Source organism: Ixodes scapularis, unplaced genomic scaffold, assembly GCF_016920785.2.
Source record: "Ixodes scapularis isolate PalLabHiFi unplaced genomic scaffold, ASM1692078v2 PGA_scaffold6__148_contigs__length_123643588, whole genome shotgun sequence".
In the NCBI taxonomy this organism is placed as follows: domain Eukaryota; kingdom Metazoa; phylum Arthropoda; class Arachnida; order Ixodida; family Ixodidae; genus Ixodes; species Ixodes scapularis.
This window is the reverse complement of record NW_024609881.1, coordinates 44,835,770-44,906,405: the sequence shown is the minus strand read 5'-3', so window position 1 is coordinate 44,906,405 and position 70,636 is coordinate 44,835,770. Positions and strand designations below refer to the sequence as shown.

General features: G+C 44.8%; 2 protein-coding genes across 2 annotated transcripts in view; both read right to left on the bottom strand.

Moving 5' to 3' along the window:
* Window positions 1-26,797: 26,797 nt before the first annotated feature.
* Window positions 26,798-41,207, bottom strand: LOC115314371 (zinc finger protein 239-like). Its single transcript, XM_029973414.4, has 2 exons — window positions 41,139-41,207; window positions 26,798-28,185 (listed from the first exon to the last, which is right to left on the bottom strand). The coding sequence occupies exons 1-2, from the start codon at window positions 41,164-41,166 to the stop codon at window positions 27,218-27,220; spliced, it is 996 nt and encodes a 331-aa protein (XP_029829274.2). The 5' UTR covers window positions 41,167-41,207; the 3' UTR covers window positions 26,798-27,217.
* Window positions 41,208-67,903: 26,696 nt separating this feature from the next.
* Window positions 67,904-70,636, bottom strand: part of LOC121838409 (zinc finger protein 431-like) — a 4,266-nt gene continuing 1,533 nt past the window's right edge. Inside the window, exon 2 of the mRNA XM_042294656.1 lies at window positions 67,904-68,643. Within this exon, the coding sequence (XP_042150590.1) occupies window positions 68,036-68,643 (608 nt within the window). The 3' untranslated portion in view covers window positions 67,904-68,035. The remainder of the gene's footprint in view (window positions 68,644-70,636) is intronic.

Here is a 70,636-nt window from a genome sequence, read left to right as displayed (position 1 = left end):
CTACATGCAACGTTTCATCCATGACATCCCCAGCTCTTAAGTTACTACCACATCTCAGAGCCCCCTACTCGTCCCGCAGTCGTGGCCGAGTGGTTAAGACGATGAACTAGAAATTCACTGAAGTCTCCCCGCACAGGTTCGAATCCTGTCAACTGCGCAAACATGTTTTTTTTCTTTTTTTTAAGAAGACAGATGCAATGGCAATCGATGTGAGCTCGGCCGCCAGACGGACAAGGCTAGACCCTAAGGAGCTTCGCCCCTAAAATATTTCCCAGGTTTTCACTAGCATTCAGACATTGACATCCACCAATGCAGAATGTTTGTTCTTATGCAACTTGCTGCTGCAGCCCTATTTATTTAAGTGTATAGCCTACAACACAGATGTTTGTTCACAACTTGTTTTGCTTTTCTAATAAAAAATTTGATGTTTTCTTTCTATTCTGTCATAAATTCTTGTTTCTAGTCGAATGCACTTTGCAATGCTGAGTAGAGTAGGCTTGCAGTAATTGAAATTGATATTTCATGCTTCTTCATTCAAACAAATTTCAATATTTTGGTTGTCCCGCTAAGTTTTTTTCGCTAATGTATTCATAAGGTGTTTAATTCATACGGCGTTTTGTGCAATTCCTAATTTTTTTTTTTCTTACAGCCTCGTTGAGTGTGCTTCTTTCCGAGCATTGGTGCACTGCAGAGAGGCAACACCTGCAGAGCTTGCTTCCACCAGACCCATATATAGAGAGAGTTTGGCCATTCATTGAAAACTATAGGAGGCAAATGAGGAGGTACAGTGGTAATCACACTTGTCTATAACGCGCGAGCGTGCGGCTTTCTCCGGGGAGCGCTAGACTGGTGGAATTCGCGGCAACTATAGGCTAGTCACGTGGCGCAACATGGAACGGCTCGCTCGAGGGGTGTCCTGCCCACTCTATCAGCTTGATAAGCGATAAAAGTAAAGTGCTTTATGATATATTTTTGGTTTTTTGATGATGACATTGTTGATACGTCTTCATGCTTTAGTCTGTTTATTGTTCGATCAATGGTGTTTGTAAAAAGCGTGCGAACAGTCTTCCGCGTCAGCCGCCTGCTGATAGAGTGGGCAGGACACCCCTCGAGCGGGCCGTTCTATGTTGAGCCACGTGACTAGCTTCGTTTCCGCGAATGCCACCAGTCTAGCGCTCCCCGGAGAAAGCCGCACGCTCGCGCGTTATAGACAAGTGTGATTACCACTGTACCATTTGCAGAAAGCGGGCTGGGCGTGTTCCAGGGCATCTACTCAAATTCGAATGTGACCAACCAGAATCCGAGAATAATACCCTGGCAGTGGTTGCAAGAATCAAAATTAGTAAGTGCGTCGGAGTAACTCTGTGACTGAAAATATGGTGCACGTGATGTTTCAATCACGGTTATGCAAAATCATGGTGGAAGACGTACAAAGATATAGAAGATATAAAAAATCTGTGCTACTAGCAGAATGATTGACGTGATCCGTATGCCAGGTGCCAAGGACCAGGAATCTGCCGTTGGAGTCGTCAGAGTCCGTTCGAACAAAACTGAGTTTGAGCCAGTGCCGAATTAAGATATTTTGGAGCCCTGGGCTAAGGTTGTAACGAGGCCCCTACTTGTGATAATAATAATGACCATGGTGGTGGAGGTAACAACAATAACTGCATGCAAGTTTTAAAACCTTTTGAAATCTAGATATTTTTTCATCGTATGATATTTGTCGAGCCTTTTCTAGATTTGTAGATTCAATGGAATTCATAGAATATCACATTGACAATGAAGTGGAGGGAATTTTTGATTAGAAACTGCTTTGAAACAAATCAACCGATCTAGCACATTACAGAGTAATTTTGAGGTACAAAACTCAAAATGAAATCTTTAGGAAAAGATTTAGATGTATTGGTCATATCCAGCAGCTCCGTAAAGGAAACTAAAGAATTTCTGTTGAAGACTGTGACCCCGTTCACTTGTTTGACTAGAACTTCTGCTTGATTTATACAGGCAGAAAAAAATATTCCAATAGTTGAAACGGCTAAAATATTTTTCTTTCCTTTTGGGAGGGGAATCAAGCCAGTAGCACTCACTCAAAAAATTTTTCATGAAAATCGAGGAGATAATTTCGAATTCTTGTACCTACACGCTGTCTTTTTTAAGGGGGAAAATGTTTCAATCATTTTTAGTCATAATATTGTTCCTTCTAAATGCAGTAATGTCGACGGGCTGCAACTTCGCTAAAAGGTTGCAAAAAAATGTGTACCATGCGTACTGCTCGAGTAGTTTTTGACAACACTTGCTTAACTTCCAACAGCCAATTGTTCGTAAACAATGCAAGAAGAAAAAAAAAAAACAAAAAAACTTCTGTGTTGTTTTTTTATTGAGTTTAAATTAGAAGACTTCAAGGTGACCGTCGGCGTCGACAGCTTCACCCTCCGACAAGGGGCATGAGAGGCGACCTTACTTTTGTTGACCTGGCACGCTCTTGTATAACAACCTCACAAATGCCAGCTAGTCGAAAGACGGGAACTTCATAGTATGCCCATCTCCCTGCTGGAAAAAGAAAAAGGAAGGAAACGAGAAGGCCAAAACGCCAGAGGCACTTCTTAGTGTTCCTTCTGCTCTTGGTCTGAACTGTAGCAAATTAAACACAATTTTCTTTTTACAAGTTTTAAGGTCCAGCACAGGTCTTCCCGAGAGCCCAGGGCCCAAGGTTGCAGCCCCCTTAGCTACGTACCTTAATCCAGCCCTGGTTTGAGTGGCACATTCGTTTCTTAAATCTTTTTCCATGATCATAATCGAAACAACATGTGCGCCATATTTTGAACAATGAAGAATTACTATATATAATTCTTACGCACTTGACGTCCACCAGACAGATAGAGGGCTTGAAATGCCCTCTTGGCCAACCAAAAGTCAAAAATAATCCCCTAGTGGTGGTCCACTAGGAAATTATTTTCGGCTTCTGGTTGGCCAAGAGAGCATGTCAAGCCCTCTGTCTGCGTCTGGTGCACGCCATGGCTCTGTCCGCTTCTCCCATAGACCAAACTCTCTCTATATACCGCTCTTGCTTCCGCGGGCGATTCTTCCCCCAGTGCACCAGTGCTTGGTGAGAAGCGCACTCAACGGGGCTCAAGCGGGCACACACGAGCTATGAAAACGGGCTTCACACGGAAATTTCCATAGCAACTTGAGCGGACGCTGCGGCATCGCATAGGTCCACATCACAGCGTCTGTGAAAGTTGCTATGAAAACTGCTGCGCGGTGCCCATTCTCATCGCTTGTGTGTCCCCTGCTTAATAGTTCGTATTAGACAACTTCTTGGCCCAATGAACAAGCTTAATTTTGTTTTGAGTTGTCATGTGCTATCTAACGGTCCACGACAAATAACATTTGTAAGGTATAAATAAACTATGTCATACATTTCACAGATGTTTCAATTTTGGCATACCTGCTTATGATCACTAGGCCTATGTAGAGGAAATCATCAAATATATCTGCTTTCTGTGTGTAGCCATTCATTAGGCAAATCATAATTTTATCTTGCATCATATTTAGATAAAATTCTGATAATTCAAACGAAAGTCGCAGCTTCCTAGAGTTTGAATTAGTGAGAGTCTACTGTATTTCTTGTGATATCACAAGTTTGGTGTTATTTACCAAAAAGAACTTGTCAAAAGGTGCTCACTGTTAAGAGTGCCTCTAAAAAGATAGGAGCTTGAACTTGCAGCATTTAGAAAGGTTTGAGGCGATTTTTATTCCAAATACATTTTCTAAACCTACAACCACATTACTTTGTCGTCCATTTGGAAAGCTGCGTGAGAGCAAAACACAACTGACGAGAAAGCAAGCTACAGTCCCTAAGTGATGGAAAACTGCAGAGGGCACTACATAAGCATTTCCCACATTTAGGAATGCACTTAAATGTGGCATACCCATGGTGAATACAAAACTCACGACTGTAATTAAAGCTTTGTAACACTTACATCTCGGTTCATGGACTTCATTCGTTATCAAGGTTGGGCCGTCTTTGTGTCTAGGACTTCAAAAATTGTTTCAAGGTTTAACGATCAAAGCTTAGCAAGTAGATTTATAAACCTATTAACATTGAGTAGTTTCTCAGTAATTAGGAATGAAGAAGTGACATGGCTCTTGAAGAATAAGGAGATATGTTAGCAGAAATTACTCTATACTCTGTTCACTCCTAAGCTGTCAGTGATGTGGGAGCTATGCGCTCTCCGAACCCATCAACCACCTCCCTTTCATCACCTCACCCCACTCTCCGAGTGTGGGCATGAGCGAACGCGTAATTACATGGTGAAAGATTTAAATATGACTGGTCCAACGAGCATGTAGCTTGCACCGCACCTACCCTGGCACGTCACTGGTGTATTCGTGGAAGTCAACAAAACCTGTCCCCCTCTTCTGCTACACTGGCCAGCAGCCCCGTGACAAACTGTCCTTTGTGTCGGTCGCTTGCCACGACGTGCGGCGATGCTCATCTTTGAAAAGTCGACAATTGCAAAGGAAGCTTCTGGGGTTTGTGAGGGAGAACACAAAAGGAAGCCAGGTGGCTCCCAGAGACGTCACTTGAAAGACGACGTGAGAGTTGATGGGCACTTTCACCTTTGATTTGTTTAATTTTTTTAAATAAAAACTAGCGCACGCAGGAATGCTCTTTATTCTATAAGTGACAGATTAGTCCTTGCAGTTAATAGGCCAAAGTATGAAAATCATTGCACCACCCCTTTCATACACTGTTAAACCATTGCGAGTCACAGAAGTAGCGAGAGGAAATAGGAGACAAGACTTTTCAGCTGTGTTTCATGAATGTCGGTTGGCCAGAGAAACAAATGGAGACGCAAGATGACAGCGACATACATTATAAACATGATGCTTTATGCGAGGATGGCAACACAGGTGCAACACAGCACAAACAAGCAAGAGCTGGTTTTTCTTGTTCGTGTCTTAAGTTGTGAGGCTGTCATTAAAACTACTACAGTATGGCGGAGAATGATCATTCAGGTAACCAAATGAAGCGGTAAATGTTTTATGCTTGCCCATACCCTGTTTGAGTAAAATGTGAAATAACACAGGTGTCCTGTCTGCACTAACAGTGTACAACTGCAAAAATGGTAGAACATACATTTTAGCCAGGAGTATAGGATGTCGAACGCTATGCAGGCTACTGCTAAAATGAGAGATTGTTTTTGTTATCTCAAATGTGAAGACATGTTGATATTTTTTATGGAAATGAGCTGGCAGTCGGTCAGTTTAGTAAGACAAGCTAAAAGAGGGAAATCGGTGGACGACTGGAGTAGCGCACAACAGCTCGGAGCACATGGAGCGAAAGCTCGCGCTGCGGAGCCCAGGAATCCTGGGCTCAATCGCCACCCCTGCTCGTTTCTATCTGGATGAGCATCATACCGGCGTGCGGTCGTATATCATAAGGTACATTAAATACACCAGACTAGCGGTTGTACTGCACTGGCTAAATAGCTCACCTACAGCAAGTGACTTGTCGCAACTTTGAAATGGCTGACTAACTACACGCTGTATAAATATCCACACAACCCCAATCATTATTAAGACAAGCTAAAACTGCTGTGTGGAAGAAGCTTTTGCTGTATGTGCTTCGAGCTGCAATACGGTAGGAGGAAAGCCTTGGTAGGTAGGAAGGATTGAAAAATATACTGGGTGAAGTTTCCAGTTAATTAATGACATAGTCAAAATGGGGGGTTTGTTGGCTGTGCAATAGGTTATGCAGGAAAATATATTGTGTTTGTTGGGATGTTAATGGTCGTTAAAGACCCTAGGCTTGCAGGGGTACTGCACTGGCTACATTTCTCACCTACAGCCGAGACACCTGCTGCCCACTGAGGCTGAATAACTTCTGGCAGCCTAAACACACACAACACAATTATTTAGGGCTACAAAGTGATGTGACTGGGAAACTGTGTACAGAATGCTTAACATGCCACATGAGAAATTTAGTGCAACTAAATTCTGGTGAAGGGGATCCAGCCAGGAATAGGAGAGGCGAACCAACCGGGAGCGAGCAGCTAGTGGCAAGGGTTGAACAGCAGAGTTTGGCGTGTCCCGTGCAAGTCGACTCCGATGATCACCCTGACGAGTGTTTCAGTGACAACCAGACAAACTCTGTAATGATCTGAGGCCCTTGCGGGAATTCTCGGCGGCGACCCCGGGGCACCTGCAGACGAGAAGCTGGAATGATAATTCACCGGCAGGAGCAACTCTTGGCAGCGACCTGAAGGAACCCACCCAACTATCTTTAATTCTGGCAGGTGCCCGAGGCATTGCCATTTTAAGATAGGTAGGTGCCCGCAAGTGTATGAATCCAGGTGCCACTGTTAGAGCACCTGGATTCGACGACCAAGCAGGTGAACAGCTGGTTTGCCGGAGCTTCGGGACAGTGACAAGACCGGTGAAGAGAACCGGAAAATCAAGTCCACACAAACTGAGGAGGATTCAAGTTTATTTGCACATTTGTATATATTTTTACCGTTTTCTGAATATACACTTTCTTCAACCCTATAACGGTCCAGCCAACTCGTTTTTCATTTGATATGGTGACAAGAGGGTCATTGTTCGTGTCGAGAGACTGCTTCATGCCTGTGAAGGCCTAGGTAGGTTGTAATATTCAAACGAGGTTGCACTGCTTCAGGAGGTATGCAGTCAACCCGCATTCTTCTTGAAACAAATTTTGAAGTTGCAGATTTTGTGATACTTCACAATAGCATGCCAAAGCTTTGATAAGTGTCCCTAAGGTGCGACTATCTTATATTTCGCATATAACCGTGTGAAGGTCCTTCGCAAGCGAACCTGTGCGACTCCGCGGTACAGATTCGGCGTTGCAGTCTCCCGCGGTGCGGAACCCTTCCGACATGTCTCGGAGTTCAGCAAAGTTGGCTGCTATCGTAGGCAGTTTCTCGGATGTGCGCTTCTCGCGGTCGAGCACCAGTCTAAACAACTGTTCGTGTGGGACTGGTTCAGCTGGTCTGGCATTGTACGTACGTACCTTCCGAACACGACATTTCACGTTTTAAATGCAAACAAGTCTATCGTCTTTTCTCCAGCTAGGCTTAAAGGCTTCAGTAGCTCGGCGTACAATACAAACAGTATCGCCTCCATCAAACTGACACTGGCATTCTGGAGTGCGGCGTGTTTCAATGCGCGGAGATGCTCGAGACTATAAAAACACAATTACATAAACTAGAAACCACAAACCTTTGGAAGCGTGCGAGATAAATCCCGCGCGCACATCAGCGTACACACGTCCGTCCGCGTCGTCTCGGCCGTGCAATCGCATCTTTGGACGTTATTTAATGCTAGCGCAACGACTTTTGTTCCTAATTAAAAGCATCGCTAACTATTTTAACTATTATTGCACCTCACGCAAGTGTCTATTAAAGCGCATTTGTAATTAAAACAATACAAAAATAAAAAAGGGGCTGCTGCCACTAAAGGGAGCAGCCAATGACGTCATAGTCACGTGGACCAATAGGAGCCGACATAGTTTTGTTTTGTTTGTTTTTGTTTTTTCCTTGGCTCCGCCCCCCTGTAATGGGTAGGATTTCAAAATACGCTACCGGGCGTTTGTGAGAAATCCGAACTCTGCTTTTCGTATCAAAAAATGAACTAGCTCATTGCCGGGAGCTCCAACTCCGTCAAAACGTAGCCCCAGCCGTTCGAGCAAGATGCGAAAAATGTCAATACTTACCATTGCCGCATTAAAAAGTTAGGAGGAAAAAAATCTGGTTTCGCCTATGGGAGGACGCCGTCCGTGAGAAGCAGCCATGGAGTCCTTGGAAGCAGCAGACGAAATACCTATTGCGCCGAAATCGGCCAAGGGTTCTCGGTTAGTTTCGGTTTCGGTCTGGCGGTTTGCGGCACAGCACCGCCACACCCTTTCTCACACGCTCCGCTCGCTTTGGGTAATATTCCAGCAAAATAATTTGTTGGCCTTGTTGGTTAAACATTACGTAAATAAAAAGCGCGAAAGACAAGGCCAAGTTGAAGAATCCATTTGAAAAACAGCGCGAAAGACACACGGACAAGAAGGAGATGACACAGGACGAGGCGCCGACTATCAACTGTATATTTAGAAGAAACACAGAGAAATTCACGCGAGGACGACTTCGTCTTATTCCTCTTCCACCAGTCATTCACCATTTTGCACGCAACATTTTGCACCACGCACCAGTCATTCACCAAAATGGTGAATGACTGGTGGAAGAGGAATAAGACGAAGTCGTCCTCGCGTGAATTTCTCTGTGTTTCTTCTAACTATATAGTTGATAGTCAGCGCCTCGTCCTGTGTCTCTGCTTCTTGTCCGTGTGTCTTTCGCGCTGTTTTTCAAATGGATTCTTACCAACTCGCCCAACTTTCTATTCTTACAAGAGGAAGAGTACACAGGACAAGCGCTACCCGGTTTCCACTAACAACTAGGGATGCCGCGAACTTTTTTCGATCGAAGTTCGAATCGAAGTTCGGATGATCGCAACAAGTATTTCGAAAGGTTCGAAAGATTTCGATTTTTTGAACTTTCTATATTGTAAAATTCGACGGAAGTCGAATTTTCGAACTTGTTAAACTAATAGCGAGTTCGTTTCACGGCACTCCTGTCCACGCGTACCCGCTCGCGGCGTAAAGCGGGTTCGTTTCGGCAGGCACTCCATGAGTAGTTGCACTCTCCGAGTTCGTTTCAGCGGCGACACCCCACGCGTGCATGCACTCGCTGCACCTAGAGCACTATATAGCTCCTACGGAGCAGAGTAGCGCAATCCTTTGAACCCCGTGTTTTGCCGACAACATGGCCGACATAGCGGCTCGGCGCGAGTCACGTGGTACTCAGGGTTCCAGGAGGCGGCCCGCCCTATGGGATAATACATGGAGATCGACATAACGCGGCTGATTAAAAAAACTAACGGCGAGTTCACATTTTTCAAAACTAGCCTGTCGTGAAGTTAGTAAAGCGCTAAACACTTTATCAAAGTTTTAATAATATCGGATGCGTGTGCAAATTTTGAGAAGGCAATTTCCAAGGCAATGGCGTTTGGAGCAGACGAATTTTGCTCGCAGCGGAGATGGGCTTTTCGGGTTGGCCGGAGCGGGTCACGTGAATGGTGTGACGTCGCCGTGTCGTCTGCTGCATGACGCCGCTCAGGCAATTTTTTAAAAAAAGTTACGTCCTTGTATGGCACAAAACTTATCGCATATTATTCCAAAATGTTTCATTCTTATGTCAAAAATGATTTCCATTCCGCACATCCCCACAAAACTGAAGAAACAACGATTTTCTCACGTTCTCCATGCATTTCTGACCGCAGTTGGAACCTCCGGGCGTTCGCCGCTAGTCGCCGAGAGACGGCGTTCTAGATTGCGCTACTCTGCTCCGAAGGAGCTATATAGTGCTCTAGCTGCACCGAGAAAATCGGGGGTGCGCCAAAATGCAATCCCGTCATGCCTCGCTCCGGCGCGCCCGGCGAGGAGCGGGAGCAGACGACGAGGGTTCGTCTGCTACGATGTGTCGCGGAACCGAAAGAAAAAAAAAAAGTAGACTTTCTGATAGAAATCGCGTCCCGCGGGCAACGGAATCAAACGCGAGCTTGAATTGTGAGCGTCGGCTAGTTCATGAAGGAAGCAATTGACATCCCGTGCTTTATTTGCAGGTTTTAAGTCGCTCTGTTTGCCGTACGCTGAAATATACCAGTGTGTCAAGAAATGCTCAGAACAAACGCATCAGCGGCTTCCGAGATGTTTATCACCATCGGTGTGTGGGTGAAAAAAATTAACACTTGTCGACTCCCCCAGCAGAAACCTCTGACTGCCGAATCATCAAAGAAAGCTAAACATAGTGGCTTTACCCGAGGCTTGGGCAACATCATCATGCTTAACATTTACCTACGTCAGCTAACTTGCCCCGTCTTATTTTGTTCGAGAAAGCTCTCGTTCTCCACGTCCTCACCAAGGCTAATATCTGATCCACCTGTAATGACGATCGATATCAAAAGTCCCACGAAAAGTTTTGCAGGATATTCCAACAGACTAGTTTTCAGCCGTACCCTTTCAGTGGTTCACGCATAATACCATGCTCAAACGGATCAAGCTTCTGCTCGGACAGCATCATCAGTTTTCTTCAGTGTAAACGGTTACAAAAATTGAAAGATCGCAACCAGCTGCTTTGTAGACAGCTGGGTGCGGAACTTTACGCTGTCGGTAACTATCTCTACGGCAGCCGAGTTGCTTGAAGTCATCGCAACTATAAACTACAGGTTGCAGCGTTCAACGTTTGTAGATAAATGTTGGTAGGGACTGCACTGTCGTTCACCCATCACTCCGAACAGAAAGGCGCTAGTTTCGGTTTGAGGTCGGTACCTTTTCTACAACATAGATGGTGGCAGCATCAGTCTTCTGCACTCGGTGCATTTGGCGGGTTCCAGAGCCGTATATGTAGAGAGTTTGGTCAGTGGGAGGCGCGGGCAGAGCCAGGGCGTGCGGCAGACTCGGAAAGAGGGCTGGGCATGCTCTCTTGACCAACCAGAAGCCGAAAAGAATCCCCTAGCGGTGGTAGCGGCAAACAGTTCTGATCAAAAGTCGAGCGCGTAAGAGTGAAGTGTAGTAACTCTTCGTGGTTGAAAATAGGGTGCACGTGTTGTTTTCATCATGATCATGCAGGAAGATGTAAGAAACGAATGCGCCACTCAACTCTGTTTTGCGCGGAGAGAGAGTGACCGCTCGGACGGCAGATTCCCGGCCCTCGGCGTTTGGCGTACGGATTATGTCGATCATTCCACTAGTCGCACTCTTCCACCATCATTTTTGATGAGCGTGATTGAAACATCACGTGTACCATATTTTCAGCCATCGAGTCACTCCAATGCAGTTATCAGGTTCGTTTCTCGCGACCACCGCCAGGGTATTATTTCCGGCTTCTGGTTGGCCACATTCGAATTTCTGAAGACGCCCTGGAACACGCCCAGCCCGCTTTCGGCCAATGGCGCCTCCTCATTTATCTCCTATACTTCCCAACGAATGGCCAAACTCTCTTCATATACGGCTCTGGCGGGTTCGTTTGAGTCCAGTTCTCCGAGCAACACTCTGCGAGTGCGATGCATTCTGGGAGAGAACTCGAACGGTGCCAGTGCGTGTGAAACAAACTCGCTATAAGAATTTCAACGCTTTTCGAATCGTCAAACTTATTACGCTAAAAAATTTGATGCTTGTCGAACTTTCGACCTTGATAGACTAAAAAAATCGATGATTTTCGAACTTTCTAACTTTTTGTACTAAAAAGTTAGAAGCTTTTCGAATTTTCTAAGCTAAGGAATTCGATAATTTTCGAACTCATTTATTAAGAGAATTCGAAAAGTTTCGAATCCTGAAATGTCAAAGGGTCGACGACCTTCAAACTTTTAGGGTAAAAGTTCGACGTTCGTCGAACTTCGAAAGCCCGGCGGACGGTTTCATTTGAATTCATGTAGTGAGGTACATTCGTAATTTTTATTTCTGGAATTTTTACATGCGGTGCTGCGTTCCTTACGATACGGTTTACCGTTTATTTCAATGTTCTGGTTTTCTTAGTTTTAAAGAAATAAATTCCCGAAGGGGCGAGGAAGGACGACGTTTTTTTTTGACGATTGTCGTTTGTGCCATATTTGAAGTGCGCTGTAGCCAAAGCTGTTTATGTTAGAGATGTTAACTTTTTAAAAATGATCCATCTGTAGCCTAGGTAAGTGTCGTCTTAAGATGTGATGATTGTTATTCAAGATGAGTTTTGAAGAAATGTCCAAATATGTATCTACGCGCAATTATGCGCTAAACTTGGTATTTTTTTCGTAAGTTGTTTAAGGTATCGCATTTAAATTAACACTACAGACAGTACATATCATTGCCATCTGCAGAATACAAAATAACGTTCGTTTTTGTTATTCACGTTAAGGAATATATGAACTCATGGGAGAAGATATCTAGTGTCGTTGAAGCTCAGCACGTCATTAAAAAAAAAAACAAAAAAAAAACATGTTTTCCCGTTTCACGTTTTTGGGAAGTTTTTTTTTTTTTAGCCTGTACATATTTTGGTAGGAGAAACTTGTTTCAAAGTTCTGAGAATCTGAATATGCAAGAATACAACACTTCCGGCGAATTCCTTTTCTTTTTTTCAGCTTTTTTTTCCGTATTTATTGTTATGTTTATTTATTTTATTTTTTTTTTATCAATGGCACAGTTATTTAGGTCGAAAAGACGTAGCTTTGAACTTCCGAACCAGTATAAGCATGCAACAAGTAGTGCCTCTGACGAGTTTCCGCGAATGACCATGTGCGCAATCTTTTATGCAGTGAAGAGTGGCAGTAAGCTATAGATATGCATAAATAATTTCAGATTAAAATAAGCTCGACCACGCCCTCTTTTTCCGTATTGTTTTCTTTAACAGTACGAAATATGTGAAAGAAGAAAAGGGGAAGGCTAAGGCCCCCTCCTCTTCCGCCCCGTTTTTATTCTTCCGACGCCACTTGTATGGTAGAACGCTCCTCGACCTCGAGCTGTGTCGGCTTCTGTGCTTTTTGGGAGGCGTTTCCCCCGTCCCGGAAAATAAACCTCCAGGACAATTACAAACTTCATTTACTATATGCCAGCGTCACTCGGGCAGCGTTCGATCGGATTACTACCAGCGTGCAAGGGGTGGGGAGGTAGTTTGCCAGGTCGCTTCAAGGTTTTTCTGAGCCTCAACCACCTGCCCACCCCGGCCGTTTCGAACTGGATGAGTATCGTTAAACAGTATGTTCTTGTGCCCCACCCCCGGGCTGGCGGTCACAATTACTGATCTATAATCACACGTCACTGTTCACTGGCATATATTCCCAGCACCATCCGGAACACTCGTCGTCTCATTTAATTGCCTGACGCAACTTCGCGGAGTCTAAATATCAAACCCTAACTTTTCTCAACCCGATTTCGTGAAAACCAGTGAGTCGTGGAAGCGTTATTTGAAACTGAAACTGTGGAGCAACATGAAAACCGGACTTTGAACTATGAAAACTTGGAGCTAAAAACCCCCCCCAAAATCTTCGAAGTTTTTTTTTTATAAGCCTTAAAAAAGAATCGAAACCTTCGACCTTTATTAGAAAAAAGTTCGAAATCTTCAAATTTTATGTCTATGAAAATTCGAAGTGTTCAAACTTTTCGAATTTGATATCCAAAGAATTTGGAAATCCTCGAATTTTTCGAATTTCAAATTCCAGGAAATTTTCGAATATCTCGAATTTCAAAGTTAGGAAAGTTCGAAATCTTCGAAACTATCGAACCCGAAGTAAAAAAATATTCAAAATATTTGAACCCGAAATTTTAGAAACCGTGAAAGCTTCCAACTTTTTGTATTCGAAACTCTACTGTGATCGAACGTTGCAAAATTTTCGATTTCGAACCTCGGTTGGTACGAAAATATCGAAATTTTTCGAATTCGAACCTCAGGTCGCTTCGAAAATATCAAAACCTTTCGAAATCGAACCGGGTTCGCGGCATCCCTACTAACAACCTAAAATTTTGCACAATTCCAGGTTGTTAACTAGTGGAGTGTATTTTAAACTCAGGTTAGGCTCGCTAAGTTGTTTGTTTGTATAACGCTTTTGTTTAGAATGGATAAGTGTTTTCTTGCTTCACCAGCTGGCTCTGCATTTTTGTTGTCACGTGAGCCTTTCACTGACATTTCACCGACAGGTGTAACATTGTGAAGGTAATAAATCGAGCGATATCTGAGGAGAGAAGAGGGCACGTACAAATAATCTAATTTGCATGGGCATCCAGAGACACAGTAGAGCAGGCACGTCAAGAGTAGCCAGGTCCTGTGACGACAGCATTTGGCAGCCCTAAAAAGGGCGCAAAGGACAGACACGGACATGAAGTAGACAGGACAGCGCTATTCTGACTACTTCATGTCCGTGTCTGTCCTTTGCACTTGTTAATTCATTACGTTAAACCAACTAGCCCACCTTAAAGGGGCCCTGCAAGGACTTTTTTACCAATTTTTAATTTGCACCGAACCTGAGCGCACTGAACGTAGTAACTTAACTTCTTTTCTCGAAATTCGCTTTATTCTAAAAGGTATAGGCAAATTAAAATTACAAAAACAAGCAAAAAATAACCTCCTTCATGACGTCCTTGGTTGCTTGAGTGGTCATGAGGTAGATAAGGGTTAGTGAGCTTAGCGAGCGCTCACGGGCTGCCGCACTCCATGTCGACGGCACAAGAGGGCGCCACTAAAGCATGCTGTGTATAGGCTGCATGTAGCGGGTGGCCAGAGCGGCGCTCATTGCATTTGCTGCGCAATTAAAGACTATTTCGGCATGACACTTCATTGGCCACAAATGACAGCAAACACGGGGTAAAGATCAGTTCAGAATGGGAGTCACTTCGCGCTGCCATGCCGCGAAACGGCCAAATCGCAAGGCAAAGCTTCTCGCCGAAGGCCTTCGGAACGCTCGGAGGCGATCGGATCCTCCAGTCCGTAAACGAACGCAGCGCCACCGCGTACATCCGGGACCTTTCCGTGTCGGCGCCTGATCCCACTACTCTTTTCTAGTATGCGCCACCTTTTCCACTGCTTGGTGGTGGATATGTCGACAAGTCATTTCTTGTTTCCGTACTTTATAAACTACATTCGTTTCTTTTCTGATCTAAAATGCTGAATAAAAACTACTTTTATAAATAATTGAAATGGTTCGCGCCGCTTATATTTTGTATTTCGACTAAAAAGAAGCTTTTAGCGGCTGTGACCAGTGGTAAGCCCAGGACCTAAGACGTCACATTTTGCGCGCTTTCGGTACCGCGGGTCGCCCCTGTCGGTGAAGAAGGTTTCCGTGTCGTCCGGTTAAAATATGACGCACTGATATTTAGTTACTTTCTCCGTGCCCGCTGGCTTGCCCGAACCCCAAGAGACGTGGAAACCGCAAAAAAGAAAGACGCTTAAATATGATTGCAGGGCGCCTTTAATATTTTAGTACCAAAAAGGGCCTTTGTCAGGGCATGAAAATAAACCGTACACTTGACGGGAACTTGCGAGTTCGTTCCGTAGACTGTTGCGAGGCAAGTTCAAGGCAGGGCACTAACGCTCTAACTCGGTTAAAACCAGGGATCTGACTTGGCCTCCTAGGCGCCAAGTGGCTAAGTCTGCACATACTCTCCGAATGCAGCAGCTCTCATATCGTCAGTGATGAGAGCGAACGCTGCCTCGATAAGCTGCTTCAAAGGGGCCCTGCAATCATATTTAAGCATCTACCTTTTTTGCGGTTTCCACGTCTCTTGGGGTTCGGGCAAGCCAGCAGGCACGGATAGAGTGACTAAATATCAGTGCATCATATTTTAACCGGACGGTACGAAAACCTCCTCCACCTACGGGGGCAAACCGCGTTGCTGAAAGAGCGCGATATCTGACGTCTTTGGTCCTGGCCTTACTACTGGTCTGAGCCGCTAAAGGCCTTTTTTTAGTCGAGATCCAAAATATAAGTGTCGCGAACCGTTTCAATTATGTATGAAAGTATTTTTTGTTCAGTATTCTAGATCAGAAAAGAAACAAATGCAGTTTATAAAGTACGGAAACAAGAAATGACCCGTCGACATACCCGCCACCAAGTGGCGGAAAAAAAGGCGCATACTAGAAAGGAATAGTGGGATGAAGCACTGACGAATGCGGAGCGTAGAAAGGTCCCGGACGTACACGGCAGCGCTGCCGTCGTCTACCGGCTCGAGGATCCAACTGGTTCCAAGTGTTCCAAAGGCCTTCAGCGCGAGCTTGGCTGGCGATTTGGCCATTTGGCGGTATGGCAGCGCGAAGTGGCTCCCGTTCTGAACCGATCTTTACCCTGCATTTGCTGCCGTTTATGGCCAATGAAGTGTTATGCCGAATTAGTCTTTAATCGCGTAGCAAATGCAATGCGAGCCGCTCGCTTCATACAGCCTATTCAAGTTAAGCCTGTCCAACACATGCTTTAGTGGCGCCCTCTCGAGCCGCCGACACGGAGTGCGGCAGCCGTGAGCGCTCAATGAGCTCACTAGTCCACGGCCACTCAAGGCAGGACCTACGACGTCATGAAGGAGGCTATTTTTTGCCTTTTGCCTATATCTTTTAAAATAAAGCGAAATTTGAGAAAAGAAAAGTTTCAATAAGTTACTACGTTCAGTGCGCTCAGGTTCGGTGCAAATTAAAAACCAGTCAAAAAGTCCTTGCAGGGCCCCTTTAAGGCGTCGAGTGTGGGGATGCGGCTCTTGTACACCTGGGACTTCACAAACCCCCAAACAAAAAAAGTCTCATATTGTGAGGTCTGGCGATCGGGGCGACCACGGCATGTTCAGTGATCCCCGGCCCATCCGCAGTGTCCTGGGAAGGTGTTGTCCAGCCAGTGCCTTTCACTCATCGACCAGTGGGGTGGCGCAGAGCCGTACATGCAGAAAGTTTGGCCATTTGTTGGGAAGTATAGGAGACAAATGAGGAGACACCATTGGTCGAAAGCGGCCTGGGCGTGATTCAGGGCGTCTTCACAGATTCAAATGTGGCCAACAAGAAACTGGAAAAAATATTCTCCCCCCCCCCCCCCCCCCTGGTGGTGGTCGCGAGAAACAAACTTAATAAGTGCGTCGGAGTAACTCTCGGTGACTGAAAATATGGTGCACGTGATGTTTCAATCACGGTCATCCAAAATCATGGCGGAAGAGTGCGACTAGTGGAACGATCGACATAATCCATACGCCAAGTGCCAAGAATCTACTGTCCGAGTGGCAATACTCTGTCCGAACAAAACAGAGTTGAGTGGCACATTCGTTTCTTACATCTTTCTGCATGATCATGATTGAAACATCACATTCACCCTATTTTCAACCATAAAGGGTTACTACACTACACTCTTCCGTGCTTATTAAAAGCATATACCAACATATACCTTTAATTAAAACAATTCTCGCTACAACTGCTAGGGGATTCTTTTAGGCTTCTGGTTGGCCAAGAGACCATGTCAAGCCAACTTTCTGCACCTGGTGCATGCCCCGACTCTGCCCGCACCTCCCATTGACCAATCTATCTCCATACACGGCTCTGGAGTGGCGCCCACCATCCTGCATAAAAATGCATACGCTCCGCTACATGTGCAGTGCTTCCAACTTAGGGAAGAAACTTGTCCTGCATCATCTTTAGGCAGCTGCTTTCAGTTATATTGTCACTAAAGAAAAAGAGGCCCACAACGCCCTCTTAGATTCCGCACCAGACAGTTACCTTCGGCGACTGCAAAGCTAGTGCAGATTTGTCGAACTCCAATAATGGCAGTTATATTTCTTCACCTGTCCGTCCAGGTGAAATGTCGCCTCATCATTAAACAACAGAAACTGCAGATGTGACGGATATTGTGCAATCCTGAGTAACTTGTCTCGGCGAACGTCCGAGCCGCTTCTCATAGTCTCCGAGCAACAACTCATGAATCAGACCAAGCTTGTACAGGCGCATCTCGCCGATAGCTTTGTGCATGGTGTGCACGGATACTTCGAACAAACGCGCGGCTCTTTGCAGAGGCAAGCGAGGATCTGCCTCGAAGGTCCCGACAACGGCGAAGCGGAGCTCTTTCTTTTGAGGACGAACGTGGAAGACGTGCATTCAGTTCTTGACGGAACATTCTTCTGCAAAGCGCCAGGCCCACATCCAGATCACAGACTTTGAAGGTGGCCACAAGTCGTACTCCGAAAAAACTTGTGCTTACTTTTTTATTTGATGCAGGTGCGTGTAGACGGCTGTCGGAGCTTGTAAAGACAGAAGCAGACGTCTGCTTTGGTATTTATTGGGACACCTTTTCATAAAAAAACATGAGTGCGGTAACTACAATTTCAGATATTTAGTTTTGTTTCCTTTTAATAACCGACAAAGTTGGGGGCAAGGAAACAATACTTTTGTCAGGTACTTTAACTTTGCAGCCAGTCGTGTGGACCAAAGTCACTGGATCTGGGAAAGTTGCACCGGGTACACAAACGAGAGTCGTGCAGACTCTCGTTTGTGTACCCGGAGATTAGCCCATTGCTCAAAATTCAGACAAAAGTTGCTTTCCCCACCCTGTTCACCTTGAAGCTGACAGTGCTGTGGAAGCTATGTGCTCGTTGTGCCAGCCACACTTTTGCCACATGATCACTCTCTCTCCAGCATACCCACGCACAGAGAATGAAGTCAGGTGATAAAAGGGTGGCGGCTGATTGGTCCGGTAAGTGCGTAGCTTCAACCACAATATCAGCTTAGGGGTGAAAGGAATAAGCGAGGTCCCGTGCCGTGCGACATGCGTTTGGACCCGATGACGCACTGGGGAACCGCAGATGTATCACAACGAAAAGGCAGAGTGCTCACGAAGGGAAGGAGATACGAAATATAGTCCGCTGTGTTTTCAAATTTTCGTACCGAAAGTCAGGCTTTTGACTTTCTACCTTTTTTCTTTTGGCGCACTGAACGATGTGCTATTAGTAAAATCCCAATATAAATTTATTTATTCCGGCCCAAAATTCGTTTCATGGGTCCTTTAATGTCCCCAAGCATTGACGCCGCCGTACATCTTCGTACCGCCATCACACGCAACGTCAGTACTTTGAGGCATCGAAAAATTATTTTACACTGTTGAAACACGCAAGAAGAGCAACATAATTGTAAGAGATCTGGAGAAATAAGCATGAGTGATATGTTTACTGCATGCACAATGCCAAAGATGCTCATATTGGCCGAGGAGCGCTGTCAGTACTTTCGGAGCTTCTCAGCTTTGAACGGGTCCAAAGTGGCGATCACCATGGCAACCAACAGCGATGAGCAAATCAGCTTGAGAGGTTTGGTCGTATGTATGTTGTATTTGTTTGTGTCCGGCTAGCAGGTGGGAAGACAATGGCGCTACTTTCCCAGATCCAGTGACTTTAGTTCGGATAAGACAAGCAGGAGAGTGTGGGAAGCTTCGAGGACAAGTGGTGCCATCTGTGAGATGCAGTCGCAAACAGAGGCATTTCATCTGCTACTTCTCGAGGACGGCGACCTCTCATAGGCGAAAACAGTATTTTACATCCAAGTTTTTATTCCGGTAATGGTAAGTGTTGACATTTTGGCATCTTGCTCAGATGGCTGGGGCTACGTATTGACAAAGTTGGAGCTCCCTGCAATTTTTATTTTTGCGGTGCATTGTTTGCCATTTTTCACAAGGAACACAGACACACCTTAACAAACTTTAAATTCTTTTGCTAGGCCATTTATAGTCAGAAGACTACCCAATCAATATTTCGCTACAGTCACATATAGTTTTAATGAAGTTAAAAAACACAACTGCCCGGAACTGACACATATGCACGGAGGCTCGCAGGAGAGAGTTGCCAAAAGTCACATGGCTATCGCTCACTTGTTTTTTTTTTTCTTTTTGGGCGTGTGAAGCAGACGACGAGACGTTGCTTAAATTGTTTGTCGCGAGATTTTTTCGCACTTATAATCTGTACCCTCGGTATATTGTGTTCTTGAAGAACAATTGGCCAGTAACACGAACCAGTATCTATGTAGCATTCCCACGACCGTCACAATTGTCACCGTACATTAAGAATGACATGTATTTAATTCATTAATTTATCAATTCTACCAGCCCACTGGGGCCAAAGCAGGGGTGAATGATACTAGTACAATTTACAATTTTCACTGAAAGAATACAACTTGTGTACACATGCAACTACTTCCCGTAATCTGTGCAACAATTTTTTTTTCGATCAACATATTTGCAGCATTTTTGAAGCCACAAAAAATGGGGTTCATATTTTTTTCTATTTTACTGCCTTAGATTATCCATGACTTTGAATATATTTGGCAAATACTTCACTAGGGAAATACAGGACGCTCCCCAAAAACACATTGGAAAAGACGACAATAAAGATGTGCGGAAACACGCGTGACGGCGGCAGCGGTATCGTCTTTGCATCCGCAACCTCGTCATCCCTCCGTGTTCCGAGGCATCGCCCTCATGTGATCTGGCGGCGAGAGGAGGCGGGTGGGGAACATAGGCGTCTCCAAATAAACCACCCATGCGAATGAGGAGCGTGTCCTGTATTCTCTTAGTAAAGTATTTGTATTTGGTATTCATCAGTCAGAGGGCTGCTCTGCCCGCAGCGCATTTGCTTCAGCGAAGATATGCAATCAGTAATGGAAGCAGCATTTGAACCTTTTGTAGCAGGTTCTGTAGCTTTCAAAATACTGGTATGGAGCAGCTGCTGATGCTTTCGGAGCAGATGCAAATGGAAAAAAAATAGTGATTGCACACCTAAATGAGTTTGTGATAATGATTGCCAGCTCTCCTTTGATGCTGGAGCATATTACTTATCACAATTTGTGCTAAAAATAAATAGGATGCAAAAGGATTCAATAGCATTTTTTTTTTAAACAAGGATCTAGTCAGAGCGGGGTCCATTTAAAATGGGTACTAAAAATGTTTGAAAATTAAGTCGTAGCCCAACCCTTCAGTTCCGATAAAGCCTCCCTCCCATCCCCGTTCTACACTCGGTAGTTTGATTGGCCTGTAAATATAATTTCTGCAAAATGCCAGCAAAAACCAGCATATCCACTACATCAATAAAAACCCATTCCTCAAGTTTTATGAACCTGCCAAACTCCAATGCTCCAATTTCATAAACTACAAAAACAACCACTGACAAATATTATGAAAGCCTATACTTGTGCTTTAAATTTGACACTGCTCTTCAGCGGCTTTGGAACTAGAGTTAAATCAAAGTTGGCTGCTCGTTCATTCGACAGCTGCACAAGAACTACCGTATTTATTCAGAAATAAAGACCTGTGTTTCTCTTGGCTTTTTTTTAAATGTTTTTTTCGGCCATTTCCTTTTTTAATTATCATTAGATTAATTTACAACGAAGACAAAAAAGGTTGATCTGTAATAATCCTGAGAATGAATTCCTTGCCTAATGAGGTAACCCTCCAACAGGTCAGCCGCTGCTCCTAGCATTCCGGTGCAAAGCGGTGAAGCCCGACGCATGCACGCTCATCTGTGATGAGATGTAGTGAAGGATGATGGGAACGGCACAAGTGCCACGGTACTCTGCAGTCACGGCACGAAGGCATGCGGCAGACATGATAATCGAGCGACTTCACCAGGAGCACAAGACCTTGGTTCTGTCTTATCCAAGTACACCACCATCCTACTATTTTGCAAAGTTTTCTCGAGACTTTTCGTCCTGACCTCGCAGACATTGTGCGGTAATTCAGACAATGTCGACAATCAACTGGCCAGCGCATCAACCAGCCAGAGTGATTGACGAGCAATCCCTATACTTTGTTTCACCTGAAGTCGACACTACAGCCGACTCTACGAGCCAATGTGACCAATCAAATTGCATAAAGGCACGACATCATGGCATTCATCTCCCTGTGCGTGTTTTTTTACTGGCTAAACCAATTGGGTGCAGTGAATGCCCCGTGACCCGCGCTTTTAGTTTGTGTGTTTGAGGTTGTATGCATTCAAGCTTTCGATTGTGCTCAGAACTAAGATGAAACAAATTATATGGCAAGTAGAGGCGCCGTGAAATATATTCGTACCATTTTTTTCCTTCTGCTTTTCTAAATATTGGGGCCGACCAATATTAAATTATTTTTATATTTTGCTTTAACCCTATCCTGGCGCATTTATGGAGCAATTTTGAGCGAAAATGACACTTTGCCACGAGAGGTAGCAGACTTTCGTTCATGGCACAATGGGCGCAGCACTTCCATCAGTGTGCACTAAAAGAAAAAAAAAAAAAGAAAACAGTGGGAGCTCGACTGTCAATCTTTATTCCTGAAGAACAATGAAACAGAAGTCTGATTACATATTTATCATCCGCAGATTTAGTTTAAGACAAACAATGTAAAAGTGAAACGGAAAATATTGCCGCAATAAAGACATACTCGCAAATTAATTACACAATGCAAAAATAATCGCACATTGAGCAGCGATTTAAAAGATACTGTAAACAAGGCAAATTCATGGCTTCAACATGTCTTTTTGTGCGTATTTGATATTAGAAACTGACTCGCTCGCTCTAAGCTCACTTGCATTTACTAAAATAAAGAAGGTTGTAGTGTTACCGCGAGCATATTCCATCAGTGAAAAGAGAGTCGCCAACGATTGAGCAGCTCACGATTTTGTTGTGCAACATATTTCAGCGATTTGCGAGACAAACACGGAAAAAAGTTACCGTATTCCGGGAAAGATGAATCAGACCTTCTGAGAAACAAAGTGAGCCTCCCAGCTCTAAAAGAAACAGTATTGAGGTCATTGTTGTCTGCCAATGCCTTTCCTACATGCCACGAAGTACACAAAAAGGTTGTGACACTGTTTCTGCAAACAAGGATGCCTGTTCTTGTGAAGAAACACAATGTCGAAGCGGAACAAAAGCTAGTGGCATCGAAGAAATCTAGTAGCAGGAGCATTGCGATGAGAGATACGTCACAAATGTGTGATAAATGCTTGTTTCAAGAATTTTTTGTTTCAGATCTTCAGTCACAGCAGAACAGTATAATCTCACGACATCCTGAACGAAAAGAGTTGTTTTGCAGTGCTTAGGATTTTTTTGTGTAGGAGATTGTTATGGTGAGAAATGTCTAGTAGGTAATTATTTTGTCACGGATGTCTTTGTAGTTGAACATATAGGAGTCTTTCTTGAAAGAGCAACTAGGACAGATGATGGCAAATGTGCAATATTTTGCCTTGTAGCCATAAATATTTTGTCGTGTTAATCTTTGTATGTCATTTGCCCTCTGCAATTAATAAAACATTTATTGGCAATAAAAACTAAATTGCTAGTGTCTTTTGAATTCTTTGCTGAAGGATCTCCCTGCCCTCATTTGTAACTCACGCAGTAAGGTAGGCCTGCGGGTGTGTGGCAAAGCTTATACATTTTGCAAGTGAACTCAAAGGCATACCCTGCGCATGAGGACGTCAAAACAATATCTCGAAACACAGTAAAAATAAACGAGGGCCTCCTTAATAAATGGGATGAATGAAAAACATGCTAGATGGCAGCCGGGAACGCGCCATGTTTTATTTTAATTGAAGGGAAACAAGTGAGTGTATTTGATGGCTAGTTATATACACGAGGCGCATGATTAGCAGAGGTCGCATGTTCCTCCGTGCACTTGTGCACAGTTGCAGGTAGTATTGAATGTTTATAAAATGTGTACAAAGTAAACCAAGGTGCTGGTACGGCAAGAGGGCCGGTAATGCTGAAAATTACCGAAAAGTCCTGGTTTTGCACGCGTTGTGGTGTCTTTTATTTGCCCAACTCGAGTGATGCCGAGTCTGCAAATGCACTTGGTTCAAGATAGTAAATTAGTAGAGCGAGCCTTGCGGCGCGTGCCCAATCCATGCTCAAAGCGACGGCATGATCTCCCGCTATAGTTTCATGGGCACGAAACTATTTACACGCAGGAAGAGGTACATTCTATCGTGTGCCTTCTCGCAGCTGTTACTGTAATAAGTGGTTAGCTGCAATATATTCTTGCAGTGCATGCCGATGTCCCAAAATACTCAAAACTATATACGCATTTTTTTTTTTTCAAATTGTCAGCGTTCAGAGGAATTGGAGAAAGCTTGTCCTCGCACCCGAGCGATTTTAACCCTGCTCGCAATATTAAATTTGCCGATCGAGACGCCTTCTTGTGCTTCACAACTCTCGGTGACAGGTCAAGAACGAAGTGGAAGCTCTTCCCACCCCTGTCAACTTCAGCAGAGCAAACGGTGGAGAGGAGGTCGCCTCCTTTTCAGCATTTGCTCCACTGAAGTGAAAAGGGGTGGGAGGAGCTTCTACTTCGTTCTTGACCTGTCACCAAACTATAATAAATGTGCACAGACACTAGTTTCATCACTTTAGAAAACATAACTGTCTTTATGTTTGAAAAAGAAATTTCTCTAGTCCACCGAATACAATAGCAAACAAGTACGGCCCGGCACGCAGGCGCGCGCCTTGTGGGCCTCGCAAAAACATGGCAGCGAAGGGCGTGGCACAGAAGGAGGGCAAGGAGGATTGCCCTCGATGGAAAGGAGGAAAACGCAAGGAGAGGAGGAATTGCGCTAGCGTCTGTGGCGCACCTATCAGCGAACGGCATGCTGCGTCCAGTTTCACCGCTCATGCATTTTATGCTTTAGCTTCATCGACAATTTTCATTCTTATTAAAAAAAATGTAAGAATGTTAGCTATCACAGAAGCAGAAAAACAAACTCATTCTGTGTTACACAAAAAAAAGCAAATGGAAGTTTCCAGCTAACAATGACACCTACAGTTTGAAAATTCTGATGCAGACAGCAAGGCAACACGGAAACAACTGCCAGGAAAATGGACACTGAGCAAGAAAATAGAGAGAACACCTAACACAAAGGAAAGTTGTATCTAAAAGCAGGTGTCACATAAATACCTGACTGTGAAGACGCCAGAGCAAAAAGGGAAGGCGAAAACACTATGAGTGCGAGCGTGTTGGTCAGTTCTAAAATTTTCCACCGCTTTCGTGAATGCAGTCCAGAAAGGGCATCCAAAATAGGTACAGTGCCAGTTTATAGCAAAACCTGCTGGGCATTGCGAGGGACATTCTACTAGCGACGTCCCAACCGGTAGAAGGAAGTGTTGCGGTGTATACACAGACTCGGCAATTAGTTCCCCACCGAGGTAACTGCTAAAATGAGGAGCTGGCACTATACAGGATGTCAAAATGAAAATCTTGGAAAAAGTTACTTCACACTACTTAAGGCCCATTTACACACTTGCATTTAACTATGACCAACTGAGACAAGCCGGTTTTAAGCCCAGAGACTTAAAAACAGGTTTCTCCAGTCGTAAGCAGCCACAAGCGTGTGGACCTGCCGTTACTTCAGTACCATAATCCGCAGCAGCTGAAAGAAACAACAGTGCAAATACTGAAACTGCAAACCTTTTTTTCTAGTAAGCAAGCTGGAATTCTGGTTACACATCAACTTTTGGCATATTTGTATCTTCCACAAAGATAATAGTAGTATCAAAAGAAAACAATCAAGACATTGTTGCGAACATATTAGACCTTGCCTCAAATAAGCATACTCGAGCGAGTTTAAGGGAGTTTGGAACAAGAGCTGGAGCATGACCCAATGTACGTTCAGGTGCAGGACACAGAGTAGCTGCGCTGAAAAACATTAAACAATGTCTCCTATTCATTAACCCAGCCTCAAGATCACAGCTGGAGAGGAATCATTTCCTATGCACCAACACATTTCTGTGACGACAAATGATGGCATTCGGACAAAAGGCTGGAGAGCAATGCCAAGCAGTCTGGCAGTGTAGCCAACCAAGCTTGAATAATGATCGAAGCTTCTTGAATATTGCTGGCATTTGAAAGGCCCCCCTGCTGCAGGCTTTCCACAAATGCTCTTAGGGTTTGTTAACGTCATGTGTTAGCATGGGCCCAATGAGGCAAGACCGTTTAGAAAATGACCTGGACACGGCTCGAATTTGTGAGGCTTGTTACGCATAAATGCTTCAGTGCGGTGAGCCTCACCATTAATCTGAGCAAAGGCCTTGAGACTTATTTTGGACTCGGGTATATGCATACTTTGATTAAAAAGGCATAAAGTTTTGCACGAGGTAAACGATTACCATAATATCCCGAGATATAGCCCAGCTATGAGAGAGAGCACATTTGCTGAAAATAGGGGGTGAGTTAACTTTAGGCATTCAAAAAGTAGTTCAACTTCAGCAATTAAAAAATTACAAATCATGCTACAAATCAGGACGGGCTATTTTTTGGGGATGGTTATCTCTCGGGACATTATGGTACACACGGGTCAGGCTCACCTTTTTGTGTCCACCGCAAGGCATTCCACACGAGTGCATTTGGTTCTGGAGGATAAACTCCTATACTGAGAAAAGCTTTTGGGGCATTGTTTGCACTTGTAAGGTTTTTAAGGTGGGACAAAGGTTTTTATCTTTTTGTGAAGCGCAGCTCTCAGGCACCCGTTTTTGGGGTTTCGCGGCGTCGGCGTAACCGTGCTAAATTTAGCGGGAGAAATGACGTCACATGAGTTTGTGTCACGTCACCTATGAACAAATTAAATTTTTCCGCTAGATTTAGCGGAAAAATTGACGGCACATGACCTCAACACCAATTCAGTTTTCCCGCTAAATTTAGCAGGGAAAATGACGTCACATGACTCGGTGTCGCATCACTTTTGCACAAATTCAGTTTCTCCGCTAGATGCAGCCCGAAAATTGACATCATGTGACCCCAACAGCAAGTCAATTCCCCGCTAAATTTAGCGGGGAATCAAATTGCTCTTCAGGTTGCCTGGCGTCAATTTTTCAGCTAGATTTAGCAGGTAAACTGTGGGAGAAGGGGAGAGTATGGAGCAGGAGGAGGCAAGAGTATGTAGGAGGATGGGGGATATGCAGGAGGATGAGGGAAGGGCACAACTCATCGTGGAAGTCAGGCTTTAGCGCCCGTTCTGCGGCGTCCACGTGAAATGAATCGCCGCACGTGACATTATTCACGCGAAATTTCGCGGTGTAACGAGCTTGTTAATTTTTCTGAAGCCGCTCAAGTAGTCAGACATTGTTAGGAGGATGTAAGATCAAGAATTTCAACGCGAAAAAGAGCACGGGGACTTACCCCCCGACGACAACGCAATTCAATGGTTTGTTTTTGGGCGACGGCGAGCTTCTTGCCCACCGTCCACCGCGCATGCGCGGCGCCGGTGGCATCCGCTAGGGGCGCTCCGGATTGTTTGTAAACATGAGTTGGTGTATAAAGAAACAAAGTCTTACTATAAAAAGCATGTCTTGGTGAATGCAATTCTATAAAAATTGCTGATATATTCTTAAAAATTTTATACTAACGACCCGTAACGAGGGCGTAATTAAATTTAATATTTATTGATATCTCAGTATCTCAGGTCTAGTAAAGCTATCTGAAAACTAATTGCATATTTGAAATCACCACTGAGAACTACATCAGCATACTAAATTTCAGCTCCTTTCCCCTTAAACACTGTTTTCCGTAATTGCGGATCAGACTGGGATTACGAGAAAAGGCTTGGGGGCACTGATTGCACTTAAATGGCTTTAAACCACTGTAGAAATAATTATCGCTTTGTTAATGGGGATTTCGAAAAAAGGCTTGGAGGCACTGCTTGTACTTCAATGGTTTTTAATCAGTGCGTTTGATTATGGCGTCTCAGACAGGAACTTCGAGCAAAGGCTTTGGGGCACTGCTTGCACTTAAATGGCTTTTCACCAGTGTGCGTTCGATTATGGCACCGCAGATAGACATTTTTAGCAAAGGTCAAGGGGCACTGCTTGCACTTAAATGGCTTCTCACCAGTGTGCAAAAAATTATGGCTTCGTAGATCGGACTTTTGAACAAAGGCTTTAGGACACTGCTTGCACTTATATGGCTTTTCACCTCTGTGTATAAGATTGTGGTAGATTAGGTTGCCACTGTAAGAAAAGGCTTGGGGACACTGCTTGCACTTAAATGGCTTTTCACCAATATGCATTCGACTGTGGGTTTGCAGATGACAATTTTGAGTAAAGGCTTGGGGGCACTGCTTGCACTTCAATGGCTTTTCATCAGTGTACATTCGATTATGCTTTCTCAGAGAACAAATTTTAGCAAAGGCTAGGGGGCACTGCGTGCACTTAAATGGCTTTTCACCAGTGTGCATATAATTATGTCTTTGTAGATCGGATTTTTGAGCAAAGGCTTTGGGGCACTGCTTGCACTTATATGGCTTTTCACCTGTGTGTGATCGATTGTGGTATGTCAGACTTTTACTCTGAGTGAAAGCTTTGGGGCACTGCATGCACTTAAATGGTTTTTCACCAGTGTGTGTTCGATTATGACGGGCCAGAAGGGAATTATAAGCAAACTCTTGGGGGCAAAGCTTGCACCTGAATGGCTTTTCACTCTTGTGCTTTTGAGTGTTGGCAAGCACTTGGGACTTGGAGCCAGACATGGGAGTATGCTGGCACTTAGATTGTTCATCGCCATGGGCAGCCAGGTGGCTCACAATTACATGCTGATCTCTGGTGACATAGGTGCAGAAACAGCATCCAAACCAGATGTCCTCGGTGACTTTCAGTGGGCAGCTGGTTTCACCTAAAAATGTGGCTTCATCACCTACAAGAAAATATCATATGTATTAACACAAGAAAAGTCCAACCAAGATCGCCTTTTTGGAAAAGAGTAGTCATTCATGCAGTTTTACTGCAGCTGTAATTTAATATTTTGCTGCGCTTTGTAATTGGGTTCATGGAAGCACTCAAATGCAGCTGGCACCATTAAGGAGTCACCAGTCTCAAAAACTAAAAACTTTAGAAAAACATAATTTCAAACATTTTTTTTGTATTTTGATTTCTAAATTGCACTTTACATATCTTCTCGCCTTGAAAAGTATTTCTGTCTTCTTAGGCCTCCCACATATAATGATATACTGCTTATAACGATCAGTTTATAGTTTTTAGACTAGAAACGACCGGTTTCTGGTCCGGATACAACAATAATTTGTTATAGCAATTGCATTTTTGAGTTTCCTCATTATCGTTATAAGTGGATTGCACTGTACTTCTCTGGGGGCTTGCATGCCTCATTATTTAGAGTGGAACAAAAACAATATTCCTGGAGACTGTTATATATGACGTTTTCTGATTGGCCAATGACTTTGATCATGGCAGGTCAGACTGAAAGTCTTCACTGACGTTATTGGTAAAAATATTTCAACATGTGTTGCAGTCATGTCTCGCTAATATGGACGCTCCGCTATATAAACAATTTTGGGGGACCAATCCCTCCCCATTCAACTCTGCCTCGTGAACATTAAAACCCATAGCCCAGACTATGGACAGCTAGTTTTGGGAACAAACTGGGTAAATACTGGCAGGTTTGCCTCATTATTACGGACTCAAGAGGGTCCACCAATAAAAAAAGAAAAGGGCTGGGCTAAAAATAGGATACAGAGTACACCGAGAGTTTCACTACTTTTGGCTGTCAGTTGCGCTTCCTTTGAAAGGCATGACTTTGAAAAAGTGCCGTGCGCACAAGGCAAAACCTTGTGCGCAAGGCAAAACCTTGTGCGCAAGGCACTTTGAGTTGACTCGGCACGAGCGGGCCAAAGTGCGGGCAGTTGAATAAAGGTCTTTGAAAAGGCAGCAGTACCAATAGTTTTATGTTATTTCTCACTTCTTGCTTCATGTAGAGACACTATTCCGAGCCATAAAAGAAGAAAAAGCTTATGTGGCTCTCAGGTTGTCTTAGGCAAAGTGTCGGCTTCCAAATTCCCAGGTTCAGTTCTACGTCGAAAGCGCAATCCTCAGTCCTCTCTGGCATGTTCCCAAAATTTACTTTATTTTTTTTCTCTAAGTGTCTGAGTTTCTCAGCTCGTGTTTGTTCAAGACCGTCACATAAACTGTCTGATCACAAATGTGCAAGCGCTTGAAATTTGATCTGAGTAAAAAGCATTTTGTTTTAAAGGGATTGTCCAGTCAAATTTTGTGGTCAAGAAAACAAGTGAATGTCATTGCGTTTGCCTTGAGACGCATTGTACGTGCAATATCTGAATTTTATATGCCCCTCTGCATCAGTAATTAAATTTATACTGCTCCAATCGCACTCTAGCGTAAACGCTGCTTTCGGTGGCAACATTGGAGCTCTGACGTCACACAACACAAAGCCAGCACTTCTTTCTCGTCGTTTGACTGCGAGTGAATGCCTCAGCGTGCTTCGTTTTTGTTGTTGTGCTCGACTTGTTTTGTGGTTGGGTGAGATTTTTGTTGCACGGTTGGGTGCCACAACCACGGGGCAGCACATGCGAGCCAAGACATGACGTTCCACACTTTTCCGCGAGACGTGCAGTGACTAGCAATATGGATTGGCGCCATGCATAGGGACTGGGTTCCCGTCAAAATCGAGATCCCGCTTATGCAGCAATCATCTCACAGAAAAGAGCTACGCACTGAGCTCTAAGAGGACAGAAGGCTCGTAAGCTGAGGTGTGATGCTGTGCCAAAGATATTTAACTATGTCCATCCATCCCTCGCCCAAATCGAATCAATCAATTTGATTATGCAGTGAAACCGAAACCAACAGCTAGATCACCTGGAAACAATACCAAATGTTGTATTTAGTACGCAGGCAGCCAAATTCTGTTTGACCCGCATGTGAAAACAGAGCGTGGCTAACATTCACCAAGCTCGTCCAAGTCAAGTGACGATATGCATTTGAACGATTCGCCGTTTGCCTTCGACCTGCTGACATCGCCTCTGAGGGAACGACCCACAGCCTGATCACCGATCAAGTGGATCCGCCGAAATGTGTACCCAGATGCCGCTTCGTGTACTTAGTTGCCGCTTCAGAGGCGAGATCAGCATCCTTCAATTGCTAAGCAAGCGCCCCCAGTTCGATCGGTGGCCGTCGCAGTTGTGTTTGCGCGAAACGGCATACGTTTGCTCAAAGCTTATGGCTGTTTTCGAGTAATATCCTGCTAAAAGGCGTGACTTTTTTTGCACACGCTTGGGAACTGCATTAAAAGAACCTTAATTCAATAGGATACAGCCTAGGAGACTATAATTCGAAACAAAATACAAGACATCCATCGACTAACGCTTGTTATCTCGACCATCCGACAAACCTTTGCGTTTTGTGACGTCACGCAGCAGCTATGGATGCCAGCCATTGACACTGGCGAAATTCGGGGTGCAGTTTTGTACATACGCTCATGAAAGGTTTAGTTAATAACAGGATATCACATATCAAAATAAAAATGACGCTTGTCTACATCAAGGCTCCCTCGACGTAACGAGCGCAAAATCTTAAGTATTTCCGGTTTAGACCGGACAATCCCTTTAACAAAAAAGTATTAATATTATTGCATTATTAAATGTTTAAAAACAGAGTCAGCATCTCCTCATATATGGCACTTTTGGCAGCATATGCCTCAAACTAAAATGTAAATTATTTATATTTTTCATTGTCTGAACGTTCAAAAAGTGGCAGATATAAATTATTCTTTCAATCAATCTATATATGGGAGGCACTTAATTCATTGAAAGAGTCAGGTGTGTGCAACCTTGATACAAGAATAGAGCGAGAATTCATAGCGCTTGCGTGAAATCGATGCATATTCGAAGCAACTGGCCACAATACAGCCCCTGGCTATGTTTGACGGCCACGGCCTGCGGCGCCTTTTATTTGACGGAGATCTCTCGAACCAAAGCTGTGCAATCAAGCGCATGATACTATGGCATCTCCGTAGCCACCGGACATGTCGAACACCACAAAACACCGACTGGATTACAAAACACAAAACTGCCAAGATGTTGCCTCTTAAAAGCATGCAACGAATACCCGAACCGGAAAGGATTTTTTATCCTTGTCAAGGTGGCCAGAAGTGCCCAGAATACCACGTATAGGAACTTGACACTTAACTTGCCCAACATTCACTCACCACTGCCATGAACTCCTTTAAAATTCATAGTTTGCTGCTTTTGTCTTCTTCAAGCCCAACCCCTTTCACCACATACACCTTTTTATGGATTTGAGCTTTCTGAGTAGGCTCCTTACGGGAGCCAGAGTTGCGCGTTAAGCCATCTTGAAATCCTAAGTGATGTGTCAGAGCCACTTCACTCGCGTGTTGGTGCCGTGGTTTGTCGACTGCCGCCGGTCACGTGACTGAATTTGGTAAATACAGTATAAGCTCGTTATAACAGACCTTGATTTTTACCAAGGTTTCAGTCTGTTGTAAAAGGGGTATGTTGTATGCAGATATGAAGTTGAGTCAGTGGTACATAGAGGAAAACCAACCGAACTTCAGAAATCGGTATATTATATTCAAAAGTCTGTTGTAACCAGGTCTGTTATAATGAGCTTAGACTGTAGAGGCGTCGCACTTGGGAAACAGGGAAGGAGGAAGAGGCAAAAGCAGGGTAACATATGCCGGCACGCCTGCGTGGAATGTCGGAGTACCGACTTTCCTGCATGGCACAGGATTTTTTGCTCCTCACATAATCGATCTCGGCGAATAGTTGCACGGCAGCCTGTGAAAAACAGACGCGCAACTATGGCTACCTATAGACCTTTCTAGCGGCAGTCTCGAACGAAGCGATCCACAGCGCGCGTCCCTTGTTTTGAGAGGGTACGTCAGTGTTGCCTGACTGCGCTGGGCTGTGGGTTTTCTGGTCAGTGGGCCGTGGCAACCTGCGTAGGTGCACTTCCGGACGTTGGTGGAGGCTAAATTGCAGTGTTCTATTTTTTTTACTTTGTGTTTTATAGCGAAGAGAATTTCTCTGGGTTTTTAAGAATCCATTGTACTCTTTTTGGGAACAAAAACAAAGAAATGAATGCTGTTTTGGCGAATTAGTGCATGACAGAACAAATGCAACTGGAATGTTTGTTTCATATTATGTTAAACTTTTTATGGCAGCATACACTCAGCCCTGTTAATCTACAAAGGTCTTCACCGTCGAAAACAGTTGACCACTCAGGATATTCGAACTGCATGGATATTCCCCACCCACAACATGAAATTCAACGAGTCTCATCAATCGAACACCATATATTGTACGTACCGCATGGTGCCACATTATCCGAACAAGATTTGAGAAAGATCTCAAGCAACACAGCATATCCAATATACAATGTCGATGACAGTCACATCACGACGATCGAACAGAATTCGGAGTGTTTTGGGGCAGGTTTTGAAGAGAGCTGCTTTTTCGCACAGCTTCAAAGCAAATGAACGAACGCGTCTATTCCGTCCCCACAGCCCAAATCCGACCCTATCAGCTGTTTCTCGCAAAACCCGGAACATAGCCGGGAACGCTTTTTGGAGATTTTCTCAGCGAAAAAAATCCTCCAAGAACACTGAACTGCCTGCGTCGCATGCTGCTTGACGTTCACTCTCTTTGTTCGTTTCCTGCAAAGGCTGTTCAGGCAACGAGCGCTGGTATTCCCTGCTTCTCACAGTGGAAGATAACACACAAAGGGTAAGCATCCTAAACAGGCAAATAACGTAAAAACTTTAAAAAAAAGCCGGCAAACTCCGAATGCACAAGGCAGGTGGGGAGCCCATGCTGACCGGGTTTCCACAGCTCAGGTGGGTGGCAATAATTTCTGGCCGATAGAGGTCGCTCAGTTCGCAAAATGGCGGCGGCCAGAGAGCTCTTTTTGCAAAGGTCTATAATGGAACTCTATTTCAACTCTACTAAGGACGCCTCTCTGGAAGAGTATCTCTGAATTAGCAAGGACCTTAGCAGTTTGGGATCAGCTGTGCAAGAGCTGCTCTAGACTACGACCGGCTGTAGTCAAGCCACCGCCACTCTTTAAAGACTGATTCGGTTCCATACGAACTGCTGGATGGGGTCAGGCTCCAAAGACACCCGCCAAACGTCGTCTCACTGAAGCCAAGCCGTTTTCCACAAGGCTCCCGTAACTGTATTCGTGTTGCATGTTTAGTCAAAGGAGGTTAGTGAGCCCCAATGGATGTCTGTCATCACCATAAATAAAAAATTCTGCCAGTGGAGTATGGCCACTAGCCTTCACATCCTTCATGTGCACGGTTACAAGAGTGGAAACGGGGATTAAACACTGGATCCCCGAGTTCTGCAGCACAAACTTTCATCCACGTTATCCCAGCTGTGGAGCATTAACACGTCTGGTCACCGACCCCCCACCACTCTTGTAACCGAGTTCAGAACCAGTGGATGAGGAATATTTCTGTCAAATTAGGTTTGCCAGCTGTCGGTTCGTCCTTGCAAATGTTTTGAGCGCTGCTAAACCCTTCCCACGATACAAACATTTAGTTTACAATGGAGTGACACATACTTTGATACTTGAGTACCCAATTTTTATGAGACCAAATCGTTGCAGCTATGCTCGGCGCCAACTATTTCGCGCTACATTGAGCAGCCTAGTGTAGCTTCCACGGTGCAGCAGGCATGCACTGTGGAAGCTACGCGAGGATCGACAACGTAGCACAAATAAACTACAAGATGCCAGGCATAGTAATAGACATAATGCTAAATTACAATAGCATCAATGAGAATGCTGGAAATGTAGGTAAAGACGCCCCACACGCTTCCCTTCCCCGTATAAAAGATTTGAAGGACCAAACTAAGGCGTTTACGAACGTGCAAACAAGATGGCACATTTGTTTTAGGTTTTTGCTTTAAAACAGCTGCTACAGCTGCCGACTCCAGCACATGCAGCTGGTGTAACTACACATGCAGCATGCTTCTTGGAGCTTTGGGTTTGGGTTGACGGCTTTCAGTTCAAATTTCTGTTCAGTTCCGTAGGGAGCAAAGATTGCAGGGTTCAAACCGGTTTAAACCGCCAAGTCGAGAATTATTTTCCGCATTGTTTTGGCAAAACGCTACACTTTCACTATGAAGCGAGTAACTACATGAATTTTTTTGTTTTTATCGTTCGTAATATTTACTTCTATTTTCAGGTATCACAAATAAAAAACAGCATTGATTAAACTTTACGCAACAGTAAAAAAAAAATCTGGATTAACATTTAAAATGTTGCGCTTATAAAACGCAAGATCCTTTTATTTACCTCAGTTACATCTATTTTACCTGAATTGAAAGGGTGTCACAAAGTGTAGTAGGTTGACAAAAATACAGACGATTGGTACAACTTTGCGTCGCAGTATTAAAGGTTGGATCATGGTTATGCTCTTGAACTACCATACAATACCGCGCATCTGCCCATTCCACATTAAGCGCCCACTCCCAAATTATTAAGATTTCAGAAAATATACACAGTACATTGATATGTAAAATTGATAACCGGACAAGCGCCCATCCCCCCTTTTTTTGCGATTATCTCTAAATTTTGAGTCGGCGCTTGCCCAGTATTTTACGGTAAGCAATTAATTACAGTGCATAAAATCACACAAAGGCTACCTTGTTGCCAAATAGTGAAACATAATTTACAAAATAAGTTGAAATATACTTTTTATTACAATGCAACTGAGCTAAAAGCAATATTATATTCAAAATGTCACGAAAGTCATAGGACGAGCACTTTCAATCCACCTTTTATAGAAACATTAGGCGGCAATCACAACTCTCGCTTTCCTAACTAACATTGTTTATACTCAGCAATGCAACGCAGGAAACGAATCACGCAGAAAGGAGTGATCCAAATTGTTCAGTATAATTTATACACACCTTCGTACTCAGATCGAATCTGCCCTAAAAAAGAGTGTGCCCGAGCGAACATTATCTCATAAAAGATGAACAACATGGCCTGGCTGTTGGGGTTTGTGCCTGACAAGACGCCAGCCAATTCAATTTGCTATTTAACATTATTGCCCTTGCTGATCGGTGATTTTCTGTCAAATAGGACAAAGAAGTATTTGAGGCTCTACTCGACACAGCAGCTACCTAATTGGTCACTTTCTCAGGGTATGTGTGCGTAATAGACTACTTCCATAAAGCCCTGCATGCAACACGGCGCGCGTTGCACTCTGGGAACTAGTTGGCCAGGCAGGAGAGTGGCATGGTTTCGGTTTCGATCGACACCTCGACAAGAGATTGCACACAGAGCGTGGACTATTAACGGACGTTATGTCATGTTTTCTGGTCCCGAGAGCGTCATTTGTGGTCTCTAAACTAACCTAAATAGCCAGACATCGAAGCTTTAGCACAGGCCCGAGACGTATAGCTTGTCTTAACACATGCTTGTTCTATTTTTGTACTTGATCCTTTCTGTTAGCGTTTCGATCGGTATGTGGACGAGCCAGTGCTGGGAATGTCGACGTTGCGAAGCTCGGGGATCTTGCTTACGTACGAATGAACAAGCTGTACCAATCAATAAGTATGCATACATCGAGCTCGCGCCTTTACATTAGTGTTGTTGATCAGGAAGTTTGTTTGTTTCGTGCGTCCATACACGAAATATTACTTTTTGCAATTACTGTTTTCTTAATACGCCTGTGTACGTAAGGTAAAACTCGAAGGCGCCATTGAAAAGCTCAATTATAACACACTTCTCATCTCTTATTTGTACTGACCCGCAGCACTGCACGAAGCGAAGTCCCCACCCACTTGCATTTTACTAATTTTCAACATCGCGCATGCGCGTAAAGTTATCCTGCCCAATCGTATAGGCATATGCGCACATACAAACCGTTTTAAGAAAGCAAAAGTCGAGCACTTGTGTGAAAAATGTTGCACCATTCGCCAGAAGTACGCCGGACGGGCATGAACCCCTATGCGGTGCGCCAAACGAACGAAATTATTCAAAGTGCATTTGACGGTTGCTAATGGCCATAATATTTGTTATGTGTTTGCTTTCTTCCCGCCTGAGTATGCCGAGATAATTTCAGACACACTGTTCACGCACAGATCTTGGGCGTCAGTAAAAGCTCGTCCAAAAAGGCTTAGCGAGGAGTAAAGGACGCTTGTTGGGGCCTCCGTCGTAGAGCCGATCTCAGCGTTTGTGAAAACTTAATCTTCTACCAGCATAAAATTTGAGTGGGAGATATATGATGACACGAGGAAGACATCATAGTAACTTTGGTGCAGTAGTGAGGTCGAATTTATTGCGTTTCCTTAAAAGTTCATGCGTCAACGCTTGGCTCAACTTTGATACTCCTGTGAAGATGCGGCTTGCTTTTCACCCACTGAAGTAACAAGAAGCGGACGTTTGGCAAACAAAATACGTGTAATGCTCAAGGTGACCGAATTTCACTTGTAGTTCAGTGGTACTAGACGGGATTATTGAAATTGAACTCAAAGATGAGGCGACTAAGCCACGTCTTACTACGTTTGCACACACACTCATAATATCCATTGCTTCGGGAACCAAGGAAAGTGCCCCGGCCTTCGTTTTGTATCGCTCGAGAATGAGTGTATTGTACATTCGTAAAAAAAGTCAGATAACCGAAAACGCAAGCAGCGCGTTCGGTCGCAGCGTGATAGCATGAGATGAATCTGCTCAGTCGAAACCGAAACTGAGTGGCCAACTAGTTCCCAGAGTGCACTGCGTGGTATTTCGCCGCAATGGGGCGCGTCGGTTTTGGAAGAAGTCCATTGTCATAGTTCCGCCACGCGGCCCTCTGCGCTGTTTTGTCCAGCCCACATACATACATCAAATTGCTGCTCATCACATAAAAGAGTCAATAGCATACTTCTATATATTTCAGAAGTTATACACGTGTCAGGAACTGCTATAGGACCGTTAGTCGAATGACAATTTGTCACACGTCAACTGGTAGCAGGGCTATTCGTCACATAGCGCACTATGACAAATCGTCAAACTGTTAACAGATATTTCTAATATTTGTATCATTTCTGATGTTCATCGAGCATACCATAAGAAAACGCAGAAGCACCCACTATTAACGTTTCCCAAACTTAAGAAATGTGCAAAGCATACATGCAGCGCCCACTCTCTCCAAAGTGTCGACCTCAGCCGAAAATATTCACCCTGTTGCAGCAGCCACGAGACCGGCAGCGGCGATGACGGGGATATCCACTTTCTTTTGATCTAAAGGGAAAAACTACTTGGGATGAGAGCATTGACCTCCTATTCTGCACTGACTCAGAAGAGTCGTTTTCTGGGTTCAGTGACCATGAATAGGATCTGCATAATTTATTTTTTCATGATAAATGATGAAGGGGGCCCCATCATTCATCATGTAAAAATAAATGTGCTTTCTCCGATTCCCTTCACTTTCCCTACCTTCAAAGCTCTTTATTGACCGCCATCTTGGTTTTCACCGATTTGACTAGATTAACCGAGTTTTCAGTGAAAGTGGGTGGGCGCTTACTTGGTATATTTGGTAGCTCTTCCAAGTGCGTACAATTACCAGCAACTCCCTTTTTTTTAATTAGTTACTTTCTTCTTGACACAAGAAATTAGACTTACTAATTTCTAATAGATACTGAATAATTATGTCATGCCCACCAAAATTTTGGCACCTCTGTCACTAATGAAAAAAAAGGGATGGCAAACATTTCGGTCACGCGGCGCAGTTCCTGTCTGTGTCACGCATTTGCTAAGAAAACGTGGGGGTGGATTACACAGGAGACCAGAAAATTTTATATTTTATGCTTCCAATGGTGAAGTAAAACGATTATTAACTTAAAAAAAAAACAGAAGACTAAACTTTCTAAACAGGACGCCACACAGAGGCTGAATAACAAAAGCAACTGAACGCTAAAAAGGCTAGTATGCGGGCAACAAGATCTTCAAACATTACCCTTGGTTCTTCGACAAGTTGTCCCTGTGACGAATCGCCTTATGACAAATTGTCCTTTGTGATGAATTTCCTTGCTAAGAGTTGACCTATTACAAATTATCTGTCGACGAACGGCCGTTATATTTAAGAATCAGGAATACATAGTTGTTTAAATCAGCTTCAAAATCAAAAATATGTTTAAGGCTTTTCTAAATCGCTTATACGTGTGCCTACCCAGGATAAAAATGCCGGAAAGATTTGCGGAACATCTTTAAGATAATTTGGGTGTTTATTTACTTGGAACGTATAACTTTAAGGTTTATCGGCCCTTTATATATGCTGTTGAATCTTCAGTCAGTAATTAAATATATATTTTTTTTTATCATCAATAAGTTTACTTATGAAGTTCGTATAAAAACTTCAGACCGGCGCGGGAGGATGATACCCGAAAATACGTCAGCTTTGAGTATGCAGAAACAAGATTTTTCGTTCGCTGTTTGGCAGTGCAAAACCCTGGCTGTAGAGCATGCCATAAAAGACTGTGATCATATGACAGATCTGAAGGCAAATACACAACATGTGCAGAAAGAGAGAGATAATAAATTAAATTCTTTAAGACAATCTAATACATAATGCCCTACTGCGAAAAGAAATTATATAGATATGTAATATGATATTCCTATTGTGGGCCATGGCTTCACGAAATCCGGAGCAACAATGCAAAGTATGTTTCACATTAAAGGAAAAACTGAATTTTGTTTTTCGAAGGCGCATTTGCCGAAGAGGTGCTCGTAAAGGATTCAGTATAGCTACTGCAAGTTTTCCTTGATTTTCTGGTTAATGTTTAGAAGTTTTTGCACCTTCGTTTTCGCCGTGCTCCTTGGACTGTTCGACTTGAAAATGCCAAGTCAAACAGCTAAAGGAAAACGGCAAAAATGTAGGTCATACTATTTGTTGCCTAAGCTTTCTCGGCGTCTGCAGTAGTCGTGACCCAGCCACGACCGGTAAAAGTTGCATTTCTTCAGTATTGCGCACAATTTGAACTATGTTCACCATGTGTGCCGTAAAACAGACGCGGAACAAACAAACCAGGAGTAGTTAGTAAACAGTACGCGAGAGAACAAGGCAAACGAGGGGCAAGACAATGCCAGACAAGATTACAAAATGGCGGATAGACGAGACCGGATCTGGAACCGCCGGGACTGCTACGATTGTGCCGAGGCCCTTAACAGGCACCCGCTAAATGTGTCCAAATGTGCCATGTAAAAAACTTCCTTGTTGAAATTTATGCTAACATACACATAAAAAGAGTTATTATATTTTAGTATTGTAAAGCAATTTTATTATTGAAAAAACAAAAACTGGCTATTATTGGGAAATTCACGGGCTTTCAAGCACCACTATATATTCCAGGGCTTTCAAGGTCTGGAAAATGATGTTTTCAAATTCAAGGGTTCTCAAGGACGAACCCTGCACTCATGATAAGAGAGCACACTTGCCCCACTTTGAGGACCATGAATGCCAATAATGCCTGGAAGAGGCGGCACGCTTGCCTTTTTCAAAGTATTGCCCAGGAGTGCAGTTTCCCCCTGGGTAACGCTCACCATTACCATTTGAACAGTGCTACCCAGTTTTCTTCTGTTTCAGGGGAAACCAGCTGGAAATGGGGGACGGGCTATTCGAAACCAGCAAGACAGCATTGTCTCAAATTTGAAGATGCTTGGCTTAACAATTTTGTTTATCCTGGGTGGATGGACAAATCAGGGCAGAGGACTTCAATTACAGCAAACCCTTGAGCCACTCTGCTTAAATTATAACTAAATTTTGTCCTTGTTTTGTTTTTTTTGTTACCTACCTGAAACATTTTCACCATTTCTCCAGCAAAATTAGTTTGCTTAACCTTTTGGAAACCACCTAATACCTTCATCAACCCTTCCATCCCCAAGTAATAAAAAAGTCTGCCTCAGTCTGGGTATGTACCAGACTAACCATTTCTAATCCACTCCGCTGTTACCTTCGCCTGTCCCCATAGTGCAGAATTTGTATCTGCCTCCTCAGATCTTGACCTAAAAGTCCCAGCCCCGAGTACCCGTCTTTGCCACACAGACAGCAAACTTATTTTTCAATTGTCAAAAAAGTTGTTTTCTTAATCTAAATTTTTCTGCATAGTAGACTTCTTTTCCAATCTTAACTCTCTCATATCTCTTTCAGCTTCCTTCACTGCCCTCTTAAAGGCCGACCTGCAAAACATTTTTCAACCAGGGCAAAAATCCTGCTTGCCGCCCTTTCCCATTTCCCCCTCTCTCACTATTAAATTGACCACAAAGGGACTCCCCTTGTTGCTGCATGTTGGGGCTGGATGAGCCGGAATAAGCTCCTGGCTTATCCAGCCCCAAGACACAGCAACAAGTAAAGATTCCCCCGCAGTCAAGACAGCAGCGGGAGGGAGAAATGGGAAGGGTGGCGAGGAGGATTTTCATTCTGGTTGGAAAATAGTTTGCAGGTCGGCCTTTAACTGAGTTTGTCCTCTTCATTCTTTTCCAGCCTGGTAAACAGCCCGCTTCCCGTCTTCTATCTACATACCCATCATGTATAGGAGCCCAACAGTTAGCTTACCCAACATTAATTCATTGCTCCCATGAACCTCTTCTCAAATTCAATTTTGCTGCTTGCCTCTCCCCCCATTGAAAAAAAAAACCAATCACCCTGCACATTTTCATCTAAGCTCTTAGCTTCCTCCCCTGGTCAAAGATCTCCGAATCGGTGCAGACTCCAAGGAGTCTGTGGACAGGTGCACAAGACGCGTTGCTCCAGAGTATGACCGTCTGTAGTCTAGACACCGTCACTGTCCTCTGTTTAAAGAGGTGGAAAAAAACAAAAAGACTCACCACGACTTGAGGACTGAATCGGCTCCATTCGAATTGCTGCCTTCGGTCAAGTTTGTAAGGAGTCTCGTAAAGCCAAGAGGGACAGACGGGGCCACTTGAGATGCTAGGAACCAAATGAAATGAGCAATGACAGTAATTAAGAACGAAGTGAGCACACCCTCCAAGCGCACCAGACTAGTCAGACAGCCACGAGAATAACAAGCAAGACACACCAAGGATTTGGATTTCGAGATATCTATGATGAATGAATGAAATAAAATGCCTATGTGCCTAGCAATGGGTCAGAGCCTGTGCCACCTGACTTAAGTTTGAAGGTATCTCCAAACAACCCGTTCCATTTTGCACCGCCAGTACGGTAAAAATACTAACTGTTAAAGGAGTTAGGACTCACACGATACAAAATCTGAGAGAACTATATGGCTGAAACTCATTAGGTGTACCCATATAAATGATAAATTTGTTTTGCAAGTTCTATGAATCATGGGACCCTTGGATCCACATATTCAGGACAGCCGCCATGTTCCTCTTCCCACAAAAAGCTTAGTGTGTTGCCAACGCAAAACATCCACCAGGAAAAACTATTTTTTTATTATTTAATATAACTGAATGAAACTTCCACAGTTTATAATGCTTGATCTTCTTTCTATTAAGCTTGTGTTAGTTATGATATAGCTTGCTCTTTATGTTTTGGATACTCTGAACATGCAGAAAAAAACTTTCCTTGCACACACGTGAGGCATGGCACAGACTTAGGAGTGTAGTAAAAAAAACTGCCAATTTGCTCCTTTGAAACCACTGCGTGTAATGAACAACAAACATAATGTGTGCTAGGCCTATTCTATTTTAAAATAACTTGAAAACATAGAAAACACCACTTCCAAATGGCTAACAAAAGTTTCGTAATGTTTTTATAAATATAAAATATATACATTGTAATCAAACCTAGATAGTTGTAATTCAAATATTCTAAAGCATATCCAAGCCAAATTTGGTTGAATAGGACAATATTAAAAACAAAAATTCTCGTTTGTGAAGATGCCCCAAAATCACATAGACAAAAATGTGTTTGAATGTTACCATAGATGCATAGCAACTCTTCCACAAAGAAAGAAATATTTTTAATATTTTCTGGGAGAAACTGAAGCTGCAGAGAAGACAGCAACGGAGCGGAGACAATGTGGTGGCAACGACAACCATTTGAAGAGCCGCACACACAAAAACGGCTCAAATATATGCAGTTTTGGGGGTGCCAGTTTTTATGATGCTTATTTGACAAATTTCACTTCATAACCGGTCCTTACTATTTTTAAATAAAAATATGATTGAAAGGTAATTAAACACCATAAAACCCCAAATTAAATATTTTGTAAAAGATTGCCATTCTTCAACACACATCTCCCCTTAACATAATGAGCAATCATATATAGTTTGAAATAGAGTGATATACACTTTGGAAGATATACCGGCATCACTGCACAAGGACTCATGCCAGCAAGAGAAAAGATGTTACAGTGCATTCGTAAATATTAAATGTATGCTCCAAGCTTCATTGCCGAGTGCTCAATATTTACAAACCTGAAATGAAAACCACGCAACACCTGATCATTGCAGCTAACAATCGTATTAACAAACAGCATGTCTCCCAAAAAAATTTACGCTTTCTTTTTCACCGCAGAAATAAATGATGCATTGCCGAGCACTCAGTGTCTGCCCAAGTAGCGCCAGCGGCTCAAACCAGATGCCAGAGTTTCAGAACTAACTCTTACCTTATTAAAAATTCAAAGGTGATTTTCTGAAAATATAGACGAGAAAACCGGACCCATTCTCGGTTATCGCCATCACTCAGCTCCATGTATTATGTCACTTTCCATTGAAAATTTCAAAAGAACACATGCAACTTTTTATTTACAGGGTGTCTCAAATAGCAGCCAGGCTCTTTTCCATGCACCACCTGTAGGCAACACTGCACAAAATCGTAGCGCGACAGGTTAAGAAACCGATTTTCGCAGCCTGTTTAAAGAGCCTACCCGCTATTTGAATCACCCTGTAGATAACAAATGGCTCTGAAACTTTGGAATCTGGTTTGGACCGCTTGCACTGCATTCGGGAGGAGATTGAGTGCTGGCCGGTGCATAGCTTAATTTCGCAGTAAAAAAAACCCTATAAATTTTTCTTAAGGGCTTCCACGTTACGTCGCTGCATCATGCTGGTGGTTACTCCACACTTGTTCTTGCTGAGAAAATTAACATGGTGGTGGGAAATAAATATTGCAGAAGGTGTATGCTCAGCAGCAAGGCCATCACAATGGCAGCTGATGCGAAAGCAATGCCTGCCACACATATATTTGCACAAAGTGAAAAGAAAATGCTATATGTGCAGTATGCAGATTCTGAGTATTTTGCTGACATATTGTCACTGCTGGTTTTCAGAAACGTAGGTGCAATGATACAGCCACGAGTTCCAAACAACAGAGTCAAAGTTTCCAGCCTTCATTTCAGACCACAGGCAAGGCATCAAGTTGCAAAAGTTAAAATCAGGAAAGATGCTGAAAGTGGCTGGCAAATGTCTGCAGTCAATGTCTTGTAAGCCATTCAGAGTACCTTAATTTTTGCCAATAAAATATAAATATTATATTAATTACTCAACGGGTGAGAACGGGAAGGCACGTCTCTTTCGGACGCCCGGCCCCCAGCAGCAGGGGTTGCCTTTGGCCGTTCTTCACCTATGCGACCACACTCGAAGCACACAAGGCACGAAAGCATGATCGAAGGTAGGAGGTTAGCGCGGGATATCTTTGTTCGGTGGATGGATGGAGGCTAATAGGTGTATTTTTTATAACGGGCAGTAGCTTGAGCCACCTAGCCTAGAAACCAGAAAGGACCAAAAGTCTGATTCCTCCCCTTGGCCCTTCTGAAGACCTTCTAGAAGCTCTCAACACAGCTACCCTCGCCCTTGCGAACGACACAAAATGCAAGACAAGGTACGGGATGACTCTAAACCAAGCCAAAGCCAGCTGTGATCTCACCCTCGTCAACCTAAGGCTCCCCATAGACTGGTCCATCTACCCCACTGACCATTTTCCCATCGAAATTGCCTTTCGTCACCAGCCCCCTCAAACAAGGAGACTATGATGATAATGAAATAATGCAAACGAGGGGGACAAGGGAGACAAAGGACAAACACAAATTTCCAAACACTGCGAGGTGACTGGTGCGTAACTAAAGAAATCTGTCTGGTCCTGGTATCAACCAGGGACCTCTCCTTTTCCAGCTGAGCGCTTCACTAACTGAGCTAACCAGGAGATAGACATCAGTAGAGCAAATGGGTTTTAACAGCTGCCACCAGTCAACAAGGGTGCAATGGCCTGCATTTTAAGGTTATGATGGTAATGCCTCCACAATCCAGTAGGACTGCTTCAGGAAGGTATTATGGTGGATGTTGGCAGCGGTGGCCTCCCAGAACCCTGCAAAGCAGCTATTAAGCTTCATAGCGAGTGCTACGGAAGAGGCTGCCATCGTGAAAGAGGTAAAGTAAGACTGTCCCACGCCGGACACCCACCTTCTGTCTCTTTGGAACAAAAGAACAGAGAAGCTCACAGAGTACAGGACTTCAAAGCAACAAGACCTTTGGGAAGTCAACGAACTTACCCAGGAAGCAGCAAACTATGTGGGTCATCTTAGGATCAATGAATAGCTCAAGCACTGCATCTCTCTCAACCAGCATACATCGGTCCACAAGATGTGAAGGACCGTTCACGGCATGTTAGGAATCACCAAGTGCGGAAGGACTAGGAAACATGGTCCAATCGCTCTGGACAACGCCGTAAGTGAAATCATTGAAAATCTTGGCCGCAGCTTCTTTCCCCAACCCGAAAATGTTCCAAAAAATGCTGTATACGAGCCAGATCCCTCTTTGGGAAAACAACCACCGTGGAACACCCCTGTCACCATATGAGCCATCTCCATTAAGGCTGGACACTTCCAGGGCCCGGTCAGAGACAACAACATTGGAGTCCCCCAGGGAGCTGTTCTCTCCCCGGCTCTTTTCATTTTGATTATGGCCCTCCTAGCAAAGAAGTTAGACAAGATACCAAAAGTCAAATTTATGATATATGCAGATGACACTACCATCTGGACGTAAGCAGGTACCCAGAAACAAAAACCCTGCAACCGAGGCCTTGATACCATAGAGCAATCCTTCAAGAAGGCTCGACTTAAACCTTGACCAGAAAAAATAAAGTATATGGCCTTCACGTACAAAGGAAATTTGACTCTACATCTATTATTCGATGGTACACAAATCGAAAAAACTATGTTGCACAAGACCTTAGGTATCACCTTCTATGCCAGAAGATCCCCGGCGGAATGAATCACCCAAATCTCCAAGACTTCGAAGCAGGGCACAGCACTCATTTGACACATTGCCCAGAAAATGAGAGGAGCCGGTGAGAAGATTGCAAAGACCAGGTCCAGACTGTACACGTGTCTAAGGTGAAGTACGGAGAGGGCTTCTAGAACATCTTCAGAAGGACCGAGGGGAGGAATCATACTTTTGGTTCATTTTGGTTTCTAGGCTAAATGGCTCAAGCTACCGCCCATTATAAAAAATACAACCAGTAGCATCCGTCCATCCACCCACCCAAAAAAGATATCCAGTGGCTATCTCCTACCTTCGATCATGCTTTTGTGCCTTAGGTGCCTCAAGCCTGGTCGCACAGGTGAAGGATGGCCAAACACATTATGGGGGAGGGACCGATAATAAAATGGACAGAGGAGTATCTAAAAAATTGTTTTCAGTTTGTTTATTATGAAGGACAGGTTTCAAAACCGGTTGCAGTGGAGTCAGGAGTTCCACAGGGCTCTGCCCTAGCCCCACTCTTATTTCTTCTGTTCATAAATGACAGAGTTGATAGCACTAACCCAAACATAAGGTTATTTGCAGATGACTGCATTATTTATTGCGATATCTCATGCCGAGATGACAAAGCAATATTAAACAGATCTCTAAAGAAGGTAGCAGACTGGTGCAGTGAATGGCAGATGGTTTTAAACACTGAAAAGACGGTTTGCACGTGCTTGACCAATGAGAAAAGGAATGTTCTTGAATTTCCTCACAGCTTAGACAGTAAAATTTTGTGCAATCACCGAATATAAATACCTAGGTGTCGTGTTAACGTCTAACTTAAACTGGAATGCGCATGTCAAATTCGTAGCTAGTAAAGCGCTCGTCAAATTATTTTTCTAAAAAGAACGTTAAAACACTCTAGTCGTGAAACCAAGTTATTCACATACACCACACTCGTTCGCCCAGTATTAGAATATGCACTCATTGCCTGGTTCCCTCGTACACAAACCAATGTCAACATCCTCAAAAGTGTTCAGAGGAAAGCGATAAGATTTGTTCCCCACAAGTATGGTCGCTTTGATTCCCCTACAGAATCGCTGAAAGGTCCAGCCTACTGACCATTGCTGATCGCGCAAAATTAGGAAGGCTCAAATTTTTGTATCTCCTTTTAAACGACACCTTTCAAATAGACAAGAACAAGTATATGAATTTTTTCCAGGCAAGAACAACAAGACATAAACACTGCAATACATTAACCGAATACTCTTTCAATAATAATACTTTTAGATACTCTTTCTTTCCTTCAGCTGCAAGAGACTGGAACAGCCTTGACTTGCCATTTTTTAACTACACAAATGTGGATGCGTTCATTCAAGCTCTTGAACAAGACCTTCTTAGCAAGTTCACGAGTTAGTTTTTTCTGTTATGTTCCGTTTTGTTGTTTCAATATGAAACAAAGTGACAATTTCTAAGAATTACTGTTTTTCGTGTGCGTCAAAAATTTTGTGTGCTGTTTTGATTTATAGTATAACTGCTATAATCCCCTAATGGGGATTGGCAGTATTTCGAAAATAAATAAAATAAAAATTACTACACACTTGGCAAAAGACCGTGGCAAGAGCTCAAATTGATTCTCATGTAAACTGATGCTCAGGATGTCATAAGGTGATGCAGGACATATGACCCCACCAGCTCAACAAGCAAGAGAATTCTCTGCATGGCAAACTTAGAGAACGGTACGATGCCCAGGTCATCATACCATGGGATTCCTGGCTGAGAGAGAGATAGTGAGGTACCTCCTTTCCCAAGCCAACCAGGGACTCCTCCTTGCCGGGAAGCTCAACCAATGACGACCAGAGGTACGGCCCCGAAGACACCTTGAGCAAAACCAGGAAAGAACTAAAGAAACATTGCTTGGCTCTCTTCCACGCAGGGTGTCAAACCGAACCCAAACTTGAACCCGAACCGAAAACCAGATCAAAACCGTTATTTTTGACCGAATCGGTACAAAACCTAAACCGAAATTGAATGCTTCATATTGAACCCGAACCGGAATGAAACCATAATCTGATGTGGCAGTTACCGGTTCAATGAAAGTGGTTCAGGGCCAATTCCGTCAATAATTGGTGGCAGGCGTATTTCTTTCTCATACTGTTGCCTAGACTGATCCTACATACTGTCAGATATTTTTCCATTTTGTATTTATTGCGTCTGTAATAAAAAAAATACATCATCATCAAAAGCAGAGGCACAAAGAGATTGCGTGGTCAGTGAGCTCGCTTAGTCTCCACCTCTACTTAGGCATATGGAGAGCATCAACTTTACTTTGTTGCTTGGATTGACACTGGCTGCGCTGTAGCAGCCCGGCGATTTCAAAGCACCGCTTGGGCTTGGCTGCTTGGTTACAAAATGTCCAAGTGTCGGAGCAGATTGCGCCACTCTAGGCACGGAGGCCTACGTGTCCGCGAATGTTTGACCTCAAGATGGACCGCAGTTACAGTCGATGAGCCATTTAGCCAATCAAGCACCGAGAGCGCACCACATGATCTTCCGCTTGAGTGCAGCGACACGCTGAAGAAAGCTGAGAGAAGTACCCCACTGCATCGGCAGTATAGTTTGTAGGGCCGCCTGTGGTTCATTTCATTCAAAAACAATATTTTCTTGAAAGTGTTAAAAGTGTTACCTAATAAAAAAAAAAAAAAAAAAAAGAACATGGGTCGTTGGATGCAACATTACTCGGTGGTGATTCGCTGACGCGCCACACCTTGGAAGGAGGCCAGTGGGAGGAGGTGGGGGGAGGTGGGGGGAGGGGGGTGGAGAGAAGAAAATGTTTCTTTGTATATTTACTTTTTTTGTAGGTTTGTCAGACTAGCAAGGGCCAGCATGCCGCCTGTTCAACCACTTTCTCATTTTTCTTGGAAGTCCTTTTTTATCATCTTCAACTGAGCATTCGAGAAACATTGTTCGCTGTGGTGGCATTACCTGAATTTTGTTTGGTAACTGACGCTTTAAAATGTGAGTACTGCTATATAACATTATCACGCACTTAACGTTAATAATTCATGCTACGTAACTTGTTCTGAGTCCCTCAGACCGGGTCATTTGCATAGGGCGTTGTTTGCGATAAAAAGTAAAAGTGAGAAGACAAAGCATCGACACGAGAACTTTAAAACAGTGTTTTTCCACCGGAACCCGAAGCGCTGTCAAGATGTAGTCATATTTTATTATATGTGCAAAATGTTTTAACCCGTGCCAAAACAAAGACGCTTGGTCTGAATAACTTCTAAAATTCGTTTAGATACGACGTGAATGGTTTTTTAACATGTATGGTTCATGTCCCCTCCGCACGGGCGGCCTCGTAACCTTCGCGCCAAATTACTTCGGCCATTCGCAAGCAGCAGACTCCCGGCGACTGCTGCTCAACTTGCTGTGTCTTTCAAACCGTTTTGTGACAGGCACCTCGCGGACGGGTGTCACGAATTTGAACAATCTTCTACGGCTTTAAATTCTATTTTCGCAAGCCAACCTGTTGACTATCAAGAGTTGTCTGTTTGGCATGCGAAGAAGCCACCGACACCCTCTGGAGAGGGGTGCCCAGTTTAGACGGGACACCTCAGGGTCATTGCCATCTTTGGTGCGTTTTAATGTTTTGCTATCTTTGGAGACTAACACCTACCGCACGTGTTTGTGTTCGTTGGGAAGCTAGTGAGTAGAATTATTTATGTAGAACACGGTGGTCGGCTTCCCAGTAAGGTAAGGTCGACAACACGTTTGTCAGTATGTGAGCCATTGGCTAACCTAAGCGAATGCTTTGGGGCGCTAGTTGAGAGTGGCCGAGCTGGCCGGTGAGCCGCTCGGCCAACGTGCAATCTTCACAGCCCAGCATGTGCGTCGCTTCAGAGAGCGAGCAAAGCACATGCTATATGCACAAACACTAAAGATGAAACCGACCACAACCTCTTTTTTAGAATGGTCTATAGACCCATCCCGAAATTACGCCCTCTTCTGGCAGAGTTTGAAATACTGTACAGTTGCGTGTGCCAAAGACACCATAAAAAATGATAGCCGATCGCTTATATATAGTTCACTTAAAAAGAGTATATTGCAAGTAATCTCCTTGTCACATTGTGTCTTTTGCGCACGTCACTGTGCTGGGTTTTCATATCTGCCTGAAGAGGGAGCACCTTCGGGATTGGTCTATTGCAAGTATCTCATGCTCAGAAAAGGCTGCTGGAAGTGCTCGGTCAATATTCTAAGATGGAGTTAGAAACCGGTTCGAACTTGCTAAAACCGGTAACCAGAGTGATACTATGTGCGCTATCCTAAACTGGAACCGAACCGGAACAAAATACAATGCTACTGAATTCAAACCCAAACCGAAATAATGGCCAGTTCGACACCCTGCTTTCACGAGACCTGCACTCCATCCCCAAGTGCTTTCTAGGAGGCACTCTGTGATTCTGAGAAGAATTCTAAACTCTAGTGCCATTAATCCCCACACCAGAAGACTGTGGGCAGACAGTGCACGCAAAACCAGATAATGAAAAAAAAACAAAAAAAAAAAACAAGACCAATCAGTCTTTAGATATCCTCGGCAACCTTACAAAGCCCGAAGCATGCCCTCACTGCTTCAAGACCCTCGCAGCAGACCCCACCCACCTCCTATGGAGTGACAACACTTTTTTTCTAATTAGAAAGAATGTCACCAATTCCCTCCCACCACAACTAAAGCCAGCTACTTTTGAAAAGTGGATCAGGCCACCTGGAGACCCTGCGTAAGTTAGTATTTACTGCCTTCGAGTCCCTGCTACTCTATCCAGAGAAGTTGGGCCTGGGGTTGTCTCTCTAGATGGGACTCCAGCATGCGAAGACCACGCCCCGCGTCACACGCTTGTTGCATCAATAAAGGTTTTCATCCAACCATTCATCGGCTTTTCTAAGACACCTTTCCTTCCCCTCTACCTGTTTGAAGCTACGACTTTGGTCAAAGAAACTACAAGCCTCACTCCCCTATCCCCAGCAGTCGTGAACTTTCCACCGGTCAGACCCTGCCGGCGTAACCCCAACACCAAAACCACTGGAAGAAAGTGTGGAGGCATGGGGTCGGAGCCATGCGGGTGGAAGTCCCAGGTTTGCTTTGTCCCGGCTGTCCCCAGCTGTGCTAATTAGTTTTACTACATTCAATTTTCCCTCCGCCGTTCTCCCATCCTCACCAGCAAAACCCAGCTCTTCTCTCCTCTTTTTCTAAAAATTAACTGGTCCATTTAAACAGTCAGGCGAGCGCGACGTTCTTGCGGCTTCAGATGACGCTACTCGTGCGCAAAAGCGCGAGAAGTGTACGTTGAAGCAGTCTCGCATAAAGTCACGGCCGTGAGCACGGCTGTGTTAAGTTTATTTCAAAGTTATCGCCTCCCACCTAACGATTCCGTCAATTCCGTCTTAAGAACAGTACCTGTTTGTTGAGTGGAGGTCTTTGAACGTGAAACGAACTCCTCCTTGCGATGCGGTTGTTGCTCAAAAGGATGCTAATTTGCTAAACGAAATCTGGGTCAATGGGGGCAATGGGGGTCAATGAACACTACATATACGGCTCTGAACACGGCTGAACGGCTGAAGCTGAAGCCTTTGCATCGGGCGGCCTCTCGCGCCGTCTGGTCAGTGGGAATGAAACCTCATTGGTACGCACCAAACAAAGCGAAAATGAAACTTCTGCGTACAGAGGCTTTTGAATGCATGCGAATACATTTTTTATCGGACGACGCAGAGTAATCACGTAACGCTTGATGGAGGAGAATTTACGCAGTCGGGTCTGCACAGGATTGGCACAGGACTGGATGATTTCCTGAATCGAAGTACCCCTGGTGGCACGAAATGAATTCTGGGTATCAGTTGGCCACTTAGTTTTGGTTTCAGTTTCAGATTTTGTCATGATCATCGTGTCGTTACGGAACACGCAGCTTGCGTTTCCGTTGCTGCGACTTTCTACAAACGTACAGTACTGTAGGCGTTTGGGCAGAGGTAGGCAAATGTAAAACGATGGGCTGCAGCGTCCCTGCTGGTGCCCCTGCTGTGCAAGCAGCGTAAAGAAAAGTTATGCAGGTTTGAAAGTTCACGTGCTTTACTACAGTACAGACTAACGTTAGTACAGACAGCGGCTGTCTGATCGAAACCGAAGCCATGCCACTTCGGTCCGAGGCCAACTGGTTCCCAGAGTGGGCGGAATGGATTGAATGCAGCAATGCAGTATAAACCATAGAGATCGTAGAAACTTACCGCATAAATCGGACACCATGATTGAAACCTGAGACTGTGGTTTGAAAAACGGAACGCTCGTGAAGGAGAAAGAAAAAATCGGTTTCTTTATCGCTGGGATTTATTGAGATTTGGTGGAACATCTGAAACCAAAACTAGCGCCTTTCTGTTCGACGAGATGGGTGAGAATGCGTTTATCTATAAACGTTAAACGCTGCAACATGTTTTTTTTTTTTTTTGCGATGACTTTAAACAGTTTGGCTGTCGTACAGATATATACAGATGGCGTAAATTTCCGCAACCAGCTGACTCCAAAGCAGCTGGGGTTTACACTGGAGAAAACCGATGATGCTGTCCGCGCAGAAGCTTGATTAGTTTGAGCATGGTATTATACGTGAACCACTAAAAGTTTACGGCTTAAAACTAGTCTGTTGGAAATTCCAGCAAAATCTTTTGTGGGACTTTCGATTTCGATCGTAGTTACAGGTGGACTAGATTTTAGCCTTGGTGAGAGCGTCGAGAACGCGAGTTTTCTCAAACAAAATACGGCGGGGCAAGATAGCTGATGTAGGTAAATGCTCAACATGATGATGTTGCCCAAGCCTCGGGTAAAGTCACCATGTTTAGATGTCTCGGGTGTATTGGGCAGTCACAGATTTCTGCTGTGGGAGCTTTGTCGACAAATGTTCAATTTTTCACCCGCACACGGATGGTGATAAAGATCTCGAAGGCCGCTGATCCTTTTTGTTCTGAGCATTCCTTTACACACTGGTATATTTCAGCGTCTATACGGCAACAGAGCGACTAAGCACTTGCAAATAAAGCACGGCCGGGCTGTCAATTGCTTCCTTCATGAAATAGCAGAAGCTCACAATTCAAGCTCGGGTTTGATTCCGTTCCCCGCGGGACACGATTTCTATAAGAAAATCTACTTTTTTCCCTTTCGGTTCCGTTGTACGAATGACACATCGTCCGTATATACCAGACGAACCCTCGTCGTCTGCTCCGCTCCCGCACGCTCGATTTTCTCGGTGCAGCGGGTGCATGAACGCGTGGGGTGTCGGGGCTGAGACGAACCCGCTCCTCGATCGCTACGAGTGGGCACGCGTGGGCACGAGCGCCGTGAGACGAACACGCTATAAGAAAAATATTGTGTCACTGTGGCGCTTATTCGGACCAATTCATCATTCATCATTTATTATTCCTTGAAGGTTCAGGGGGCATTATACAAGGGAGTGAACCAGAGCCATATGGAGTGAACACTTAAAAAAAAAAAAACTATTTATCAACAAAAACACTCCAATCTATAGCCATACTAGGTTAGAAAAAAAAATAAGCTAATGGCTGCAGAAAATTTCTTAGTGTCAGATAAGGAAACAATTACGTCAGGCAGTGAATTCCAGTCGTCAATGGCTAATGGTAAAGTAGACATTTGGTGAGTGACGGTTGACGATGAAATCGGACGGCGTTTACAAGAATGGTCGAGACGAGGGAAAATGTGGTAACGAGGCGACAGCAAACTTTGTCTGTGATGGCTGTTGTCATAAAAGATCCGATGAAGAAGAGAAAGACGAGACACCAAGGGGGATAGAAGGGTAGGAGAGGGCCCGACGTCAGCCGCGTAGCCTCCACAAGCCATGCTCCCTTGACGCCTCGCCTTTTTCTCATTTTACTCTCCTCACTTATCAGGCCAACGAGACCACATCACGTGACCGTAGCTAGCCTTCGATCTGATAAAACCTACCGGACGGAGCGCGCGCAAGCCTGCGAGGAATCCTTCTACAATCAACCATCCATCTCAGATGTGACATGTCACGCGCACCAATTGCCAGACAGATCTAAAGTTTATGACTAGGCCTCACCAATATTGCAAAGTGCTCTCTCCTAGTACTTATAACCTCCTTGCGAGACACCCTGCGGCGGTGAGAAAGAGTGACAAGACTGGCGAAATCCTGATATGCCTGCGTAAGGGGAATAGTCGGGATAAATAAAACGGATGGCTCTGCTTTGAACGGATTCCAGGTTGTTAGTTAGGTATGCCTGCCACGGTGACCCTATGGAAGAAGCTAATTCCAGTTTAGTTCTGACCAAAGCAGTATAAGGTAGTTGTTTTACTGGAAATGTAGCTTGTCTGAGGTTACGGCGAAGAGATCCCAGGGTGCGGTTAGCATCGGCGTGACAAATGTTTTATGTGAGTGGTCCGTGACAGGTCAGATGTCAGATGAATTCCTAGATATTTATACGATGAACAAGCAGTTACTGGGATGCTAGAAAGGTGATAAGAGGAGGATAGAACATGTGAACTGCGGGAAACAAAGATAGCGATTTACATTTATTATAGTTTAAAGGGCAACTCCACTCCATTTTTACAATTTTTGGGTTATGATCTGTTTAATCGAAGCCGGCGGCCCTGAATCACGAGATATAATTTGTTTTTCCGTAGTGTGTATAGTTTTGTAGATATCGCGAATCCAAGTATTGTTCCCGCGGCACGGCGAAACCGAAACTACCGGTTGAAGCAGCTTGGCAACAGTGATACTAGTGGCGCGTCGTCGGCATGACCTAGTTCTGGTCCCGCGCTTCTCAGCCGACGCGCCGACAAGGTCGGCTCAATCGCACGTGGAGTTTCAAAACAGAAGGTTAGATGCACATTTTCTTTTTTTACCGCTTCACTTTGTTAATATGCACCAAATGTAGTAAGTTTTAGTGTGTATTTATAAATTTGCCGGCTGAAAAGCGAATCCGACTGCTATAAATATGACGCGGTCGGTGCCGGCGCAGCGTGACTGTATTTGTTTTTTGCTCGCGGACCGAGAGAAAACGAAATAACGGGAGATAGACGGACAGATCTATCCACAAGTGGTCTAAGTTGCTAAGCTAAGGTGCCTTTATGTGCACGCTAGTTAGATCAGCCGCGACCTGCTGCGTCCGGCCGATCGTGCTGGAGCAGCCGGCGGACGGTACGCGAACAGCGACGGCACCGCATCGTTCTTCAAAGACGCATGTTTCGTGGAGAAACCCGCAACAGTCAGCAGCCGCAGGTCCCATGTGTAGGTGTCTGACGTAAAGTGCTGGGAGCAGAGCTTGCTGGGAGCAGAGCTTCGCGTTGGAGCCCAGAGTCAACGGTCTTCCGAAGTCTATCCGGCGAACGGCACCGACCCACACCTTGTGCCTCTTACGGTCTCTTGGGAACTGGTGGAACCGCAGCTCCGGGTGGCGCACCGGGTTTTTGGTGCAACCCAGGCCACTACAAATCCTGCTCGACATTGCCCAACGCGAGTACGGCGAGTCTCTCCGGCTCCACGACGCGCGCGTGAGCGAGCGGCACCGCTTCGCCCTCTTCCGCGCTGTCGCGGAAGCAATGCTGGAGTTAAAGGAACTGCCTGGAGGCTAATAAAAATAGGGAAACACAAAATAATGTGGTAAACACCTCGTGCCGTCAGCAGAATCGCAGAATGCCACGGGAAACGAAGCGCTCGCGGCGTCCGTACGAGAGCGTAGGACTAGAACTACGTCATTGCCCAGTGTTGCTTCACTAGCTCACCCGGTGCCAGCGTTGCTCACCCGCTTTCGGGCCGCTAACCGAGCCGGGAGAACATTTTTAATATTGGTTTTAATCGATAACGCGGCGTCGGTTTGACGTAATATTTTGGGTATGACCGTATTTTGACCTCCTAAAGCGATATCAGTCATTTCGATAGGGTCGACTTTTTTAGTGGAGTTGCCCTTTAAAGCCATTTGCCATTTATGACACCCCTGCATTATAAGTTGAAGATCGTTCTGCAAGATTAGTTGATCGTGGCGTGAATGAATCGGTCTATAAATGGCACAGTCATCCGCGAACAAACATATACTTCAGAAGTGATGATGGTGGAGATCATTAATGTAGATTAAAAAAAGATGGGGGCCAAGAACGGTTCCCCGAGGGATGCCAGACGTTACTGTACTTCTGGTAGATTTTACATTGTTAATAGAAGTGTACTGAGTGCGATTAGTGAGGAATTCAGAAATCCAATGTGGAGGGCAAGTTCGTCTGCTTCTTGCGCAGGGGGTAGAGGTGACGTCAGAACGCCATGCCCTGATTGGCTGATCGCGACCCCCTATCTGAGCGTCGTCTGCTCCTTTGCAACGTCGTCTGCTCGCAACGTCGTCTGCGTCTGTCTTACCTTTCCTGCGACTTTCGGAAGTGCAGAGCCCTGAAGTTTTGCGCAGGTTACGACGAAATCCTACGACAGCTCCGAAGCTGTCTTAAGCACTTCGTACGATCAAATCAGCATGGCCGACAGCGTCGCGGTTGCGACGACCCACGGACGTTTATTCTTCTGCGTGCGCTTCTCACGCGTCCCGACTTCAAGCAGCAAGAAAAAAGTAAAAAGTACTTGAACCAGACAACGACGAAAAAGAACGCTCGATCCACAAACACCCCGGAAAAGCTTCTACGGCCACGATTCCACCGAACGCGACCACGCGAGCTCGGCAGTTAGGCCTAGCAGGCACTCCGCGACTCGGCGACCGTCTGCCCACGACCGGCTGGCGTGCTGAATGGAATATGCCCGCGCGACCCTTGTGAACCCTTCCCGTATTATACTTTGATCGCTGACCTCAATTTTAGATTAAGAGGTCAATTTCTTCCTCTTGTTATCTCCTTGGAATTAGACTACCTAGCCTTACATTAATTTCAATTTACCGTATTTACTCGCACAATGAACGCACTCGCGTAATGAACGCACCCCCCAAGTCAGCTCTCAAAATTTCAACTTTTTTTTTACTCGCGTAATAAACGCACCCCAAACTCGGATGTCAAAATTTTGACCCCCTCCCCCCACGTGCGCGAAATGAACGCACTTTTCTATCCTGGTGCAGCGAGGTCGCGAATGTATGGGCAGCGCCTTTTGCAAGGCAAACGCCTTGCAAAAGGCGTTAAAAAAATCGCAAAGATCCAACGGAAGCAAAAAAAAAAAACATAAAGAGGAGCTTTTTTTTTTTTCCACAGCGCAGTTTGGTTACAGGGGGGGGGGGGGTCGTGCGTAGCGCGCCGCGCGCAAGGAGACAGGAAAGATAAGCGGAGAGCCCTCGCCTAAGCAAACAAAACAGCTTGCACAAGGCGGCAAAAAAAAAACCAAGCTAAAAAAAAAAAGTTTTTTTTTTGCACAGCTTAGTTTGGTTACGGGGTCGGGCGCCGCACGCAAAAAGATAAGAAGTTGCTTCGATCTTTCAGGATAAAAGGTCGGCTCATTATGCGAGTAAATACGGCCGCAAAAATTTTACTTGGCGTAATAAACGCCCCCCCCCCCCCCTGCATCGATTTTTCGGAAAAAAAAAGTGCGTTCATTCTGCGAGTAAATACGGTAGTTAGCCTTAAATTTAGCTTCATAACGAAAGAAGAGAATTAAAGACCTCTTATTATCCCAGAATACAAATAGAAGAGAAAGAAGTGTAAATACACCCGAAACTTGTCAGTCAGGGCTGTGTGTCTCTTTTGTGTGTGTGTTGACTCGAGTGACTGTTTTGCGGGTGCGCTGTTCCCCCCTGTAGATCACGTCTGCACGCTTGTGTGCGAAGATTAAAGCTGCCCGAGAGGTCCTAGCGCAGGCAGTGAAACCACTTAATTCAAAATAAATGAATTAACAAACAAGTGGATGTATCACACCAATGAATTATTTTATTCAGACAGTAGCTTTCGGCTCCTATCCAGAAGATCTGCAATGGGACACTTTTAATAATAATAATAATACTAATATTTTATTCATACCATGGAGGGGTTGATCCAAGGGCACAGGGTCGCAAAAGGCAGTGATACCCATACCACGGAGGCTTGCAGTCCCAATTTTAGGGCCTATTATTGCAAACACACAAGCGCAAAATTATGTTAAAAAAAAAGCAACAAAATGCACAACAAGAACAACAACAAAAAACAAAAAAGAGCTAGGGGTTAATGAAATTCATCATACGTGCTGCACAGCCTTCAAGATAGGTCCAGTAGTGGACATCAGTTTGTGCGAGTTCAGGGGGCAGCTATCGCCACAGTGCAACAGCACAAGGCAACTACAAAGAACCATGCTTTGCTGTCCGGCTGAGGAGGGGCTGGAAAGTTGTTGAGGCGTGGAGCATCCACTAGTTCTTGTGACCAGCAGCCAGGAGTCGACAAAGCAGACTGATGGTGGCTGCCTGCACCCTCGATGCAAGGGGCTGCCATGAGGCAAACTGCAGCAAGCCATCTGTTGTAGCCTGTATATATGAAAGGCATAAAGCAGAAGGCATGCAGTAGCTGTAATCAGTGATGTGATTGGCCTAAGCCATTTTGGAGCACCTGTTGGAGCAGCCAAAACAGTGTTTTGGAGCAGAAAAAGTGGCCTTTGGCGCAGCCAAAACAGCGTTTTGGAGCAGCAAAAGCGGCTTTCGGAGAAGCCAAAACAGTGTTTCGGTGACGAAAAAGCGGCTTTTGGAGCAGATATTCTTGGAAAAATAAATATTTGTTTTAACTGCTGGACAAACGAAGGGCACTTTGTGTTGTGTTGTGACGGAACTCGCGGCTTGTGTTTTTACTGCCGAGACATCCCGCAGGTATACAGTGCTGTAAGCGTTGCCCGAGCAATTCCGAAAAAAACACTTGCCACCGTTTTACTGGCTCCCGACGTGCCAGATTTTTATAAAAAGTAAGCAAACCTAAAACAATGGATCGCAAGCATTCTGGATGGTGCCTCTGTCGTGCAATCATGTTCACATGCATGTGAGGGCAACTTCGGCAGGCTTGCGGTTGCACGTGCTTCGACCGATCTCACCAAGCGTTCCACGCATGCGTGACGCCGCCATAACTGTAGTTCATAGGAGGCAGACGCCAATTCACGAGAGAGCTCATGCCGCCTCGTGCTATGCTCGCGCAGACCTCCAGCAGGGTTGTCGCGCGTGCAGAAAGACTACAGCTCCCACGATGCATGTCGGCAGCGGTGGCGTACTTAAACTAGCTGTGAGATTGGTCCGCTCCGTCGCCAAATGGTTCCCAACATAGTATGCAAAATGTAACTGTCCAGCACATGGCTATAAACAGTCCAGCGGCGCGTGCTTGCCAGACCGGCAGGCGAGGTACAGGCTAAACACACAGAAAAAAAGAACTTGGGCGCATCGGTGTCACGGTGAGTGAGTGAGTGATTTATTTGCACTTAAATTGGTGCGCACACGGCGGCGTGCCAGGCAAAGCAGATAGGCAAAAACCCTTACGCGTGTGCGTCTGCCAGCCTGCCGCCGTGTGCGTTGCCCAGCTTTAGAAGCGTTAAAACTATGATGGAAGTGATAATGGAGGTGGTGGTGATGACGATGATGTTGCTGATGACGATGGCGATGATTATGATTCAAGAGGAAGAGGGGGTGAGGGAGTGAAGATCATGATGGCAGCAGACGCGAAGGCATTAGTCTAGCGAATACCTTGCAAAGTTCCCGGGATTCATCGTGTGATGTGGGCAGAGGGCTACGAGAAGCTAATGGTATGGTCAAAAAGTCCCTAATGGCGGCAGGCAGCAGGGATTCGGTGTGACGAACAGTCCTGCCTCGAAGAAGTTCGGGCTGACCTGATCTTCTACCGAGACGTACGGCTGCCGATAGGCGAGTCCCCGAAAGAGATCCGTCCAGCAATCGGCACAGCATGCGAACTCGAGAAATCCGCCGTCTCTGATCGAGGGGCCGCCAGCCAAGGGTTCTGAGCCGTGTGTGGTGCGGCACGTCGGTCGTGCCAGGGGACCAGGCGCAGATTTTACGGGTTGCGCGGCGCTGCACACTCTCCAGTCTCTCGATTAGGTGTTGTTGAGGGGGAGAGAGCAGTATTCCAATGAAGGCAGGACTAAGGATGTATATAGTGCCTGCAGGACCGCCGGCCCACCTGGCCTTGCGACGCGGGTGATGAAGCCAAGCGTCCTGCGGGACTTCGCGATAACGCCGGCAATATGTGCGGAAAAATCCAAGTTTTGGGAAAACGTGACACCCAAGATGGACAGGTGGTCTGATGCGGGTAATGGAGTGCCTTCTACAGTATATACAGGGCTTGTCGGTTTTTTGCAGTTTGAGAAACGTATCACGGAACTCTTTGATGCGCTCAGGCTTAGGTGTTGTCTTGAGATCCATCTCTCTATATCTTCTAGATAGCTTTGCAAGTAACGTGCGTCAGACTGGGACGAAATTGTCGTCGCGATCGATGTATCGTCTGCGTATTGCACTAGAATACACTTGTCGTTGCGTGGCATGTCGCTCACGTACATGAGAAAGAGTGTCGGAGCGAGGACAGAGCCCTGTGGCACTCCTGATGAGATGACCCTCTCTGTAGAGCGTGCCCCACAGTACGCAACTTGTTGGCTGCGATTCCGCAGAAACCTTGATATCCAGGTGAATAGGAAACCGTGTATGCCTGCGTGTGTGAGCTTCTCAAGCAGGAGATTAATGTCGAGAGTAGCGTATCGAACGCATTGCTTAGGTCAAGTTGGATTAGATCTGTCATGGTTCGATTATCCATGTGATCAATAATAAAATGGGTAATAGTTGCCAGTGCTGATTCGCAGCTGCGACCTCTTCGAAAGCCGTGCTGACTGTCGGAGAGATAGCCGGATTCTTCAAGGTGGTTGAGAAGCTGGCCGTTAAAGGAGCTGTGCAACAATTTTTGTATTGTGCACAAATACCGCTTAAAACGGATCCCTAACGTTAATGACCTATGAAACACGCGTTCGTTTTTCAATCCACGCAATAGAAGTCCCAGAAAAAAAATTAAGAAAAACGAGCAGCGTTCACCCCCTCAACTCGCAGCCAGAACAAGCGGCCACGCGATCTGGAGCCGATTATATGCCGCCAGTGTTGATCATAGCCACGCGCTGGGGTTGGCAAAGCGCAGGACACGCGCTGAGTTCCAGACATTGTTATGGCTCGGCTGTTGTCGTCGTTGCAGCGATTGGACCCGGGTCACAGCCCGAATGCTTCTCGAGCTAGCAATTGTCACGAGCCCAAGTCGAGTGCCCGCGCAATGCTCGGGTCCAATCTATGAACCGCATTCAAATATCGTCACTTGGGTGTACTGCGATCCCCGAGTTACGTCATCAAATTTTGCAAAGGAGAGATTGAATGAAAGTGATCGCTTTTGTCCTTGAAATTCCACCGGAACAAAGGAGTTTCTTGGCCAGTGGCGTTGCGTGCAAGTATCCTTGAGTCCCACTAGTGCCAGTAAGCTCATGTAGAGAGAAAAACATTCCAATTGAATATCGTTGCACAGCTCCTTTAACTATCCTTTCAAATGTTCGACAGACAATCGAGGTGATTGACACAGAACGGTAATGTTTTGGTAAGATACACTGTTTAGGTGAGGACACGGCGGGGCTGAACGCGCGGCGCGAGGAATCAGATAGTCTTCGTTCGACAGGCATCCGAAAGGCTGCATTATTCCGCGGCCACCGTGCCTGCTCTGCCTGCCTGCGGCTGACAGTGTCGCCGTTGGCCAAACGGTGAAACTGTGTGAGAGCGAAAAAAATTATCTCGTTGCCATGACACCCCGGTACACTCTGGTCTTTCTGCACGAGCGACAACCTCGCTGGAGCTCTCCGCGTGTGGAGCATGAGGCGGCACGAGCCGTCCTTGAACGTGCCCACGGGTCGACGAGTCATCTGCCGGCGCCGCTTGAAACCATAGTGAGAGAGAGAGAGTGAAAAGCGAACTTTATCTGCTCTGCGCGAGGAGCGCGCTGTCCTCACCTGAAGAGTATTATCTTACATCGTGATCGGTGTATGACATCGCGAGCCAGGGTCAAAACGTTCTTGAAACGCTTTGTGAAACGACTGAACTGGTAACAAATAAGCGTGCTGTGCAGGTTCAGCGTGCAGACATTGTCTTCTCTGCTTTAATAGCTCACTTCACAAACTTTCTGTCACGGCAGATTTTTCACGTACCAGGGTCCCTCGCGAAAGAAAGCCCAACGAAAGGAACCTAAATCATCAATACTGAGCCAAGCAGTCTTTGAGTTAAATAGGGATTTTTGTAGGAGCGTATGATTTAAACCCAAACAGGAATGTCGATGCCTTTCAGGTTAGAAAGCGCCATATCTGCAGTGACGTGGGGACGGCAACACAAGACGTCGCGCGACCAAGGCGACTGGTCGCGGGAGCGCTTCAGCTCATAAAGTAACTCTCACCGCGCAAAAACGTGGTTTTGTTTCACAACATGACGGCATGTCCGGCACCCGGCACACTAACGTCGGAGCGTCCGCACACGCACACGTCAATCATTGAATTTTTTTTAAAAAGACGCAAAACGAGATTCTTGGGACGACGAGAGTGCGAAACCCGAGACGGCGGAAAAAGCCATGCAAGACCGGATAGACGATTGATGCGGTATACGTTGTGTTGGGCGGCCGCTTGCGCTACCTAGCTCACGCATGCTGAATTACGGTTCTCAGTTTAGTTTCAGTTTTGAAAGGCGGCCAAAATGGTCATTCGGCGCAGGCTTGGCGCAGATTACCCATATTTTGGAGAAATGTAGTAGGATGTAGCAGGGTTAGCTCCTTGGCGCAGTTTGGCACAATTGGCGCAGCAATTACATCACTGTGTAATATGTGTAGGCAGCACGCCGCTGCACGCTGGTGAGGTGAGCCTAGAGAGCAGCAGAGTGGGGCAGCCAGAGGGCAGAACAGTAGTCTAGGCAGGGTAACACCAGGGCACTGTAGAGGTGCTGAAACGCCATTGGTGGCATGCCAGTGGTGGTGCGATCAACAAATACAAGCATACGGCGGGACTTGGCGACTGTTCGGTGAACGTGGGCTGCGAACGACAGTCGTGCATTGAACGCAACAGCGAGCACAGCACAGCCACATGCTGAATTTCCCTGTCCCCAAGAGTGAGTGCGGGTGCTCCTGGGGGACGGTACAGTCCAATAAAAGTCATTGCACAGGACTTTTCGACGTTGGTGGGCAAGTTGTGCTGCTTGGTCAATCAATGACACGTCAAGGTCGGCTTGGAGGGAGTCATAGTCAGCGGGGCTGCAAATGGGCAGGAGTAAGGTCAGGTGTTCAGCATACAGAAGCAAGACACAGCTGAGACTCCGGGTTCTCCGGGTGCGCTCACAGCGGGGACATACAGGTCGACCAGCACGGTTGACGCCATGCTGGTCGAAAGGTTTAGCAATGGGCAGCCAAGTTAAGGGAAGCAGGGTGGTCCCGTACACAGCACGGACACGGTTGGCATGCAATGCAAGAGTTGTAGAAAATCCGTGGTGAGGACCGCAGCAGCGGTCGTAAGAATTAGCCCATGGAGCACCTGACATGTTGGGTTGGGTGCACCATACCAACTCTGCATGTAAATAATAATAAATGTGTACCTTCTCAGAAACGGATTGACCATAGGGAGCTCCATACAAAGCAAAAGAATGAGGAAGAGTGAGAAAAAGTAAGACGGCGGCAGGCAACTTGGTCACAGGTTCACCCGATCCTTGTGCCTTCTTGGAGGTGTTGGTTTTCTTTAACGACGGGCATCTTGACAAAGACACGCACGTCGCTTCACCCGTCCACTGGGACAAATGGTGTAGCTAGGCGCTTTCCCTTTCCACTAAACATGGTGTAATGTTGATGTTCCTTCAGACTCTCATCGTTTGTCTTTTTCATCTCCCTGTTCGCACCAAATCAGAGCCATAGAGTTATTACAACGTATGCTAGAAGTTCAACTGATGCTAGTGTCTATGCGACTTTCGTGGCGCAAATTGAAGCAGACAGCAACCAGACTACTTTTGCTGTGGTCCTGTGCACTTTTATGGGTAAACGCACATGCATTTTGTCTCTTTGCCGGAAAAAAACATGGAACACTTTCGTTATTTAAGTCATACCGGATAGTATGTACATTGATTAACATTATAAAAGTGTAATTGCTATAGTTAGCACAATTTTCTTGATCAGTGAACAATGTTTAACTTTGCTATATTTCAGGCCCAAACCTGTGTTCCACATTAGGCATGTAAAAACAAGCAACAATTCTAAGAAAATAAGAATCGAAAGGAATATAGTGTGTTCAAGGTCTGCCAGAATTCTAGTGACGCTTATATATTGCTAATACGCCAGTCCTGTCACTATTAAAATGACCCCTTTGTGCATCTTTACGAGCTGTTAACAACATTAAAAACGTAAAGTATAAAGTATGTAGGCTATGAAAGGTGACGTTTTTTTTTTATTTTCTACGCCTGGCAGTTTTTATTAGGCCCTTGTTCTCAAAGATTTTGAGCATGCGGGTGCCGTTTTGAACACAAAACAAGCATCTTAGCACAAAGCAGAAAGAAAGCAGCACTTACATATCCAAAAACGGATGCATTACGTGGCCTTCACGCACAGGGAGCTACTGATCCAGCGCTACACACTCTCAAGAAAAAGGGGTGTCAAAAGGTGTATCGTTACACCCTTTGTCCCATATAATACACCCCGAAACTTCAATTCGACATACAGCGCCCTACAGTCAAACAGACGGCCCGAAATTTTACGAGGGCCTTGATAGCCGTGTGGTGCAACTTATTAAAATAGCTAATGTACGTTTTACTGAACATGAAAAAAATAATCGGGGTTTTCTTGGACCTACTGTAAAAACTCGGTGTTTTCTTTATGTGGTCTTTGATACGTACTTTAGCTATTTAAAATGTTGTACCACACGGCTATCAAGCCCCTCGTAAAATTTCGGGCCCTCTGTTTGACTGTAGGGCACTGTACGTCGAATTGAAATTCTGGGGTGTATTATATGGGACAAAAGGTGTAAGAATACACCTTTTGACACCCTTTTTTCTTGAGAGTGCAGCATAGCTCTTGTAGTCTCTCTTAGTTTTTCAAGTGTCCTTCATTCGTTTGGCACGTACGACCCCCATGCTGGAAAGCGTCAACGTCGTGTCCGCACCAACAATGTCCGACAGTGTACATAAATATATCACTGAAGCCGTTTTTAATGCGGCGAATTTGAAAGAAATACGCCGTAACTGACCAATCATTTTGTCTGCCTAACCGAGAAACATTCCAAGCCATCTAGTATGTGGGAATGTTTCAGGATATTTGCTCTTATAGCTGAGCACAGAAAGAAGATGCACTCACTTTTTCCCATACAAATGCATTACCGGAAGTAATTTTTTGACTGGTTGCAGTCTGCTTTAATTTGTGATAGCACATTAGCACCAGTTGAACCTCTAGCATACATAACTTGATGATCAGAGCTCGGTGTTCCGACGTCCCCCCCCACACGTTCTCGTCTCCTCCTCTCTCTCCTTGGCACATAGGTTCGAGAGCGCTTTGAAGTCTCATGGACCTTGAGCGCACACGCGTTGCCAAATCACGCAGGAAGACATGGAGCGCGTGCTGCAGGCTGGGCAGACACGGAGCAAGAAAATACTGGGAACACCTAACCATCGGAGAAAGTGATATCTCAAAACAGGTATCAGATAAATACATGACTGTGAAGATGCCTGTGCAAAGGAAGACGAAAACACTTGGAGTAAATATCAGTATCAAATATTCTAAAACTTTCTTCAATGCAGTTCCAAGGGGATTTACACTGAATTAAAAATGGGTACATGTCAATTTATAACAAAAGCTACTGAGCAGTGCAAGAGATTCAACTAGCGACGTCCCAACCGGTAACAGGAAGTGTTGCGGTGTATACACAGACTCGGCAATTAGTTCCCCACCGAGGAAGCTGCAAGAATGAGGTCTTAGCATGGTACAGGACGTCAAAAGAAAAATCTTGGAAAAAGTTACTTCACACTACTTCAGGCCTATTCATACACATGCGTTGGACTTTGACCGACTGAGACAAGATCGGTTTTTAAGCCTCTTGTGACCGCTCACGGCTGGCTGCACAGCACTGGAGAGTCGTAAGCCAACACGAGACTTAAAAACCGGTTTTTAGCCTCTCTGGTCGTAAGCGGTCGCAAGTGTGTGAATGAACGGTTACTCCAGTACCAAAACCCGCAGTGGCTGAAAGAAACAATGTAAAAGTTAAAACTGCCAATTTTTTTCTTTTTATTCAGCAAGATTGAATTCTGCTCACACATTAACTATGGCAAGTTTGCATCTTACTCTGCCCTGACAAAAACTAAACAATGTCTCCTATTCACTGACCCAGCCTCTAGACCACAGCTAGAGAAGAATCATTTACTACTCCCCAATACATTGAGTGATGACAAACGGTGGCATTTGGACGAGGCTCCAGAGCAAGGCTAAATACTGTATTTGCACGAATATAAGGCGAGGGCAGGTTTTGATGCCCTCAGAAAGAAAAAGAAATATGATTGCTATTATAACGCGTACCGAGGCCGCGTCAATTTCTCGCACTTGGGGCATAGCAGATTTGAAAAGCCAAGGGAAATAGAAGAAATATCAGTTTATGTTTTGACTACACTTATCTTCACTGCTCAGGTCCTTCCGTTTACAATCCATTTGGCGACTACACAGAGAAGCAGCAGCACGGCACCTGCTTGTCTGGTAGTTCCTTTTTCTTCCCTGCGAGCTCCTCGGCAGCCCACAATCCAAACAAGGCACGAAGCAGAAGCACCAACACACAAACACCAGATCAACTAAACAATGCGCAGGCAGAAAAAATACAGCTGAATCCGATACATGATCACACTTCTTGCTCTGGTCCCTCTGCATGAACAAATGCCTCATGTTGCACGATTGCGTAAATGCATTTGGTGGTTTTGGCTTGTAATGACCTGACTTGGCCCGGCTTGACTTGGCTCGAATTGGCCAATGCCGCATTTCCGCATGGCGCGCGCCGAGTTTCTGCGGCGTGCGCACATTGTACAAACACAAAAGCGATAAAAATGCTTTTTTATGTTTTCTATTTGCCCCTTCACGTGGCCCAATAGCTAATAAATTCCCTTCCACACCCCCACTTCTTTTCGCACCGGATATTTTGCATTGAGACGGAGGGATGGCTTTTTACTCTAGCTTTCTCCAGACTCGCGCACCTCGTGGCTGAACTCGATTCCGAATAAAACGCGAGATGCGTTTTGGAGCTTGTAATTTTGAGAAAAAAACTCGCGTTATATTTGTGCAAATACGGTAGTCTGGCTTTGTGTGCACAGTCTATATGGCCAACCAAGCTGGAAAAGCTTCTTGGATAAATCAAACCCGTTTATATCGAACTCGCAAAAAATATGTCTACAAGTTTGATATAGCAAGTAATTCGATATAAAAGTTTTAATGAATTTGCCAACAAACAAGCATGCCACATTTAGAAAAGTTGTTTACTCTCAAAGAAGCGTCTGTACATCATGAGGAACGTACCACATGGTTATTCAGTGCTTGCTTCTTTGTTTTTCAAGATCTTTCAAGATCTCACCCTCTCTCTCCCTGCTCCCTCCACAAAAGAGAAAATTTTTTTCTTTGGAAGAGTCTCCGCGGCCGCTCAAAAGACGAGAAAGGCAGCTTGCTCTGAAAGCTGGCATTGCCCCATTGCATATGCAATGGGGCAATGCCAGTTTGCAGAGCAAATCGTTGCTCTTGGTAGTTCAATCTATTGGGAGGCACTGCAACTTTCATTCAATCTAACCACTTTTCTCGCTATGCATTTTCATTGCAGCTAGTAGTCTGTTCAGAAATAGTCTGATACAAGCATTTGATATAATCGGGTTTGACTGTATTGCTGGAATTTGAAAGGCCTACTTGCTTCAAGCTTTACACAAATGCCCTTAGGGTTTGTTAACCTCGTGTTAGCATGTGCCCGATGAGACAAGACCATTCAGAAAATGGCCTGGGACGCTGCTGGTATTTGTGAGGCTTAATGCGCATAAGCGCTTCAGTGTGGCGAGCTTAACTATTTATCCGAGCCAAGCCTTTGGGACCTATGTTGCACTCAGGTATATGTATACTTCGATTGAAATGGCATAAAGTTCTGCACATGAGTTAAATGATCACACAGGGCAGGTTCAACTTACGGGTCCACCAGAAGGCATTCTGCACATGTGCATCTGGTTTTTGTGGATAAACTCCTATTTTGAGCAAAGCTTTTGGGGCTTTGTTTGCACTTGTAAGGTTTTTAAACACTGCATTTTATGATGGATGAAACTCCTATTATAAGAAAAGGCCTTGGGGCACTGCTTGCACTTAAATGGCTTTTCACCTGTGTGCGTTCGATAATGCCTTTGCAGATTGACACTTTGAGAAAAGGCTTTGGGGCACTGCTTGCACTTAAATGGCTTTTCACCTGTGTGCAAATGATTATGGCTTAGTAGATGGGAAGCTTGAGCAAGGGTTTTGGGGCACTGCTTGCACTTAAATGGCTTTTCACCAGTGTGTGTTCGATTATGAGTTCTCAAATGGCAATTTTGAGCAAAGGCTTGGGGCACAGCTTGCACTTAAATGGTTTTTCACCTGTGTGTGTTCTATTATGGTTCCGCAGATCACGATTTAGAACAAAGGCTTTGGGGCATTGCATGCACTTAAATGGCTTTTCAACAGAGTGTGTTTGATTATGGCGTTTCAGATTCGAATTTTGAGCAAAGGCTTTGGGGCATAGCATGCACTTAAATGGCTTTTCACCAGTGTGTATTCGATGATGGATTTGCAGAGTACAGTTTCGAGAAAAGGTTAGGGGGCACTGCTTGCACTTAAATGGCTTTTCACCAGTATGTGTTTGATTATGAATTCGCAGATGGGAATCTCGAGCAAAGGCTTGAGGACACAGACTGCATTTGTAAAACTTATCACTCTTGTGCTTTTGAGTGTTGCTGAGCACTTGGGACTTAGAGCCAGACATGGGAGGATGCTGGGACTTGAATTGTTCATCACCATGGACAGCCAGGTGGCTCACAATTACACGCTGATCTCTGGTGACATAGGTGCAGGAACAGCATCCGAACCAGATATCCTTTGTGACTTTCAGCGCGCAGCTGGTCTCCCCTAACAATGTGGCTCCATCACCTAGAAGAAAAGACCATATATATTGATACACAAGGAAAGCAAAACCAGGATAGTCACTTATTTTGGAAAAAGTAGTCATAATGCAATTTGGCCGCAGCTGTAGTTTAATATTTTGCTGCGCTTTGAAATTCGATTCACAGAAGCACTCAAATGCAACTGGCACCATTAACAACCCACAAATTTTTTTAAATTGTTTGCCAGGCAATTTATTTTGGTGTCTGAAGGCTACTTAATCAATATTTTGCTACAGCGTCACATATATTTTATTAAAGTTAAAATATGCAACAACTCGAAACCGAAACTGGACTGGGGAGGATGAAGAAATATAGAGGAGAAAATTACCAAGTCACTTGGCTGTGCAACTTTTTTTATTGTTGCAATGAACGCATTTGCAGTTTTTTAAATGCCACAAAAAATGGGTATTGTATTTGTGTGTATGCCTTCGATGACCCATGGCTGATTATCTTTGGTGTTTTTCTCTAAACCATAGAAAACAGTACGTGACAATGAAGAAAGTAGGCGCGACTCAAGCCGGGCAGTTGGCGATAGCCGGTTTTCGGGTAAGAAGAAAACAAACTTCGAGCAGCATATCTTCTCACTTTGAAAACTTTATCTGTTTTCTAAGAATTTTCTTCCCTTTTTTTGTTTGTCACAAGAAAATGTTTAACCATAGTATCTTTGGATTTAGAATCGGGATCTCAATACTTTTTAAGGGCTGGATACCTCATTATTCAGGGATTGAAACAAAAACAATATTTCTGGAGATTGTTAGATATTATGTTTTCTCATTGGCAATGACTAATCATGGCAGGTCAGTTTGAAAGTCTTCCTTCAAGTTATCAGTAAAATAATTTTAACATGTGATGCAGTCATATTTTGCTGATATGGACGCCCCACTATATAGACACAATTTTTGGTAAAAAACCTCCCCATGCAACTCTGCCTCGTGAATATTAAAAGAGGCTGTCCAGACTACGGGCAGCTAGTTTTGGGAACTGGGTAAATACATGCAGGTTGGTTTCATTATAATGGACACAGAGGTCCACTAAAGATAAAAAAAGCTTAGTTAAGACCTTGGGTTACTGAATTCACCGAGGGTTTCTCTGCTGTCTACTATTGGCTGTGCATCCACCAAAAGGCTTGAGACCTTGGCATCGAACGATGGCTCAATCTATTGGGGCCTTCCAGCCAAATGTGTAAGCTTTCCTTGTCTCCTTCTGTTATAATGTGCTTCAGGTTTGTCACCTGAGGCCGCTTTTCTAGCTTGTCTTTGCTCTTCCGCTATGCACATTTATGGACAGCCATGTTTTGGTTGAAAATAACTCCGGTAACCATGGGCACACCACCTTGGCAAGGTGATAATTGCAGAGGAAGCACTTAGCTGCCTCAGGCCAAGACAGGAGTCTTAAGAATAAATAATACAGTGCTAAATTTGAAGATACAGATAAAATGAGCACTATATGTAAAGAGGAGATAAACAATTCAACATGTGATTCTAACATGTAAGGAGCTTAGTGCCGCCCTTCCCAAAGGGGTGAAAGAAGTGCCGGGGGCCCTCAGTTTCGCTGGAAGAGATGGCAGTTTGGATTACAGGATGGAATACAGTAAAGTAGATGGAACAGAGAGGAGGTTAGAGTGCTGGTGAAAATCATCCAGGGAAAACAGAATTAAGAACAACTAAGTAGCACAGCTGGAGGAAAGGAGGAAAACTGGGACTCCCTCCCTCGTGGCTGTGGCCCAAGGTCTCAACCCTGTACCCCAGTGGGTCTGGTGTTAGGGCGATGCCAACAGAAAATTGACGACTCTCTCCAAGGGCGGAAGAGAAAGGTGGAAAGTGTTTTTATTTCTTTTCCCCCAATCTCTTTAAGGTCATCCCAGCAATCACCCCACGGTCCGCTGATATTTACAGAAAAGCATTGGCCTAAAATTCATTTTTTATAAAACCTTTCAGCCCCCCCTCCCTTTTGCCTTCCTTGGCCCTTGACACTCTTCA

Excerpts from the sequence above, each read along its gene's own strand:
- LOC115314371 (XM_029973414.4), bottom strand. The coding sequence starts at position 41,166 with ATGGAGCCGATTCAGTCCTCAAGTCGTG. Across the intron at positions 28,186-41,138 it reads GATTCAGTCCTCAAGTCGTG|GTGATGAAGCCACATTTTTA; the intron begins GTGAGTCTTTTT and ends ATTTTCTTGTAG.